General features: G+C 39.1%; 1 protein-coding gene across 5 annotated transcripts; it reads left to right on the top strand.

Moving 5' to 3' along the window:
- The first annotated feature begins 10820 nt into the window (after positions 1–10820).
- LOC131303262 (uncharacterized) lies at positions 10821–58005 on the top strand. Of its 5 annotated transcripts, none has more exons than XM_058330043.1 (27): positions 10821–10977; positions 12597–12781; positions 15440–15617; positions 15696–17939; positions 19742–19817; positions 23048–23170; positions 23669–23912; positions 24005–24487; positions 24563–24748; positions 24880–25173; positions 31033–31671; positions 42626–43025; positions 43839–43981; positions 44228–44395; positions 44803–45015; positions 46270–46827; positions 46949–47008; positions 47125–47453; positions 47844–48270; positions 49228–49692; positions 51584–51700; positions 51845–51966; positions 52051–52774; positions 53237–53491; positions 54471–54653; positions 55289–55630; positions 56544–58005. In XM_058330043.1, exons 2-27 carry the CDS (start codon positions 12707–12709, stop codon positions 57291–57293), a joined length of 9798 nt encoding a protein of 3265 aa, XP_058186026.1. In that variant the 5' UTR covers positions 10821–10977; positions 12597–12706; the 3' UTR covers positions 57294–58005. The 5 variants fall into 5 exon arrangements, with proteins under 5 accessions (XP_058186026.1, XP_058186031.1, XP_058186027.1 ...); XM_058330044.1 differs by lacking the exon at positions 10821–10977 and adding an exon at positions 11009–11239; XM_058330046.1 differs by lacking the exon at positions 10821–10977 and adding an exon at positions 15232–15313 and having other exon boundaries at positions 12631–12781.
- The last annotated feature ends 3659 nt before the right edge of the window (positions 58006–61664 follow it).

Consider the following 61664-nt stretch of genomic DNA (forward strand, 5'->3'; position numbering starts at 1 on the left):
CCGATTGGAATTGAAATTACCATTTGAATCTTGATAGTGGCTCAAAACATTATTTCAATTTTGGATTGTTCCAAAATGTTGGTCCTTTTTCAAAAATGGAAGGAGAAATTTGATGATTATTTAAAAGTGTCCTTCACAAAGTGAATATAAGTGTTGTAAAATTGGTAGAATATAGGGGTAATGGTGGAAATGATATGAATTAAATTTAAATGTATGTAATTATTACATGTCTCCTTAAATAGTTGAAATTCTCAAAAGAGACCAACAATATGGAATATGGAACGGAGGAAGTATATTTTTAGAACCCTGATTCACACACAGACTATACATTCACAGATTGTGCACAGATTTTTCTGTGGGGCCCACGCCATGGGTCCCACACAAATGATCCAAGCCGTTCATTAAATGTAAAACATTTTTTCAATGGTCCTTGCGTAAAATCAGCTCAATTTGATACCTGTAAATGCTTGATCTAATCATTTAACTTTTCATTCAAATTCCAGGATGATGAAAAGTTAGATTATTGGATCAAACATATATAGGTATTGGATTGAGCTGATTTTTTGTAGAAACCTTCGAAAAAAATGTTTTACATTAAATAAACGGCTCGAATCATTTGTGTGAAATTCGTGGTGGGCTCCACATAATCTACTTCCTACTTTGAAAAAAGCAGAAGTTTTTCCTACTTTTTTAGTTTCCAAAATTGCTCTATTTGTGCCCATAAAATAATACTTACACCCACCCAACGAAAGAGCCGGCCCCAAACAGAAAGGTCGTTTTGACCCCATTAATTGGTACCTCCATTGTTCTTCCCATTCACTAAATTCTTTTAGACGAGTCCTACATTACTCTGCTGTACAGATTGTGAAAGTTGATATCTTGGGTTGTGACGCTTCCAACAACAAGGGCAGCGATTTAGACGGCCACGGAATTACCAAACATCAAATGATTTTTTTCATCCAAACGGGCACACAAAGACGAACACCAACACAACTGACTTTCTTCAAAGCTTAACTAATTAACCACCTCACACCCCACGTATTCACACATGTACGCACAAATGGAGTGCATACCCAACCTCTATGTACATAGTGTGGGACAACATGTGCTCTGTGTCTTGTTCCGAAATTGACATTGGTGAATTGTACTCCTTATAAATTTGGATTTAATGAGGAACTTCATATTTTGGGGTTAATCCAGTAGCTAATGGATGGCGCTATCAGAAATCTTGTGCACAATTTGTGCATGTATGATTTGTGTGGATAGACTTTCTAATATTTTTATACTTTTTCTGATTTCACTCGGCAATATGTACAATGTGTCATAAAAATTATATCCAAATCTAGTAAAAATTAATAAAACAACTGAAAAAATAGTTAGGCTGTGTGTGAAATTTAGGGATGGCAATCCTACCCGCCCCGCCCCGTCCCGAACGGGGCGGGTTTTCTACCCCATTTTCGGGTATCGGGTCAGGGTAGGGGTAAAATTTCCCAAACCCGCCCGAGTTCGAGGCCCTACCCCGAAATTACCCGCCCCGAACTCGACCCGGCGTATTTATATATACTTTTATTTATATATGTATATATACTTATATACACGTCCTTTCATTTTTTTAACATTAATTCAAAAAACAATGTCTCTTTACTGTCAGGTAGGCTAATTAAATTTAAAAAGAAAAGAAAAATTGATATTTATTGATGTTTAGTGGATTTTTTAAATAATTTTTCTTAAAATATTTATAATAAATTCTACACATAAAGAAATGGAATGAAGTATCTAAAATATTGATTGCAATTAAAAGTTTAGATAAAATCATGATACCAAAAGACACAGAAATAATTTCAAAAGTTTTATTTTTTGGATAATTTTTATTCTTATTTAGCTTCTTTTTTTTTTTTTTTACTTTTTTACTTATACTTTAATTTTTTTAATTTTTATGAGGCGGGGCAGGTAAATCCGTTCCCCGATCGGGGTGGGAATGAGGGTACCCCGAAAAACCCGGTCGGGGTCGGGACGGGGCCGAGGTCGGGAAATGATTTTCGGGTTAAGGTCGGGGTATGCAAAAACCCGCCCCGCCCCGCCCCGCCCCGCCTCGTTGCCATTCCTAGTGTGAATCCAGCATTCTAGCTTTTATTCTCTTTCTTGGGCAGAGTTGATGCTCAAAACGGGGCCGACTGTGAATATGCTGATATATTGGCGCAATCTTCTCCTCAATCTTTATGGAAAATTTCAAAATACCCCCCAACATTTATTTTAAATTTCAATTAGACTTTCAAACGTTCAAAAAAATCAATTTTACACCCAACGTTATCTTTTGTTAATCAAAACGACCCATTCCGTCCAAATGACTAACAGATTTTGTTAAAGGCTCCGTTAAATAGCATCCCGATTGAATTTCGATGATCCTAGCCGCTCAATGTATTCAGAACGTAATTTTAAGGTTACCTTCGAGAAATCAAGAAAAAAAAAAGACCGAGAAGGGCTTGATTTGAGTAGTTTTTGGTTAAACTAATATAAAACTGTTCAAATCAAGCCATTCTCAGTCTTCTTTTCCCTAATTTTCGAGTGTACCCTTAAAATCACGTTCTGAATACATTGAGCTGCTCGGGATCATTTTTTTTTCGATCGGAAAAAGGGAGGTGCGGACCGATCCGAATTTTGTTCAAGTCAGGGTGTCTGGATTTTGCTCTTGTTCGCACATCCCTTTCCTGGTCGAATTTCGATGATCCGAGCAGTTCAATGTGTTCAGAACATGATTTTAAGGATACACACAAGTAATCAACAACAAAAAATGACCGAAAAATGCTTCATCCGAACAGTTTTTTTATTGAAATGTTCAATAAAAAACTACACAAATTAAGCCCTTTCCAGTATTTTTTTCCGATTTCTCGAGAGTACCTTTAAAATCACGTTCTAAACACATTGAGCAGCTTGAATCATCGAAATTCGATCAAGAAAGGGGAGGTGTTGACCGAACCAAAATTCGAACGCCCTAACTTGAACAAAATTAGGACGCCCTAACTTGAAGAAAATCCGGATCGGTCTGCACCTCCCCCTTTCCGATCGAATTTCGATGATCCAAGCCGTTCAATGTGTTCAGAACGTGATTTTAAAGATACCCATTAGAAATCAGCAAAAAAAATGACCGGGAAAGGCTTTATTCAAACAGTTTTTCATTCAAGTATTTCAATAAAAAACTGCTCGGATGAAACTCTTCCCAATCATTTTTTTTTGCTGATTTCTAGAGGGTACCATTAAAATCACGTTCTGATCACATTGAGCGGCTCAGATCATCGAAATTTGATCGGGACGCTATTTAACGAGGTCTTGAAACGAAATCCGTTAGTCATTTGGACGGAAGAGGGCGTTTTGATTATCGGAAGATAACGTTGAGAGTAAAATTGATTTTTTTTGAAAATTTGGGAGTTGAATTGAAATTTAGAATAAAGATTTGGAGTATTTTGAATTTTTTCCCAATCTTTAACTAGCAAACCCAAGCGTATATTGCCTGGGAAAAGTTCTTGGGCATTACTGCCACTTTATTGCTTTCTTTGGATCATAATGAATTCAATAACATTGTTAACCATAAACCAGACCATTTTAATCGGATTTGATGATTTTATTACAAGTGATATACTCCATCCGTACGTCCCACTTTGTTATGTCCTTTTTTTTTTGGGAAATGTTCCAAAATGATGTGCTTATTTTAAAAATTTTCATTTTGGATGTTCATATTACCATTTTATCTCTCATTTTCTCCCTCCTATATTCAAAATTTAAACTTAATTTGACATGACAAGACTACTACTTGTGGATGTGGCCCCAATACCATAATTTGGGTTCAATTATTTTTATTTTTTTACAAAATTATGGAGTAATATTTTGTCAATTAAAGGGGTAAAATTCACAAAAAGCCAAAGTAATTATGATGTTCTCCTAAATTTGGGAAAGTCAATATAGGCACAATACATTGAGACGGATGCAGTATAATTCTGTCAAATTATTGAGGTTGGAAAACAAAAGTGTTATGGGTACACTGGTTGTGTATACCATTTGTACACTGCCTATGTGGCACTGGCAACTGACCCAAGTAAAGGCCCCACCTCCTCTTCCATTGCAATACAAAATTGGGTAAATTACAGTTAACCCCCTCTAACTATGGCTCGGAAACACTTTACCTCCTCTAACTATTATTTTTGGCACTAAACCCCCTCTTACTAATGGAAACTCTTCTTTTGTTTACTTCTGTTAGAAACTGGATGGCAAAAGACATGTGAAAGTCACATGCCCCTCCCATTTAAAATTTCTGGACGTTATTGCCCTCCCGTTTTGAGCCCAGCCCAGACAAATCCACACAACCTCACCTCCGCTACACGAGATCGACCAAAATCCGAGCTGACTGTTGGAAATCGAAAGCCCCATCCATTCTTTCTCCACAAGCCCAGCTACTTTCTCTCTCTCGATGGCAACTCCGCCGGGCAAGTGCAAGAACTCGCCGTACTCCTCCTCTGTGTCGTCTGGCTTGCGCTTGATCTGCAGGAGCTGGAGCACGAGCGGACGGCACGTGCAGATGTCGGAGCCCCTGGGGAGGAAGTTGCGGCCAACAAGGGCCTCGAGGACGTTGGACTTGCCGCTGCTCTGGCTGCCGACGACGGTGACCTGGGGGAGCTCGATCGTGGACTGGCTACCGAGCTGGGCGAATATGTCCTGGAGGGTTTGGCCTAGTGGGTTTCGGAGTTGGATCAGTCCAATTGGGACTTTGGGTTTTTTTGTTGTTGTTGTTGTTAGGATGGGTTTGTGGATAGAGGGTTAATTTGTTATTCTGTACCTGTTCTTCTTCTTCATCTTCAAATGATTTAGATTCTGCTGTTTTTTGGGGAAGTTCTTGATTATGGTTTTCTTTCTGAAATTCCCCACAAATTTGGACACCCACAAATTTTTGGGCACTCCATTTTTTATCCAAATCGAGATTTTGAGGTTAAGGAAAGAAATGGCTTTTGGCCTCCGTAGATGCGTGTTTTTGCAAAGGGCAAAATGGTAACTTAACTCCTCTCTGTTACGAAAGTTAACAGAAAGATCGTCAAATTAGGTTTCCATTAGTTAGAGGGGGTTAAGTGCCAAAAAAAATAGTTAAAGGAGGTAAAGTGTCTCCGAGCCATAGTTAGAGGGGGTTAACTATAATTTACCCTTCAAAATTTCACCTAAAAATTGGCCGGGAATTTCACCCCGACCTTACCGACTCAAACCCACTTCACCCCTCCTGACTTTTACTCCTTCCTCAACCCCATTTGCACCTGCCCACCGACGACGCTGGCGATACCACCACGATCCATGCCGGCGACCACCATCACCACCATTGACGCCGGCGACCACCATCTGCGACTCCCATCTCTCAATCTGCAAAATCTAGTTTTTTTTTTTTGACTTGGACAACAAAAATTCTGTGTATGACATTATTCTACTCTAAGGTGGGAATAAAGTGGTCATGTTGGTTTCTTCTGCAATTTGCAGAAAAGCTACTCTTATAAAAAAAAGATGATGGAAAGCTGCAAATTTGTGGGTTTTTACCTTTGAATTGACATATTAAGCTACGGTTCGTTCTCAATGCCCTCAGTTTGGAGGCCGGCACATCCTCGGCGGATCTAACCAAGGCCGTGACAGAGATCAACAAGGAGGGCGACAACACCATTGACACCTGGACCACGAGTTCGTTAACTTCCACTGTCCGAACGCGTCCATCCACGACGCCGGCGACATCTGAATGTACAGATAATTGTGGATAAAACTTGAGTTGGTATAACTTGGGATTGGATTCAGATTCATAACTTAATCATTCTTGGCCTCAATCCGTTCAAACACTAATTTTTTGCCAAGTGAAGGAAATTGAGCATCTCTTTGGGTTTTTATTGACGAGATCGAGTTTATCCAAGGCCATCAAAGATCCAAATTTGGGCGTGTAAATGATTCAACAGTGGAATAATTGACTGAGCTTCATTGGCAATCCTGTGACAATAACCAAAAGGGTAGAATAAGGGTGACCATTGCCATTGCTCTGTTTCTTGGCTTAAGAATAGGGTAATTTCATGTAGGTTATGTCATAAATGGGAGTTCGGGGAGCAGAGATGGGGTAGTCACTGGTGGTTCATGGTTTCGGAGAGATGGGGTCGTTACTGGTGGTCATAAATTGTTTTTGGGTTTGGGGCAAAATTTGAGTCTTCTTTTCTCCGATTTTCCGGGCACTTGTAGGTGTAAATTTGAAATGAAAATATTGGGGTGGCTTGATTGTGGTTGCCGGCGTCAATGGTGGTGGTGGTGGTTACTGGCGTCGATGGTGGTGGTGTCGCCGGCGTCGACAATGGGCAGTGCAAATGGGGTCGAGGACGGAGTAAAAGTCAGGAGAGATAAAGTGGGTTTGAGTTGGTAAAGTTGGGGGTGAAATTTCCGGGCAATTTTTGAATGAAATTTTGAATTGCAAAAGAGGAGGAGGTGGGGCACCTTTACTTGGTTCAGTTGCCAGTGCCACATAAGCAGTGTACAAATGGTGTACACAACCGGTGTACCCATAACACTTTTGGTTGGCAAAATGGAAGAGAAGGGGCATGGTGGGGAAGGAAGGGAGAGTGTGCTGAAGGTCGCAAGTGAAGTTTGGTGGTGGTGGTGATGGCTAATCGAGAAAGATTGGTTGGATTTGTTCCATAAGTAAATTGAAGTGTATAATGGTAGTTTCAACAACTATCCTTCGAGTCACTAGGGTCCGTTCGTTTTGGAATATTGGAATTGGATTTGTAGGTAATGAATGCAGAGAAAAATATAGTAATGATTGGAAATAAAGGTAATGATTGGAATGAGATAGAGAAAAAAAAATGAGAGTAATAATTGGAGATATAAGTAATGAGTAGTGAGAGAAATAGGCTACAGAGTAATTATTAGAATAAAAAACCCTTAACCGAACAAGGTCTAGATTTCCAGTTAATTTCATCGATCCCTCTAATATGACTTGTAGCGATTTTGACCTTCAATTACATCTTTGATTCCTGTTAAGTCCAATGAGATTAAATTGTTTACATGGGGCTTGCATCCCCGCCTTATGTGGGCCCCATCGATAATTTATCGTAATAATCTGAATCATTAATATTGTAAGGCCCGCAGAGTAGTGTATATATGCAAAAAAAATCAACTTGACCCAACATCGATATATATCTATATATATATCAAAAATTGAATTTTGGTTTATAAAATCGATGGCCTGGATTCTGTCAATAATTTTTAAATGATCCCTTGATTTGATTTTGATTAGGTAAGGAATTTCGATTTATCCAAATTTTTTTCCCCTTATGGGCCTTATCCCTTGATTTTACCCAAAAACTCTCTCGAGCACGTTTTCAATTTGAGTTTTTATTTCCCAAAAAATAACAGAAACGTGAACGAAAAGGCAAAAAAAATTGGGGATTCCATTAAGAGAACTTAGAAGTGTCTAGGAATTCAACTACTCCATCATCATGTCTTACATGAACCCAATTTAGTTTTCTTAGCCAATCAAGCTTACACACCTACACTACACGAGTCCCGCGCGAAAAGTTATACTTTAAATGATTTATTTTAGTGAATTTCTTTCCACCAACTAAAGTAAGTACTCGTAATATTTATTTTTTGAATTAAATGTGATATACTATGAGAGAATGACATGTCTCATAAAGCAGAAAATAAGTACTTAAAAAATAAGAATTTTAGCGAAACAGGACTAGATAACTAGTCAGGTGCCTGTTAATATTAATAGTATATCAATCATTCTACTTCCACACCCAAACACATGCTCATTTACACACTCTCACTCACAAATAGGGGTGAAACCCGCACATACTATACACCCAGTGTGTGTGGGCCCCACCTCTATTGTGAGTGAAAACATGTAAATGAGTATGTGTTTGAGTGTGGAGGTAGATTTTTTGATAGTGCATTACCCCTAACACTTGTAAGCCATTTATTCTATCAAATTCAGTCACCACCCTAGTCACTTGTGCATGAACCCTGCTAACCACACAGATATCTATGCATAGATTGTGCACATATTTTATTGTGGGGCCCACCACAGGTCCCATTCAAACGATTCGAGCCATTCATTAAATGTAAAATATTTTTTTAAGGGTCCTCGCGAAAAAATCAACTCAATATAATAACCTATAAGTGCTCGAGTCAATCATCTAAATTTTCATTCAGACTTCTGGATAATGAAAAGTTAGATGATTAGATCGAACAACCATAGGTATTGGATTGAGCTGATTTATCGCAGAGACCCTTGAAAAAATGTTTTACATTTAATAAACGGCTCAGATAATTTGTGTGGGACCCATGATGGGCCCCCCAATAAAATTTGTGCACAGATTGTGTGTGTGTGGACAAATTTATCCTTTGCACATGCCAATTAAGTGCCAAGTTACGTCATTTAATTTAAAGTGCCCTCCATTCCATATTGAGAGTTCACTACGAAAAGTTGTGCTATTTTTCAAATCAAAAAATTAACTACTTCCTTGTATAATTTTTCGAATTTTTTCACACTAAATTGAAGTACTAATCGAGATCTTTAATACGGTGCGAAAAAATCCGAAAAATAATACACGGAAGTAATTGATTTTTTTATTTGAAAAATGACAAGAAATAGATAGTGGGACTCTCAATATGGAACGGATGAAGTATTATGTTTAGGAAACCATAAGCTAAGACTAATTTTGGCATTACATTTTTTCCCCTAAAGGAAAGAAGTGTTATTAATCTGGTAGGCGCAAAAGCTTAAAAATCAGACAGTTGGAAAACCCATGGTGACAAAATGGATGCCCACAAATTGGATCAACCATTCAAAAGGGCCTTTTGAGTATAACAATGTGCAGCCCTGTTACTTTCACATTTAACATAACCAAAATCACAAGAAGAAGAGGATTCTTTCAGAGCTAAACAATCAAGAATGATAGCCGCTGTATCAGAGGGTGGGTCTTGAGAGGCGAAACATTTCATCGCAATCACCTCCTCGTCTTATTCTATAAACACCTTAGGCAAGTTTAGAACAATCCCTAGCTTGAAACCATATCAAATAGCCATAGCCTTTGCAATTCTTGATGAATTAATTCCAGCGTGAACACGAATTAATTCCAGTGTGAACAATCAAGAAGATACCAAGGACCTTGCCATCATAACCTCGAGTTGCTCTTGTACCAATAGAATTCGAGCTCCTAGACACAGCAGCGTCAACTTCTTATTATAGAAATAGTTCTATAGGCTTTATTATGAACTTATTCTTTTTTGAAAAAATTTCAAAATGGTACCTGAACTTTCGTTCCAATATCACAGAAACACCTAAACCTCACTTTATATCAATTTAACACTTAGACTTCCAAAATCTCCAAATTAAGACACCTGCCTTTATTTTCCGTCCAATTTGTCAACAAACGTGGTGACGTGGTATAGACTGGGATTTGATGGTGATGTACAGAGAAAGAGAGAGAGTGAGAGAGGCAATGGAGTTAACCACTGCTGCGACAGCCTCGGAGGAGGAGTAGGAGTGGAGAGGAGGAGGGCGGTGGAGGGGAGGAGGGAGGATCAGAAAGGGGTGGGAGAGAGAGAGAGAGAGAGAGAGAGAGAGAGAGAGAGAGAGAGAGAGAGAGAGAGAGTAGGGGTTTACCAAAAAAAGAGAGAGAGAATAGGGAGATTGTGTGCAATGAGTTTACTTCCTAACATGTCTAGTGGGTCCATTTAACGCCTGAAATGTGCCACATCAACAGATTTGTGAAGGAAATGGATGGAGGCTAATGGCAGGTGTCTTAATTTGGAAATTTTGAAAGTCTAGGTGTTTAACTGATATAAAGTGGATTTTAGGTGTTTCTGTGACATTTTAGTGAAAGTTCAAGTGTCATTTTGAAATTTTCCCTTATTTTTTTTTTCTCCCTCCTTCAGGAATCTTCTTTTACTACCCCAAGTAATATAATATCACTGGATTTAAGAAGTTTGCCAAATGTCATATGAGATGAAATATTTAGTGAGAGTCACATGCACATAAAACCGAGTCTTACACGGGGTTGACATTGTTGTGAAATTAGACTAAAGTGGGGTTTGGTTTAATAATCCTCATGAATTATATTTTGTCTTTATTCAATTTTATTCGCATTTTTTTTAGTTTTGCGTCCTTTTTTTTTTTTTGAATTATTGGTTTATCTCGATGAGAGAACTCTGAAATATAAAAAATTATAATAAAAATCTTAAATAGACTTATTGAAAACAAAATTTGTCCAAAATACACAGATTTTTTGAATAAATTTTGTCTCTAGTGAACTTTTTTAAGTTTTTAGCCATAATTTTTTAGTTTTTACATTCCACTCCTCGTGAAGAATAAATAATAAAAGAATTGACTCAAAAGGAAAAAAAGTAAGGGAAAAAAATCCAAAAAGAAAAGTTAAGCAAAATCACCTTTAGTCACATTTAGGGTTTGTTTGGAACTTAAGGAATATAAAAAAATTTCCTCTTCCTTCGTTTAGTTTGAGAGGAAAAAGAGAAGAAAATAATCAAAGTTCAAACTATAGCTTATGTACAGAAAAATTTTGGAAAAATGACGGTCTATGATGTGTTTTGATAATTAATACTCATCAAGGACATGCTGAGAATATTTGTTAATGCTAAAAATGTTCTTGACGAGTATTAATTATCAAAAACGTTCTTAGCCATCATTTTCCCAAAAATTTTCCTTGAACTTTCCTTCTATTTTACTTTCTTTTCCTTTCCTTTCTTCTCCGTACGAACCAAATAGGGCGTTAGTCTTCAGCTTTCCGAAATAAGTACAACTACCGGGAATACTTGCAACACGGATGGAATTGTAGGGCTTTCTACGTAATTTTTCCAAGATATACGTTCGTACCCCTGAATTCCTCTTCGATCGGAATCAGAACCAGCCCAAAATCTTAAATCGAACAAAGCTGGCAACGATAAGCACAGGTACCTCTCTCTCTCTCTCTCGTCTATCTCTCTCTGTTTTGCTGTTTTTCGTTTTCATGGATTGATTTGCTTAAACATAGTACTAGTATGTTTGGGGTCTAGTACATAAGCACACCTTCAAGAGTACTGGATGTCTTCAATCCGCTCAACGAAGATGTAGGAGTATCATACGTTCAGGGGGCCTTATTTTTTGCAATTGTTTTGGGGCATGTTGAAAGAAAGTTTTAGAGATGGAATTTCGAGTTGGTGTTCACTGATTCATGTTAAATTGTTCTTGCCTTTTGGGATCAGAATTCATGTTTAGCTGTTGAGTCTCAATTCCTACGCGAGTTGGTATCAGGTTGTGATCTTGTTAGGCTCGCTAAGCGAGAAAGGGGAAGTTGGGCACGCACGGAGTGTGGGCGTAGAGGTGTCAAACGGGGTGTGCCGTGCCAGCACGTCCCATCAAGCTTTGTGCCAACTGTGCTTCGTACCGTGCCGGTCTGTTTACTTATTCGTGCCATGCTGATTTTTAATCGTTTCGTGTCCATGCTGACCTATCTCCAACTGAGTTTTGCTGGAAAAATAAAATTTGTATCCACTAACAACTTAGTATTCGTTGTGACGTGCCCACGCCCGCGCCCTTTCGTGCTTGTCTAGAACCGTGTCCTGTACGCTAGCCCGGCCCGCTTGACACCTCTTATGTGTGCGAGTGTGCATTTGAGTACGCAGGCTGTGGGAGTCATGTAGTTGGGTTTGATTGATTTTACCACTTTGCCCTAATTCATGTTGTAACGAAGGTAGTTGTTGAAATTTATTTTTTATGGCGGCAATGTTGGAAACCACTTTTATGACAACCTCTGATTTGTTCACATGACTTGGTGCTCTCCAGTTTAGAACTGGAGTAGATGTATCGATACGTATACCTGTGTTACCAAAAAATGGTAACAACGTAGAGAATTACATTTTGGTACGCTTGTTTCTGAAATAAGGTACATCAAGGTTCCAAAATGCTGAATTTAAGCGATCCAAAGTGAACTCTATGTATTTTCTATTTATTTCATTACCACTTCTGTAGGAGAATAAGAAAAATGAAATGAACTAAAAATATAAAGAGAGTGGAGCTTTTGTGAGACAAAATGTAAAAGGAGGAGAGAAAAGAAAGGTCATTATGCTTCTACCAAAATGGCTTACATGAAAAATTTGCAAAATGATGCTCTATTTGTTGCATGTTTACCTCTTGAAATAAGTACGCTCTAGGACTTAAATCTGTAGAAACCTGCCGCTACCATTTCAAAATATAGACATGTGGCATACCCTGTTCCTGTTCTCGTTCTTGGAACCAAAACGATGATCCGAACAAACCAACCCGCAGTCCAGGAACATAGATGTATACACACCTCAACATTCCCTGTTTTTTGAACAATTGGTAAGGTAGCTAAGCACTTTTAGATATCGAACAGACCTTCTTGGCGTGTAAGTTCAGCTTTAGTTTGCGCATAGCAGTAGCGCATGAATATGTACTACACGCATAGATATAGATATGGAAATGTAAACACGTGGTGTAATTAGGTGATGGAGTTTGTGTGTGAGTTGTCTGTGATATTGTGTGTGCTTGTTGAGTGTTCTTAATTTTGCAGCATTTACGGCATGATTTGGAGTATTGAATCGTACAAACAGTGTCTGGAAAGCAAGAAAAAGTTGGGCAGAGTGAGGTTTGGAAACCAAACAGGAGGTTGAGGCAAAGAAGATGATGCCTAGTGTTTCCTTATCGGGCTTGCAGTTTAGCAGGGAGTGTGATTCAGCCCTCGCTCACAGCTCACAGGTAGAGCTCATGCGTTAGGCCCCGTTCCAGAACACCTTTTTAAAAAATAAGTACTTATTTCACATTTTCAAACTCAAAAATAATGTAAATGAAAAATAATTTTTCAATTTTTTTTGCATCGTATTAAAGATCTCAATGAGATCTATCAAACAAAATCCATATTGCATATTTTTAGATTTCAATAAGCCTATAATTTTTGAGCTTGAAATTGCCTTCTTAAAAAATAAGAACTTAAAACCCGTTCTGGAACGGGGCCTAGTACTACAAGAATTTTCCATCATTTCTTCTGATGTTACTGTCTGGAATGTTTATATTTCATGTTTAACAACAGGGTCAGGAAGGTGAGCCTTCTCACCTTATATAGGATCATTTTTTTTTTAATTTTGCGCTCAAATTAATCAGAAGGGCTTGGGTGTAATTTAGCTTAATACGTAGAGAATAACTTAGTATCCTTCTGTTATGTTAATTTGTGTTGTCTGAGGATTCTAAGGTGACAGGTGTTTATTGGTTTCTTGCTGAGACTAGTCAGGGAGAGTATGACATTTCATAGTATAATTTTTAGCTGATATTGTCTTTTGATTTCATTTTGTAAATCGTCGTTTATTAATAATGAAAAACCTCGTTGCATGAGTAACTTGCTCTTAGCTGTTGTTTTGATTTGGATATTTTGTTGTGGTATGATCTTTGTTTACATGTCACCTCGGTTAGTATTGGCAAATGTACCGACCTTTGGTACCAATGCACTATTTCTGAAGTCTCCACTTGATGGCTGACTTGCTGGACTAACCAGAGTTACATGAAAATAGTGATGATTGGTGATGGAAAACTACTGACCAATTTTCATATGAACTACATATCTTCTTTTAAAAGTCAAAATTTGTTTGTAGTTTACTCTGCTGTATTTGTTATTGGTTACCCTTGTACCATATTTTGAGTAGTAGTGGGAATTTGATGACTAAGTTCAGAGTAGCGGTTGATTCTTGGAGCGAGCTCGAGCTGGGATTCCTTTAGGGCATGATCTTTCGCAATGGAAGTATTGCAATAGTATTACTTGTCTCTTTGAGGATGACACTCTAAAAATGTTGTTTACTTTGTTTTTGAAGGTTGTTGTGAATCTGTGTTTCTTTAATAGTTTCTTTTGTGGAAGGTTTTGGAGATTCTTAATCTTTAGGGTTGGAGAATATTACCGTATTCTGAAGATAATTATGTATGCCGATAAATCATTAGAGAGGATTCCTTCTTGTTGTATGCATCGAGAGTTTTTATTGTCATGGAACAACTATGGGGGTGGAAGTCATGACTATAATTTGGTTTAGGATTGGGGCGTGACAGTGTCTGTAGACACTCAATAGTGGGTAACGATATGGGATATGGGTTGTGTGTCTGTCCCATAGGCCTCTGTGGACATGGATCCCCTCAAATATTTATAACTACTCGAGTTACTATATACCATTGTTCAAGATTCCTGTTGTACATAAAATGCTTGATTTGAGCTTTTTAACATGATTCCGTTAATGACTAATAATGACTAGCAGATATGAAGTATACTTTTTTTGCAATGTCCTTGGACATGAGAATTATATGAATTGACGTTTCGACACATACCTTCAGCCGATGATAACTGTACCCGAGTGTATGAAAATCTACAGCGTAACAAGTTTCCGGAGTCAATGTGAGATGTAGTGGTGGGTTTCTTTCTTGTTGGTGGAGATTATTTTAGTTGTCCAAAAGTATTGGTTGCTTGTTCCATCTTCCTGTGTCCAGTTGCTTATGGTTTATTGTAGGGCCCTTGGTGATAATAGGGGAAGGTTCTCTAGGCTTTGGTAGTTTCTCGAACAATGAAGGTTATTTAGTTGGAAAGGAAAGGAAGTTTTTCCGGATAGAAGAGTGGGGTAGTATGTTATTGGTTGGCTTTCAGATTTTGATGTCACATGCTTTCAAAGATGTCACTTGTCAAAAAAAAGATGTCACATGCTTTCAAAGGTATTCCTATGTTTTTGAATTGTAGCTCTTCGAATGCAGTTTGTGGGAACTTTGTTTTTTTTGCTTTCATTGGTTTTTTATTTACCCTCCTTGTTTTGTTGGACATCTTGTCCCCTTTATTGTCTTTGTACTTCTTCTGCTAGCTCTTTAATAATTCTTTTATTCTTGGCCAATCAAAAAAGAAGGAAAGACAAACTTGCTTTCTAGAACTCTGGAACATGGATGATTTATGTACCTACGCAAATTTTTTTGCCATCGGGTTTTATTCAAAGAAGTCCAGAATGTGGATGATACAAAAGTAGAGTACTGGTATTGAAATTATCTCATGCTTGGATATTTTTGACTATTTCCCCATCCATTTTTCCTTTTAACTTTGTGGTATTGTTGTAGGGTCATGGTGATTTTTAGTATGTGTTCCTTTAGTTTGTATGTTTCTTATTGTTCTTTGCTATTTACTGCTCATGTAGGGCTTTAAGGAATAACTCCTTTGTTAAATAGGTCACTGGCTTCACATATTGATGACGGGAGTGAGTTTATTACTATCCCTCTGTGCGTATTTGAACTTTTTTTCCAGACACCTGTTTGACCATTATAATTGTTTTTACCATTATGATTGATTGTTTTTTCATATTGCCTTTTTTATTTTTGTTTTTGTTTTTGGCCTTATCCCCTTAGGACATGGATTTCAACGCTGCTGGTCAGGATCTTGCTATATTACAGTTGCATAAATGGGACACCTCCGAAGTCCAACTCAATCTGTCCGAATTTCGTGAAGCTTTTATTTCTCCTACAAGGGAGTTGTTATTATTACTTTCACATCATTATGAAGCTCTACTACTTCCTCTAGTTAAAGGTGAAATTTCTCAATGTCGTCTGCCCCTCTGTAGTAGCACCCAATCTTTTCAACCTCTGAGTTTTTTCCCCCATGCAGGGCAATTTTTCGACTGTAAGGACCCTGAAACTTCTAATGAGAGCCTTCAGATTCCAAGTTCCTTAGCTTCTTGTACTCCAGAAGTGAAAGCCCCTTGTAAATCAGATTTGGGGGATGCTATTTCAAGTACTTCTGAATCAATAAGGATGGTTGCTGATAATGATATTTCACATGGAATAAACTTCTCAAGTTCTAATAGTTACCCTTTTGTCGGGGATGTAAACTCACTCACTTGGGGTATATGCGGGGATTCTTATAATCAGCATGAGGATGCTTTATTTCGAGAACTGCTATTTGTGGCTGGTAACCGTGGTGTGACGGTCCATGCCTTCCGCCAACCCAGAAGTTCAGGTGAAATTGCTAAACCCACAGTGGGGGATGGGATATTGGAAGGGAGGTGGGTGGAATGGGGACCACCTTCTTCCTTCAATCACAATAAGGACGCACTGGATGTCTCCAATTTGGATTGTGAAACATTTAGTGGTGTCGTCGAACATACGAGAACCAACAGAACTGGTGAAGGCCGGAGTGATCTTTCTACGGAAGCTGGGAAGGATGAGTTTTCAAGAAGTGTTGCTCCAAAGAGATGGTTGGAAACTTTTTCGACCAAAGTTGAAACTATGAAAACCGATGGTAATGTTAGGACTAGATACCCTGCAGAATCATCATTTCCCTCAGCAGCAATGGTTGTTTCATTCAGCATCCTTGATAGGAATTCACCAGTTCTGGACTTCTTACCTCAGACCTGTTCCGTGACACAAAAAAGTGAGGTCTGCAATGAATCTGTCCCAGATCATGCAAATAATGCATTTATGACTTCAGGTTTGAGTTCGTCTGGTTTTTCACTTGATCCTGGTGTTAAGTCCAACTTCATCGGTTTTGGGATGACTGCTTCATACAAGTGTTCTAAATTGTTCTCTAGCAATTCACATCACCTTATTGGGTTTGTCTTAAAACTGAAGGATCCTCTACCTGTCAGCTCCGGCAGTCAATCCGAAAGAAACTGTAGTAAAGTCTTACTTCTTGTTGCTAAGTTGGAGAGCTGTGGAATACAGTGGGTTTGCTCAGTGAATCTAGCTGAAGGCTTAGACAAGGGGCTAGAGGTTAACTGGACAGACTTTGGATTTTCTGATAATTTCCTTATTTGTCTTAATGAAGCTGGGAAAATATTTTTCTATGGTGCTATGAAGGGTGAATACGTAGCACAAGTTGATATTTTACGAACATGTGGACTTCCTCATCAGTTAATACATGAGGATCAAGAAAAATTGTTTAGAGAAAGTGATGTGGCTCCTAGAAGTGTTGATATCTTTAATAATGTAAATGATGATGGTGTTAAGAACAAGTCTTCGTGTCAAACTGGTGATGTCTTTGGTAGAAGGGTGTTTAGACGGCTGCTTATTGCTTCACATTCTTCAGTCTTTGCTGTGATTGATGAATATGGTGTTATCTATGTAATGTGGGCTGGTGATCATATGCCAGCAAAGTGCCAGTCATTTGAGAAACAGCTTCCACATTTTCAGAATTTAGGGGTTGGAATATTGGTTGGCTGGGAGATTGGTGGTGCTGATATCAGTCATCAAAGGGCTTTTTCTAATGCACCTGGTTCTCATAAAGTAAATGCATCATCCTTAATTTATAACAGTTCTTCCTTCATAGACTATGTGACCAGTAATGGGCTTCCGAAGGTAACGAGTTTCTCCTCTGCTGCACCCCAGATAATCAATAAAAGGTTTTCAAACCATGAAGTATCGTCACGTCATTTGAGAAAAATTGTTCTTCCCACAGAAAAACTTAGTGAAGATGATATTGTTTGTTTTTCTAAATTCGGCATTACTCGGCTAATTAAAAAGCATAGAAAGGAAAGAACAGGTTGTTGGATTGTTCATTCACCTTTGTATGTAGACCCCGCAGTGAATGATGATAGACATTTCAGTCTCCAAGGTTGGGAAGATTTTGTTGGAGAAGCCATTGGTTGCACTTTCCAGGGATGTTTTTATTTGGTGACAGAAGGTGGTCTTTCCGTGGTTCTTCCCTCAGTTTCAGTTTCTTCAGAGTTCTTTCCTGTTGAAGCGATTGGATACCCACAATCAAGTACAAGTACAGATCGTGGCCCTCAGTTTGGGAACCTTTTCGAAATGAAGGGATTGCAACGGCCTTGGTCAGCTTGGAAAGTAGAAATATTGGATAGAGCCCTATTATATGAGGGCCCTGAAGAGGCAGACCACTTATGCTTGGAAAATGGTAAGAACCTTTATATCATGTGTGCATGGCGATTAATATCAGTTGTTAGATGGTGCTTGCATGTATTGGCAAACATGTAATAGTCCACTGTTGTCTGATTGTTGCCTCGTTTCCTTGCCCTAACTTAGGAAATTCAAGTGTTCTATGATGTATATATCGGTTTATTCCCATTTGGTCTCTCCAATAATGTGATGTCTATGCAATGCTATTTATTGAATATGGAAAATGGTTTTGGAGTTTCTGGCTATCTCAACGGTAGGACTTACTAGTTATTTTGCACGATGCCCTAACCCTCATGGATTTGTTCTCTATTAGGTCATATAACTTGCATGCTCTGGTGAGTTGTCAAGCATCTCAGTGCAGATATTTTCTTGTTACTACAAACTAGAAAAAGTAAATGCTTGAGCTTGAGTGAGAAGGCGTTTTCTCATGTTGATTTGTGCCAATGACCATTAGAGCGAACCTATAGGACAAAAGGAATGAACTGACTTCACGTAAGGCAAAAAGGTTGTGCTCCACGTCGACATTCAGCTGAATAACTGTTGAAACATATTGGTTATTAGTGTTAATAAAGTGGGAAAACGAGGGGATTCGAAGCATAATGGGACTTTTAAACTGAATGTTTCCCTTAAAGCTTGATAAGAATGAGAATCTTATAGCTTAAATAATATTAATTCCTGTTTGTTGGTAAAATGTTACTCCCTCCGTCACACAATGTTGGTCCTTTTTGGAGATTCCAATGTTTTAAGGGGACAAGCATCAAATGCATGTCTCCTTTGAAATTGGCCATTGATTTCCATTACTACCCTTTGAATACCTCTTTTAAATTTATATTTAATAATTAATGAAGGGTAAATGTTTTCCAAAGAGGACTAATAATTTGGGACATCCCAAAATGGAATAGAGGACCAACAATATGGGATGGAGGGAGTAGTTCCAAAGCCAGAAAACCTTGCTCTACATTCTGAAGCTTGAGTGGGGGTACTTTGATGGTGGCTGGTAGGTGGAGGATATGGTTGTTTAATTATGGATGACAATGGGTTGGGTATGGATCGGAGGTAGTCCCTCCTTACCCGATTTTCGAACTCCAGGCTCAACTCCATACCGTTAGATATACCTAATTGGGGGTACTTATAATTCACCAAACCAATACTCAAATGGGTATGGTTGTTTAAATAAGTTCAATCTGCTTTGGTGTTGGGTAAGCTTACTGAGATTGGAAGTTCTGGGAAAACAGGCCCTTGTTTACCTTTTGATTGGTTTTTAAAGTAGCTGCTAAGACAAATCCCCGTTATATTTCAAAAGGGTTGTTAAAGCATCCAACTCCAAACCAATTGGCAAGGAGTGGAGAGGCCGCCCATGCTTATATACTACTTTTAGAGGAAATAATTAACCGATGTGGGACAAACTCTAATACTCCCCCGCACGTGCGACCTCCGACTTGCACATGGAGAGGTAAACAAAGGATCCGAAACACATGGATCACAATGAAAGAAAGTGCAACTATGGCACGAACAAAGGGGAAAAGCCTCCGAAACCCTAGCTCTGACACCATGTTAAAGCATCCAACTCCAAACCAATTGGCAAGGAGTGGAGAGGCCGCCCAGGCTCATATACTAGTTTTAGAGGAAATAATTAACCGATGTGGGATAAACTCCAACAAGGGTTAACTGAATATTTGTCTCCATTGATATATATCAGTTGGAGATTCATTTGGAGGTGATGTTTTGGCATATTTTCAATAGCTGCATGTTTAGTTATCAATATGCATAGCATGATTATTTTAAATGCATACATTGCAGGGTGGGGCCTGAAATTGTCTCGGATACGACGTCTGCAATTGGCTTTGCACTACCTGAAATTTGAGGAGATTGAGAAGTAAGATTTTGTACTATATACTTTTGCCTCCTTGTTATTACCTTTCATTTCCTACAAACCTGCACATGGATGTCAAATGTATAGATCTATATTATAAAACAGGGCGGAAAATGTTTAGGCGTACAACCTGAGCAAATCCACTCATATATTCATGTTCAGGTTGTAGCTGTTAGATCATTTCTTTTTTTAAACGATACAGAGAATTTTCCTTCTCCCCTTCACTTTTTAGGCAATGTATCCCTATTTGAATGTTGCCTTTTATGATCAAATTGGAAAACTTCTCAAAATGGTAACTGACACTATACATAGATTGCATTTGTCGGGTAGAGAAGTTGGGTAGAGTGGGTAGTTTATTTAAGTTGAGACTATGTTACCTTCTGGCGTTGCTTTAGGCCTTTTGGCACGGGCATCCGCTAGTCATATATGTGAGGATTGAGGAAACTTGAAATACAAACTTAGTAGTGAGTGTCTGGGACTAAGAACACGGATACAGACACGAGACAATAAGACACGGATAAGAGTCATAGGATAAGGACATGCAGACACATTATTTTTTCTCACGGACAGTTGGGGACAAGCTGAAATAAAAGTACATGTTACATATTTGGCGTATGCTATAAATTCATAGAAAAAGGCAAACAAGCATTGCAACCTAGGGATAAATGACACAAACAACATCAAATTTAATATTACGAGATAAAAGCAATGACACTATGGGGTGTCTAAATTCATCCAGATTTTAAGCAAATAAGATAATCAGATGGCATATCAAAATGGGCCTGAATAAGTATTCAGAATCAAGTACCGACGGTCATCACCCAACATTTCAAGATTTCCTAGCATGTCTTTAGTGTGTCCCCAATGTGTTTGACAATAGAGGTATAACTATAAGTACCAAATTGAACACATATTGGGCGTGTTTGACTGTCTAGAACGTGTTTGTGTTTGACTGGCGTCGAAAGTTAACATATGACAGTAGACATGTCTATGCTTCTTAGCTTTTGACATTATCATAGTGGATTATTAGTGAGGCACATGGGCGACTCTCAAGGCTCATGTATGTGGTATAAAGGTACTGAACTCTATTAATAGAACGGGATGCGACTCCCCACATTCTTAGAGCTCTAGTACCTGAGCCTTGACCGACTCCCCAACTGCTTACCTCTCTTTCCTGGTGTAACTTTAGACTCCCCAGGTAACACATGCCCATCACTTCCATTCTACATCACTATCCAACATCTTGCATTATCCTTGAATTTTATTGGTTTTGAGTTTTTTGTGATTTGTATTGAACAAACTTAATAACGAACCAAAAAGCTTTAGCTATTAGGTGGGGTAGGTGCCAACGGTGTATTATTTGATCACCCATTCCATTCCCAAGTAATGTGTGAGTTTTTCCTTAACACCCCCCACACGTGCAGCCGCAATTGAGGCCTTTCATGTGTAGCATCTTTTATGGGTTTGCCATCATGTTGCCTTTTTTTGGATCTGCCATCGTGGGGATGTGGATTGTAAATTTTTGAAAATGGGGGGTTGCAATGGGCCTCGCTTTGGTACCATGTGGAACCTTTATATCCAACCTAAAAGCTTAATTTATTAGGTTTGTGGAGAGGTCGGAACATTATATTAACTGATCAGCAATTCTATACCCAAGTTATGTGGGATTGTTTTTCTTAACATATATCATAGGTAGGCATGCGATATATAGAGGAAGTACTCTATGCTTTTGGCTGGGGGTTACCTGAAAATGACAAAAAATGACTTTTTCAAGCATAGTGGGCTCTTGAATGTTTGTTTTAGACAATTTGTGTCGAAGAATTTACAACTACTTTATGATGGAGTGGCACCGCTTGGAGTAGGGTACATAGTGCAAAGTCACAGGCTGTGTTATACGCAATACTGTATCACTTTTTTGCAATCTGTTAGGGGGTTTGTGGTGACATTTTTGTTTGTTAGTGTTTCTTTAAACAGATGAAATCATGTTTGGTAAGTTACTTTTTGTTCTAAGTTACTGTAACCGTTTACAACATTTCCAAAAGTTGTCAAGAGAATGAAAAGGTGTTTTAAGTTGTGCAAATATGAAAACTGGCTAGCTCAAATTGCTCATATACAGTGCCTTCATCTTATCCGGAGGCCAAACCAGCGGTAGAATCTTGGACATTGCAAGAAATGTGCATCACAGCATTTTTGAGAGCCCCACCTCTCTCTCTCTCTCTCTCTCTCTCTCTCTCCATGCCTGTGATAAATTCTCGTGCAGACTATGGTTAGTTTTCGAACACCGATCTACACGTGTTTATGGATTGAACGAGATTCAAGCCGGGAAATGGTGGAATTTGCCAACGCTTTGAACCTCCTGACGTACACTGTTAACAAGGTCCTAGATCTACCGTCTTTGTGTTTTAGTTTGCCTTCATCTGATTTTCGGTTTCTTCTCTGAAGATATAGGATTTTGTGCATAAGACATGCTCAATTTGCAGATTGGAAGAAAGGGGAGAAGACAATAGCTCTGAAATCATCAGCGATGATACTGCGATTAATGATATTGTGAATGCACTGATGCAAAGGAAAACACATTTACAGAACATGATTTATAGGGGTTTTTTCCGTACTTTTCACAAAACATTTACATACCAAACATACTTTCTATTTTCAGTTTTGTTAAATACAAAATGAAATCTCCCCACTTTTTGGTGAACAACATACCAAACACCCCCTTAAGGTTTTCTGTGGTCCGGGCATTTGATAAATGCTCGAGTCTCAAGTTTTATATTTTCTGTTGAGAAATCTTAAGAAGTGTCAGGGTTACTCAATTTTTATTTCAAGAGTAACAGAGTTTGTCTAGGGAAGCTTTTTATTAAAAGCTCAGGCTTGGCTGTTTTGTGGAATAATATTTGTGATAAGGCAAATAACCTCCAGCCCTGCCTAAAGTTCTTAAAGATCCCCAAGCTCTTTTTGGTTTTGGCCAGTGATCACAGTTTTCATAGCAATTAGACCCTAAACCTTCTTGTTCCACTTCAATATAGCCTCTCATAAACCAAAAGAGCTAGAGAGGAATGAAAACATATACTGAATTCTTGATTTTCGTTTGGCAATTTTCTTCTGTTGCTTGTACAGAGGTTTTTTCCATGCCATTTTACTGCTACGTGGTTATGTATATTTGACTAATCATTTTAAGCTTATGAAGGCTTAAAAAGAGTCTTAAGTGAGTTTATGTTTTGGTTAATGAACAGCTCCCTAGAAATGCTTTCTCATGTCAATCTGGCTGAAGAAGGTGTATTGAGATTGCTCTTCGCTGCTGTTTACCTGATGTCTCGTAAAGTTGGTAGTGATAACGAGGTTTCTGCTGCAGCAAGGTACAGTCCTATTCTGTTTTATCAGTCATTGTGTTGGCTGTCTGGAAAATTGTATCTCTCGCCCACAGTGCTGGAAAATCCCTTGGCTACTTATTCACCTTGGGATGCTAGGAACAGGGTTTCTTTCATTTATTGGACTCTGGAAATCCTGATAGGACTTGATTTCTTTCATTCACTTGACAAACGTAATGGGACGAATGGCTGAACAGATATAGATGAACAGTTTTGGTACTCTAGCAATGTGAAACCGTGTAGTATCCAACCTTCAACCGCATTTTTGGTTTTTTGAAAACTATCCTGCTCTTTGGTGGGGTTTCTCCATCCTGTTTCACATAATACTTGTTTATTGATAGTTTTCTATGGTCATTGTAAAATTTAATGTAGGAATTTATATGGTTATTAATCTATTGCAACTCTGTCTTTCATAATTTAGTTGCTTGGTGATCGAAGTGTTCCGTGGCTTTTTTGCTTGATTCTTATCGGTTGATTGTGATACAGACTTCTTGCGCTGGCCACCTGCTTTGCAACCAAAATGATACGTAAATATGGATTGATGCAGCATAAGCAAGATGCCATCACATTACAGGGTTCTAAGAGGGAAGCCAATTCAGCATTACCAGAGGAAGAGCATTGCGAATTGGGAAATTTGAGAAGGCTTAAAGAAATGTCTCACTTTCTGGAAATAATCCGAAATTTGCAGTGTCGGCTTAATGCAAAATTCAAAAGACCAGGCCAAGGATTGGTATGTTGTGAGGTTCTGCTACACTCTCCAATAGTATTGTCCTACCTTGATTTTTCTTTTGAATAAGTAAATCTCGTTGCCGTATTTCACAGGTGGATGGTGTGGGGGCATTAACCTTGGTAGATTCAGATCTATTGGAGGACGACACTGGGCGTTCAGTTCTTTCGGTGGATGCATTATCGTTGGTGGCATCAAACCAACATGAACTTCCTATTGCTGCATCTGATCTGGACTTCAACAATGCTGAAAGGCTTTCTTTGGTGCCCATGGATTCTTCAAACTCCAAAGCTTATTCTGCGCCTGGTGTATCTGTTCTTTTGTCAGAAGGAAGTACCTCAGGAAGGATTTTTTCCCTGTTAGAAAATCCAAAGGATATGATAGCTCGTTGGGAAATAGATAATTTGGACATAAAAACTATCGTTAAAGATGCTGTACTCTCTGGTCGTCTTCCTTTAGCTGTTCTTCAGTTGCATCGTCATCGTATGAGAAATTTGGCCGTCGAAAAAGATCCTCTTGATACTTTCACTGAAGTTCGTGATGTTGGAAGAGCTATTGCTTATGATCTATTTTTAGAGGTATCATACTTATAATTAGTGAAAATGTTATGAGGCTGGTTTTATTGTTGCCGTAAACTAGTTTTTGTTCAATAGGGTGAAACTGGACTTGCTGTGGCAACTTTGCATAAGCTTGGGGAGGACATAGAAACCAGTCTCAAACAATTGGCTTTTGGTACTGTTAGGAGATCTCTCCGTGTGCAAGTTGCCGAGGAGATGAAAAAATATGGATACCTTGGACCATATGAGTGGAACATGTTAGAGAGAATTTCGCTAATTGAGGTATGAGCGATTTATACAGTTATGTAATCCTTCAGTTCCTTGGTGGTTGTGGCAGTAAGTTTGTAGTGATTGTGTTTTAGGTTTGTAGTGAATGTATTTTAGCTTACTCTTGGTTGTTTTTTTGTGGAAAGAGGGTATACCCATGCAGTAGCTTTTGGAGAACGTTCCGTGGCCGGCAGAATGAGTTCATGGGAGCTTCAGTTATAGATTCAGATGGAGAACTTAATGTATGCCTTTCTCGTTCACATTTTTTCAAAGATGTCGTCATTGAATGTGGTGAGATTGATGGAGTTGTGCTAGGTCCATGGGCAAATATCAATGGACATTCTTTTGTTCCCATGTCTGATGATGATGGTAGTCATGGTGCTTACTGGGCCGCTGCTGCAATCTGGTCTGATGCTTGGGATCAAAGAACTATTGATCGTGTAAGTCACTTGTTTATCATTTCTTTTCCTGGATTATATGCAAGAAAGGGATACTGTGATATTTAACATTCTGAAATAAAGCTGGAATGAGGGTAAAGGCAGTGATTACCCTGGCAAAATTGGCCCATCTTAGGCCTAGAGGTCGGTTGCTCAAAAGCTTTTCCTATTTCTGGTGAATTTCTTTAAATCAATATCTTCCAAAGAAGTGAAAGTGTATAGTAATTTTCCAAGAATCCTAGTCATTGTCTGAAAATAATACTCCCACATCCCTTGTTTGCCTTTCCCTATGGGATGTTCCAAAGAACACGTCCATTTTCAAATGTCGAAGCATCAAGTTCATCAAGTTTTTTGTTTTTGAAACCTATCCCTTACATGAAGTTATAATATAGAAATGGAGAGAAGTGGGTAATATAGGAATTCATACCATTTAATTTGAATTTAGGTTGCATTAAATGCATGTCCCTTAAAAAGTTGGAACTCCCAAGATGTACTATTTGGTCCTCCTTTCAAGTCCAAGGCGGTCTGTGATTCAGTTGCTGCAAGATTTCAAAAGCAACTTGTGGAATGGAAGAGGCAGTATTTGTCAAAAGGGGTGAGGATGACTCTCTCATTAAGATCACTGTGTTGATATGTGCTATGCATTGGGAAGGGTAGGGTGAGTGGTCCTCAAGGGAGGTTCGTTTGCCACATGTGGTGGGGCTTTGGAACTTGGAAGGGTATCAGAAGAAGGTGGGGTGAGTTCTCTAGGCACACCAGTATGAAGGTGGGGATGGACTATGGCGAGGAGGGTGTTTGGGAGCGTGTTTGGCATGGAGTTGAGTGATAGAAAACAGAGAAACAGAGACGGAAAATACTGATGTTATTTCTGAATGCATTACAATGAGGTGAGTACACCTTTAAATAGAGTAAAGCTATGCCTAAGAAAGGAAGATTACAAGATTTGATTGCGATATGATTACGCTATGATATGATTACGATTACGATATGATTACCCTATGATTACGCTATGATATGATTACGATATGAGTACCCTATGATTTGATTACGATACATGTCCTAAAATAGCATATTACAAGAAGATACAAAATATATATTCAAGATACAGAATATATACTCACATTGAGATGTCGATGGATGTTCATCCTTCTATATTTCAGTTGGCAGCGGATAGGGGTGCGTGGGTGACGGATTATCTTATGGATGGGAATACGGTAATGTGGGATATTTCTCTTTATAGGGAGGTGCAAGATAGGGAGTTGGACGAGCTGTTGGCCTTTTTGAGCAAATTATATGTTATGCGGGGCTTGGGAGGAGGGGGCTTTCTAGGAAAAATCTTTTTATAAAGTCTTGGTTGGAGGCACTAGATGTGCTTTGATGTAGTATGTAGTAAGGGTATTTATGTCTTTGTATTGGGTCTATATATAGGTGTTGGAGTCCTTTCTTTTGGTAGCTTTTTTCATTTTGAACAAATATTATTAAGAGTCTCTTTTGTATCCCATTTGGGAGTTTCTCTCTCTAAGTTAATCTATGGATATTGGGGTTTGCATCATTTGGTATCAGAGCACCTAGGCTCGATCCGAACCCTTCATCTCGCCGGAAAATCTAAACCTTGTCGGAAAATCTCACCGGAACCCTAAATCGGCGCCGGAAAATCTCACTAGAGTTCCTATTCCACTCGAAACCCTCAGATCTAGCCATTTTGCAGCTCAAAATACTCAGATCCAACCTTTTCTCACCTCAAAATAGCAACCTAGACCCTAGAAACGATAGTCGGCACCTGGTTCAGCCATTTCAGAACTGTTTCAGCCATTTCGGAGCTGTTTGGCACCATCTCTCACCATTTCGGCACTGTTCATGCATGACCCAGTGTTCGAATCTTCATTTCGGCACTGTTCACGCATTCGAATCTCTATTTTTGACCAGATCTGCACACGTTTTTTGGATTTTTGAGTTGACCCAGCATTTTTGCACTCAATCGAGCCTGCTACAGTGATTTCGAGCATTGCTACAGTGATTTCAAGCTCGAAACAGTGATTTGGAACCAGATCTGCCTGTTTCGGACATCAAACAGGTGATTTTGCACTCGATTTCAGCTGGGTTTGTCTTGTTTGTTGCTATTTGCTTCGATTTCTTGCGATTTGTTGTTGGGCTGTCACTATTTATGTCGATTGATTGTGATTTGAGGCTGTTCGTGTACTGATTTGGCTGGGTTTTCATTATTTGGGGTGGATTTACTTGTTTGGAGTTGAATTTGGGTATTGTAATGGCTTATCGGGCTAGAGGTAGAAGAGGAGGTAGAGGTAGAGGCTTTGTGGTGAACAATGGTGAAGAGAACGAGTTTGGCAACCAAAACCATGAGATTCAAGAGTTGAGACAACAAGTTGCTACCCTAACGGCGATGGTGTAAGGCTTGCAAGTGTCGTGTGTGGGTAGTTGAGGGTCCGAGGACTCTCAAAGTCACTTTGACAATCTTTTTGGTGATCCGAATTGGCGTAGGCCACCTTCCACTCACTCTCCTTATAGGTGGGAGAAGAATATCAAGATTGAACTTCCCGAGTTCAATGGAAGTCTTAACCTGAATGAGTTTGTTGATTGGATAAATACGGTTGAAAGAGTGTTTGATTATGGAGATGTCTCCAAGGAGAAGAAGGTGAAGTTAGTGGCTATCCGTCTCAAAGGAAGAGCTTCAGCTTGGTGGGAGCAATTGCAAGGATCGGCTATGAAGAGGAAAGGGAAAGATTAGAGAATGAGAGAAAATAATCGATGCTTTGCACTTTCTATGCCGAAGAATTTCGCACTTTCTATGCCAAAGATCCTTACTTTAGTGAAATAATCGATGCTTTGCAAAGGGGTGATAAGGTTATCGATCCATGTTTCATGTTAAAGGATGAATTTCTCTTCAAAGAACTCAAGTTGTGTGTCCCTACATGCTCTTTAAGGGAGCACTTGTTGGCCGAAAGTCACAAGTTGGGTCATTTTGGCAAGGATAAGACTCTAGCGTTGCTTCAAGATGCATACTATTGGCCAGGAATGAGTAAAGATGTGGGGAGCTATGTGCAAAGGTGCCAAACTTGCCAACGGAGTAAGAGGACAGCCACTAATGCAGGGTTGTTTTTGCCTTTACCGGTTCCGGAAAGTCCTTGGAAATGCTTGAGTATGGATTTTGTTTTGGGGCTTCCTCTTACGCAAAGGCGGAGTGATTCTATCATGGTGGTAGTAAATCGGTTCTAAAAAATGGCTCATTTCATACCTTGTAAGAAGACTATGGATGCGACTAACATTGCCAATCTCTCTTTCAAGGAGGTCTACAAGTTGCATGGCGTCCCTACCTCTATTGTCTCCGATAGAGATGCTGAGTTCCTTGCTCACTTTTGGAGAACCTTGTGGAGGAAGATTGGCACCAACTTATGCTTTAGTACTTCTTTTCACCCTCAAACCGATGGTCAAACGGAAGTGGTAAACCGGAGTCTAGGGAATTTGTTGCGATGCTTAGTTGGTGAACATTCAAAAAGTTGGGATGAAATTCTTCCCTTGGCGGAGTTTGCATACAATTCTTCTCTAAACCGCACTATCCGCACTTCCCCATTTGAAGCGGTTTACGGTTTCAAAACCTTCTAGTGTGGTTGACCTCGTTCCTTTGCCAACCCCTAAGAAGGGACACTCCAAGGCGGAAGATATGGCTACGTTTATGAAGAATATCCACTCTCAAGTTAAGCTCAACATTGAGAAGTCTAATGTGAAGTATAAGGCGAGGCGGCCGTTGATGCACACAAAAGGGAGGTTTTGTTCAAAGAAGGGGATCTTGTTTGGGTTATCTTGAGCAAGGATAGGCATCCTCACAGTGCTTACATGAAGTTGAACGATCGGAAAGTCGGTCCTTGTGAAGTCTTGCGCAAGATCAATGACAACGCTTATCAAGTCCGCTTACCCTCTCATTTGAGCATCTCCAACACATTCAATGTGCAACACTTGGTGTCCTATTTGCCGAAGGACACTACTGTAACTTGAGGACAAGTTTCTTTTTAGTAGGGGAGTATGATGTAGTATGTAGTAAGGGTATTTATGCCTTTTGTATTGGGTCTATATATAGGTGTTGGAGTCCTTTCTTTTGGTAGCTTTTTCATTTTGAACAAATATTATCAAGAGCTAGTCTCTTTTGTATCCCATTTGGGAGTTTCTCTCTCTAAGTTAATCTATGGATATTTGGGTTTGCATCATGCTTTCCCTGGAAAACCATTTGGTGCATTCATTCTTTGACTAAGGTTCTTTCTTCATGTGGTGTGCGGCTAAGGACGTGATTCTTACCGTGGATAGCCTTATTTGGCGTAGAAAGGTTATTGGCAGCCTTATTCACTGTCCGGTTGCAATGGAGATATGGGCTACGGTTTTTGTATGGTAGGACGTGTCGTGGGTTTTCCCGTGTTCGGTGGTAGAGCTGATTCAAGTATGGTTTGGGGCTCAAGTGGGTAGAAGAATAGGGAAGTTTTAATGTTAGCTTATTTGGATAGAGCGAAATAGTAGATATTTTAGTAGGGTCGAGAGGCCTAATGTTATACTTAAAGAGTCTTTTTCCAATCACGCAAATTATAGAAAATACAATAGATTAGACATGTTTCTAAAACTTGGGATACACATGTCCATCTGCTAGACAGTAGACACACGAGGAACGTAGGAAATGTTGAAATAAATAACATGAGAGCCAATTTTACACTTGTTTTTCCACCTGTTTAAACATGAACAGAAAATAAAATAATTTGGGAGCCAGTTATTAAAATCAATACTATTTTGATGTTTGCCTAAGATTATGGAAATCAAATTAACTTGGGTAGCCAATTATTAGAATCAGTACACTTTGGATGTGCACCTATAATCCGTCCTACTAAATGTGTTGTTTTTCTTGGTAATAGAGGTTCTATGATATTAGAGTTTTTGGTTAAGACTTCTTTTCCAGTATACAGAATGTATGAAATTAGTTTATCGTATAGATATATAGTTTCTGTGGAAAAGTGAAGGAGTCGTTATTATCACATATATAGGTAAAAACATATATTGTTTCTTTTCCAGTATACAGAATGTATGAAATTAGTTTACCGTATAGACATATAGTTTCTGTGGAAGAGTGACGGAGTCGTTATTATCACATATATAGGTAAAAACATATATTGTGGTGTCATCTAATATGTTTATGAAAATGTTAGGTTGTGTCCATCCATAAGTTGTCATAACCGTGTTCTGTGACTGTACTTCTCTTACTAGAAGAGACTGGAAATTCAGTAGAAATAGCAAGTCCAAGGGGAACTTTCTAGGCAGGAGACATTAATGTTCAGCAGGTTTGAATTTTAGTTCTTTCTCTCTCTTTTGCAGGGGGTTTATTTGATCCCTTTTAATTGCACTTGTTGCTTGTTCCTTTTTCTTCAAAGAAAGGAAACTTATCTCATTTTTAATGAGATCTTTGTATTTTCATTGAATCATAATAGTTAACTTGAAGTGGGGGCCCCTTCTTTGTGAGGTCACCTCCATCCAGTGACTGACCAACATGCTTCTACCTGACTGGTCAATGAGTGCTCTTTCTTCTTTTTTAAGAATAGAAGAAAAGTTCTTTAAATTTGTGAGCATTAATTTGCATGCTGTGGCATGTGCGCGGATCACACAGATCAGCCTTTCACAAAAAAATTGGGTAAGCTGCCTACATGCTGGAATTGTGAGCCTGTACTCGGGGTACAGCAGTACAACCTTTACTGCAGTTTCTTAAACTTCTTGAATCCTCTCAACTGACTGCTAGTGCACCTAAATTTGTGTACCGCATCTATGGACCTATTCATATTCACTCGTGTTGAATTTTTGAACTATGCCATACAGATAATGCTGGATCAACCTTTTTTTACCGAGAGTGATGTTTTATGGGAATCACAACTTGAGTATTATATATGCCACAATGACTGGGAAGAAGTTTCCAAGCTTCTAGACATGATTCCATCATCTTCTTTGTCTGATGGAATTCTACAAATCAGTTTGGATGGCTGTGCTTCATCTATATGCAGTAGAGAATTTCCGGATTATCGCAACTACATGAGTCCAGTCGAAGATTTGGATGCTGTATGCATGGATGTTCCTGATGTCAGAATTTTCATGTTTTCAGCTAATAATATGTGCTCCTTGTGGTTACGAACTCTTGTGGAGCAGCAGCTTGCCGGGAAATTTGTTTTTATGAAGGAATTCTGGGAAGGAACAGCAGAGATAGTACCTCTCCTGGCACGGTCAGGCTTCATCTCTTGCATGCGTAACATTTCAAGCCTGACTGAATCTGCTGAGACTTCATCAGATACGAATTTTTCAAATAGTAGCGGAGCAAGTCAAGTCGGTACCATCCGAGCTTTAAATAAACTCATTATCCATCATTCTGTGCAATATAATTTTCCAAACCTTCTGGACCTTTACCTGGACCACCACAAGTTGGCTCTACATAAAGATTCACTTTCTGGACTGCTGGAATCTGCAGTAAGTTCACCCTATATCTCCCGTGTGTTACGGTTCAAGTTTGCTTGCACTATGGTTGCTAGTTTTTGAATACAGCTTCTCAACTACTTGGTGAAATGCTGATGTTCAAATATGATATATTTTTCTCTGGTTTCAGTTAGGATCAGGTATATTTATTGGCTGGAAAATCTACCAAGAAATTCATCTGATTCTTTTTGATGTTCATAGCAGCTACTCCATAACAATCGAAGTTCTCGATTATTCCATTTTCTGATCTTAGCAATGTACAGTGGTCAAATAGGAGTTAGAATTAATTCCTGTTTATTTACTTATATCCATATGTGTCCTTTAAAGCTACGGTTGTGGAAGTCCCTAAGATAGGAGAACGAGATCAGAACAAATCCAAGTATAATGGGAAAACTGATTGGTATACTGTACCATCAGTAGATAACTTCTTTTTCAACATTCGGTTAAGTTAGTGGAGAAAATAAAGTAGGTTGTTAAAGCATCCAACTCAAAGCCAGTTGGCAATGAGTGGAGAGGCCGCCCAAGTTCTTGTACTAGTTTTGGAGGTTATGAATCAATGTGGGACGAACTCTAACACTCCCCTGCACGTTCGACCTTGACCGGCAAGTGGAGGTAAACAAACGATCCATAACATAGCGATCACAACGAAACAAGTTGCGCACAAACGACTGGGGAACCAATCAATGAATCTATAGTCTTGTGCAAAAGCCTTCAAAAGCCTAGATCTGATACCATGTTAAGCATCCAACTCAAAATCAATTAACAATAAGTGGAGAGGCTGCACAGGCTCATATACTAGTTTTAGAGGTTATAATTAATCAATGTGGGATAAACTCTAATATAGGTAAATAAATTTTTTAACTGACCCTCATACGTGGATTTATGGGCCCTTTGTTCAAAAGTAAATGATTGTAAAAATATCCAGTCATGTTGGCTTTTAAACATCCTTGAGCCTCAATGCTACACATAGAACCATTTTCTAAAGCATTGAACTTAGGCAGGTTCTCTACTTGAAGTCTCGAAGTACATTTTGTTGCTTTTGAATGTCATGTCTGGTTTTAAATGTCATGCCGGGTTAGTCCAATATCTTTGATGTCAAGTAGGAGGTAAGCAAGCGGTAAATTTGAAATGCTAATGCAATAGTATCAGCATTGACAATATCTGATGCGATATCCTCTAGATAAATTCTTAGGTATTCATGAAACCCTTGTTGGGATTTTTGTAGACGTTTGAAGAATAATGGCTGCTTAAATTTCAGTATTTGATTTAAGGTTTTTATTAAATTGTTTGATCCTTATGGTTTTAGATATGTTTCCTTGTAATTCTGATTGTATGTATTATACTGGATATCATCATGAAAATATTGTCTTGCAAAAATTGCATTCGAACTTGCATGGAAGGTTTTTGGATAAGCATGTATTTGAGAGATTACCATTGTCCCCAACAATGTTTGCAATCTTTCCAAAACTCGACATCAAGTGCGACGACGTTTTCTTGTGTGCGGAGGCAAACATTCACAAGTAGAAGCAGAATGCAAATGAGCATGAAATGCAATCATAAAGAGTTGAACCCAAGACCTCCCCTAACCAGTATTAGATCATTTTATGTACGAAATAGTTTAAGTCTTTACGAGATGGGCCAAAAATTGTATATCATGTTATCCTACAGGACCTCCACTATTCACTGGTCACAATTTTGCAGCCAATACTGTACATCAAACTATCTCTAGTACTCATAATTTTGTACATGAATTTTATGCTTCCTGCTTTGAGCTTTAATCTTGTCCTTCTCCCTGCCTTGAAGTATTGGATGCAATACTGGAGTTACAGGAAATTGCGCTTACATAGTCACAAAAACTGTTAAGATTTTTGATGAAAATCAAACATAAGACCCAGTTCCTACACACGAAGCACAAAAACTGTTAAGATTTTCAAGCAGACATACGACGCAGTTCTTTTATTCTTGTCAGTTATCTTTTTTTTCGATTGCTTACTCTGTGTTTGGTCCAGTGTTACCATAAAGCTGTAATACCCTTGCGAATTACGTTTTTGTATGCCTGTTTTGAAATATGGTACGTCAACACTACAAAACGGTGAATTTAGCTGTCCCAAGTGAACCCAAGTGTTTTTCTGTTTATGTCATGGACACTTTCCCAAGGAGAAGAAAGAACATGGAACGGAAAAAAATAATCTAAAAGACAGTGAAGTTTTTGGAAGAAAAAATGTATAAAGAGAAAAAGGTCATAATGCTTCTATAAAAGTGGTTTACGTATAAAGAGAAAAAGGTCATAATGCTTCTATAAAAGTGGTTTACATGAACAATTTGCAAAATGATATCCATTTTGTTGTATGTTTATCTCTTGAAACAAGTGCGCTTTAAACTGTAAACTGTAGTAGCCTACACCTACTGTACCAAAAGTTAGGAATATGGTGAACCATGTTCTCGTTCCTTGGAGAAAAATGATCTGCATTCCGGTTCACATGGGTTTGGTCTTCCTTTATCTGATAATTTATGCAAGGATTTTGAGTCCATGTCTCTTGCTGATGATGACAGCAGTACATTCTTGTCTTAACCATACTTAATGGATGCGAAAATGCACAAGGTGTAATTTGCTTACCTGAAACAAATTGAAGTTGGGAACCCTGGCTAATGGTGTAGATTCATTCGAAGTTTCCCTTCTTTCCTAATCTATGCCTGATATTGTTTTATTTTTCTACTTTTTGTGTACATGTGGGTGGCGTGGGTCAAGAACAACGTGATTCTAGATATGGCAAGTGGCATATCTTTTTCGAATCATTTCTTGAAATTTGGTGAAACAATTCCATTACACAGCAGTCCCAAAACCTTGAACAGCAATGCTGCATAATTACCTGGAAAAGTTTAGTGATTGTTAATTTTGGGGACATTGCTGAAGTATAAAAGCCTAGAGCAAAGAGGTATTTCGTATTGTAGATCAGTGCCTGAAATATATAATTTCCAGTACATTAAACTCCTTCGTGCTTTGAAGTTCGAACACAACATCCACAAATTGTGTAGTTGATAGGTGCCTGGTTGTATAGTTTTCTTTTCTTCTTGGTGAGTTTTCAGACACGAAGTGGGTACAAACACAAAGTAGGTTAGGATCAAAGAGAGTGAATATAAGACACAGGATATAGTAGGAAAACACTGGCTTTTATTAACTTGATTTTTACAGAGGTGATGCTCTCCTTTTATAGGCGTAAGGAGTCAACAATAGTACAACCATATGCATCATTCATGACATCAGGGAATAGTACTATATATAATTGGTGCCAAACATTACTACACCAATTATATGACAAAACTATTACAGCATAGACTTTTAGCCTAGTCTATTACTATTGAACAAACCTATACGTACTAGTTTTACAGAAAACATTAATCATATAATACAGCAACAGTACCCAATAGTAAACACTAATAATTTCACCATCGTCCGGAAAAGGAAAGAGAAACAGGTGGCATGAGCACATGGTTTTCACTCTGGATTATTTGAATCACTGCTTCCAGAATAGTCTTCAGTTCTGTCAGTCAAGTAATACTGTTCCAAAAGATAGCGGATATTTTGGCGCCATTCTTCTGGATAAGTATCATTGAATTTCCAGTTTGCAGATTCATAATGGAGGAGAGATGAGGGAACTTCTGCAGGTGCCAATCCATTGAGTGAACACAGTGTTTGAGTCATGACCAGATAATTTCCATTGTGAGTCTGGATGTCCTGAGACTCCTGATATGCAGAGAGGAATATAGTGTGATACTCCTTTCGCCATGTGATAGAACCATCTAGATTAGGAAGACTCCTATTGTTTCGACTTGTCCAAAAAGCAAATTGAAGATCTTTGCCTGCACTGTTGGGGATTTGTCTAATCTTCTGTTGCCAGTAGGGTATATTTCCAAAGAGTAGGAGAAATTTCAAAAAGAAATCTTCTGGAAGTTGAACTTGATTGAACGCCGCATGAGCCAGATAGACCAATACTGCTGATTTATTAAAACAGACACTTATAGTATACACATCGACTAAATACCGTAAGAGGAGATAGACTTCTTTTCTAAAATAAAAAACATTGTGGTAAGACACTTCAAACTAGGTGAGAAAGGGATAGACAGGATGGAAAGGTAGACCTTTTATGGGACCTTCATCAAGACCATATTTGAAAACACAGAGATGTTGAAGGTTTTGACACATTTGAACACACCTGGAAAGAAGGGTTAACTCTAAAATATGACACTGGAGGTGGAACGGAAAATTAGCTGGGTGGAAACAGGAAATCATTGGAAAACAACCAGGAACAAAAGAATGTGATTTTGTTTTTGAAGACTGGTTGATTTCTTTTTTGAGCCTTGACAGAAAATCAGGGAGGACATTCGTTTTTCCTTCTATGTGGATAGCATCAAAACTACAATTGGAAAACCAATTTGCCCATCTTGAGTAACTGTGCCTTTTGGAAGGTGTTTCTGTTTGAACTTGAGCATGCTGGGGAAACTCATCATATCGGTCTCAATTAAGAAATGATGACCAATTAGATGAAATTCAAACTTCTCAATGCTCCTTTTGATTGCCAGAATTTCTTTGTAGGTAGAGTGGTAATGAAGTTTCGCTGGAGAAAATGCACCACTTTTGTACCCACAAATTCTGCGTTTTTCTTCTGGAATTTCTTCCAAAAGAACTGCTCCGAAGCATCTATCTGTAGAACTCTTTTCCCATCTGAAGGTATGGTTAATGGAGGAAGAGTTTTGGATATGGCTTTGAGGTCTTTTACAGCTTTGGTACAAATGGCTGACCAAGGAGGAGGGGTTTTCTTTAGTAGAGCTGAGAGAGGAGTTCGGTATTGGGCAAGGTTGGGAATGAAATCGGCCATATAGTTAACAATTTCAAGGAACTGTTGAACTTGCTTGACTGTGAGATTTTCATCTGGAAAATGGTCAAGTTGGGAGGCTATATGAGGTTGGAGGGTATATTGACCTTTAGAGATATACATCCCTAAAAAATCAATTTCTGATTGGGCAAGAAACGTCTTTTTCTTTGAGAGCATGATACCATGGGTTTGGACCAGAGAATGGAAGGCTTGTAGTAATACAGCATGAGACTCAATATCTGGGGAAAAGAGTAGGATATCATCAATATAGACGAGGGCTGAGGATAGTATAGGAGCAAATACCCGAATCATGGCCTTTTGAAACAAAGATGGGGCTGGTTTTAATCTAGAAGGCATGATTGACCACTGGAAGTGGTGATCTGGAATACAAAAGCCAGTTTTGGGACAATCATCTGGATGGATGCCCAACTGCCAGAAACCTGCTTTCAAGTCAAATTTTGAGAAAATTTGAGCTTTAGGCAAGTTTGCAAAAAGAACACTTCTTCGAGGAAGAGGGAATTTGTTATCCTGCAGAAAATGATTAAGAGGCTGGTAATTGATAACCAGGCGAAGCTTTCCTCTTATCTGCTTGGTCATTTTGTTCACATAAAATGCTTCACATGCCCACTGAGAGGTTGTGGGCTCAATTAAACCTTTTGACTGGAGTTGCTGGAGCTCTTGAAGAGCAAGCTGGTAGTGTTCTGGGTTCATTCCATGATGGGTGGCTTTGGTGGGATTGATGTCTTAATTTTTCTTAAAGGGAAGAGAAATGAAGAAATTTGGGTTTTTCCAAAGTGGATTGGAGCATTTGGTGAGGAATTGGGAATGGGATTCAGCACAGGAAGTTTGGATTATGGCTTCTTTGATGGAGGAGAAATTTTCTATGGAAAAGAGATTTGGTTGGGAGGTCCAGGGTAACAGGTAGTTTTTGTATTTTAAACCTTTTTTGAGCCAGGAGACTTTGCTGAGATTTTGGAGAATATCAAAGCCTAACAATAAATCTTTTCCTGGGAGATCAGAACCATAGACTTGGTGTTTTATGGTGTATCCTGGGAAAAGTTGGATGATAATAGGCTTGCTGATCAGGGTGATAACAAAAGTTTCTTCATTGGCTGCTGTAAAGGGTCTGAAACACAATTGCCAATAGGACCTGGGGAGGATTGCTGGGTTGAGAATGGAGGCTGCTGCACCAGTATCAAAGAAAGCGATGACTGGTATGGGTTTTTTATATTTTCCAAGCAAGATTTTGACCTTGGCTAGAGGTTGAGCCAGCATAATGTTGGAGAACCCAATTGTTTGGACTTCATAGGGGAATGAGTCAGGATCATCAGAAGAGTCATCTGATTCTGATGAATCATCTGAATCATCAAAGGTGAATGCCAGGACTGCTTCATCTGTTGCTTCATCATCAATAGAGAATAAGGATTCGACATCGGCATTGTCAAGATCATCAATGAGAGCCAGAGAATTCACCATTTTGTCCCTTGCTGTTTTATTTGGATACTGTTTTGCATAGTGCCATTTCTTTCCACATATGTAGCAGCGATCAGACTTTCGCTGCCCTCGGAACTTTTTCTTCTTGAAAAATTTCCATTTTTTCCGGCGTGAGAACCTGCCAGATTTTGAAAACTTTGAAAACTTGCCAGGAGACTGGAACTTTCATTTCTGAAAGTGTTTGGACTTCCGGTATGAAGGACGGCAAGTGCACTTCTTGTCTTTGCACTTTATAGAGAGATCTGGTCGGTCACATGCTTTGCCAAGAAGTTTTCCCTGTTCTTCAAGAGTTCTGAGGAATTTCTGGTGATTACACAGTTTTTCTAAGGCAATCAAAGAGTGCTGGTAAATACCACCAAGAGATGTTGCATTCAGCGTCAATCCTTTTGTCTGAAGTAACCTTGTTGTCTCATTTCCCAATGGTTCAGGAAGGGAATTGAGAAAGGCTTGCTTGAGATTGACATCATCCATGCCGTTGAGAAGATAAAATTTCTGAGACATATGGTCATAATGAGTCTCAAGATCTTTTCTTTTGAATGAACAACACTTCATGCCGAGATATTCTTCTCGAACAAACTCTTTTGTGTTGTTGTGATCACCAAGAAACTCAGTATGCAGGACTGAGATGAATTGATCAAGGGTTGGCAATTGTTTGAGCTGTAGCTGTCGGTATTCACCAAGAGCCAAGTACCATTGACGAAGACGGCCAAGGAATTTTGCTGTACACTTAGTAATAACAATACTTAGTGTAACATTGGGAGAAAGCATAGCAGCAGTGCACCAAGCATGAATCTCATAAAGCTTATCTAGCCATTTGGATGGGGGAATGTTTTCAAAGGAGAAACCTTGGGTATGGATATTGGAATGTGAGAAGGAATCAAAGGTTGGAATTTCTGGAGGCGTATCAAACTCAGGACCTTCTTCAATAATAGGATCTTCAACATGTTCTTCAGGAGGATCTAGATTCATCATGAAAACATGAGGAATTGGTATAGAATGAGTAGATTCAGAATCCGAATCAAACTCAACGGTTGGTTCAGGAGATGGGGGTTCAGGTATGGTGGCTAAGGTATGTAGGAGAGTGGAGATTGGATTTTTGGAAGGGTTAAAAGTTGATTAAACCATTAACTGAGGTGACTTTGAATTTGGATCAGCTGGTTTAGAAGGAGTGGAGGTAGTTGGAATTGAGGTAGAGGTAGAGGTAGAGGTAGAGGTAGTTGGTGGAGACGGAACTGTTGGAGATTGGATAGGTTTTATCTGGGGCTTTGGGAAAGGAAGTTTTGGTGGAGATGGTCTTTTTGGTGGAGGAAGGAAAGTTGATGAACTTCCAAAGATGGAGCTTGACTCACCAAATTCTGAGATAGGGTTTATAGGTTAGGGTTGAGACATTTGAGGATATCCAAACAAACTTTGTTGAGAGGAAGATGTGAATATGTCAAATGGGTTTTTTTGCTGAGAATACTGCTGAGCTTGAAGTGAATGAAGCTGATTATTTAGATGCTTCATTTCAGCATCCTTTTGGTAAAAAGCTGCTGAAAATGCTTGGTTTGCATATGCCATCTGGAGAAGTTACTGGTGAACATTTTGAATTTTCTGCTGCAAATCTCTGATAAGAAGTTCCAAAGTTGATAACTTCTTATGAACAACATTCTCCAAATTTTGCTGAGAGTTATCAATTCTCTGAAGAGTTTTGTTTTGAGCTAGAGAATTTGCTGACTGCCAGTTTATTGCTGCTTTTGCTGCTGACACTGCTTTTGTGCTACCATTGAGGAGAATGGTAGTAGGGTCTGGAATTTTATGACGGTGGGTTGTTCTTTCTTGAGAACTATGAAATTTCAGAGGAGTGAAATCTGCTTCAGTCCAGGAAGGAGACGAGGTGAACATAAAACATCCACTTGGTTGACTCGAAGAGCCATTATCAGATGGAGGTTGAGGAGGAGGTGGAGATTTACAAGAAGTGGGAGGTGACGAAGGACATATAAGACATGGATCTTCTTCTTCAAAGTTCTCATCATCTTCTAGAAGACTGTCTTCTAGACACTCATCACAGTCACAGGCATCAAAGTAACAATGACCTGTTTTTAGATTTTTGAAATAAAAGACTGGAAGACCACTGGGTTGAAAATATTTAATTGGAGGGCCAGGTCGAGAACCATCTACAAACATATCAATTCTCGAGGGAAAAATGACAGGATGGGTGGAGGATGAGGCAGAGTCTTTTTTTGGGAATGAAATCTCTACTGTACCATCAGGTTTTTGGATGAAAGTTGGATTTGAAGATTGGACAGGTATGGGCTTTTGTTGGTTCTTCTCATAAGCTGTGACCCAAGACTCTGGGAGAAGCTTGAGAAGTTCAGGTCGGAAAATCTGTCGTGGAACATGGACACAGGAAGCTTGGTGAGGTGCGTTGACAGTTAGGAAATGGGCTTCATCTGTGGAGGACGGTAAGGACATGTCAAAGGCATGGTTTTGAAGGCGATAGGCCATTTGGTAGTGAAGGGTTGCTGCATATGTGGTGGAAATTTGGGAGGCACCACCAATTTGAACTTGGACCTTCAAGGCGGATAGCAGATGAGGATCTGCTAATGGCATATTGAAATTGGGGTAAAAGGTAAAGATTACAGTTCCAGCATTTAACGTGGTTTGGACAGTAGCAATACATGCGTGCTGATACTGTAGAAACCTGGTGTCTACTAGAGCAAGTTTGGAAGTCACAGGTAAGCCTTTTCTACCATGAAAAGTGACAGCAAGTCTGATTGCCCCAAAGTGGAGATGGATAAATCCTTGTTGTTGCCAAAGACGAGGCAAATCAACTGGGATTTCAAAGGGTAACAGTTGTTCAGCTTCTGTAGCTGCTATGAAGCATTGATCAAACTTAGAGGCTTGAACTTACTCATTTACGGAAGTTGGGCGTTTTGTGTAGAAGAGTTGGGTGACAGTCTTTTTTACAGAGGTTTGGGTCTGACAAAAGCATTATATGGGTTTAGAAAAGGAAGATCAGTGAAAGGAACCTTACTATCATCAGGAAGGTATTCAAACTCATACAAGTACTCAAGATTAGAAGAAGAGGTGGAGGAATTTCTACTAGTGGACGATCTTGAAGGAACTAAGGATGACGTAGCAGAGGAATAGGTAGAAAAAAGATGATTCATTTCTTAAAGTAAAAATCTGGGTACTTCTTTTCCTCATACAACAAATATTTCCTTTTGCAGTGTAAAATCTTTAACCAATTTTGATTAATGAAATTCTGTATACTAGGGTAAATAAACAGAGACACACCGCTAAACAGCACAAAGTCTCAAGGTACTTTTAACCCACTGATACAAATTTTTTTTTAACCAAAATAGTTAATGAAGTTTCTGATGTGGAGGATCCTTAAAAGGCAACCACAGAGCATACGCTTCTATTTTTTCTTTTAGGAAAGATTTGAAATAGTTTTGGAAAAGAAGTTTCCCAGAAGGGGTTTAAGCTAGAACAGACACCATGGCTCTGATACCAAGTTTTCAGACACGAAGTGGGTACAAACATAAAGTAGGTTAGGATCAAAGAGAGTGAATATAAGACACAGGATATAGTAGGAAAACACTGGCTTTCATTAACTTGATTTTTACAGAAGTGATGCTCTCCTTTTATAGGCGTAAGGAGGCAACAATAGTACAACCATATGCATCATTCATGACATCAAGGAATAGTACTATAAATAATTGGTGCCAAACATTACTACACCAATTATCTGACAAAACTATTACAGCATAGACTTTTAGCCTAGTCTATTACTATTGAACAAACCTATACGTACTATTTTTACAGAAAACATTAATCATATAATACAGCAACAGTACCCAATAGTAAACACTAATAATTTTGGCTCCTTTGAGGGAGTTGGCTGAGATAGTTTTTTGTGTCCTGTTTGGACCATGTTGTTTTCTTGTTTGGGGCTTATACGGAAGAGTACATTTACCGAAAAAAAAAACATCCACAAATTGTGCTTGTTTAATGTGTCACTGACATTCTCAAAAACCGTCACTTTATCCTTTGCTCTTTGAAGTTCGAACACAACATCCATTTTTTTTTTGCTTATTTAGTGTGTCACTGACATTGATCACATGACTACATGAGCAATCATGGATTTCATGAGCGTATATCCTGCTTTGAGGATGACTGCAGTCTGCAAGCAACTGAGAAATAGCATACTCACCGTGACAAGATGGTCATTCCAAGACTGGATATCCCAGGCTTCATACCATAGCAAGATTGAGAACACTGTTTCTCTTCTTCCATATTTTCATTGGTTTACCATGCTCTACAAGGGAAAAACACAAATTTTAACCCACCATTTGACTTCAATTGCACTTGTCATTCTAAATCAAGTCATGCATGCTCTATTTGTTATCTAATGCAATATTACAGTTGAAGTTAATGATTTGTTTCTTTTCATGAGTTCCTAAGCTTGTTATAGTTTTATTCGTTGGTCATCTTGCTTAGAATGCTATGCTTATTTTCTAGTGCAGCTTGTGATGCAATTAGTGATTGTTTCTTAGCTGTCAAGTCATCTTTGGTTATGCGGTATTTGTTTGCAGAGAGATAGTCAGTGGGCAAAATGGTTGATCTTGTCAAGGGTTAAAGGGCTGGAATATGATTCATCATTCTGTAATGCTCGTTCAATTGCCTCACGCAATCTAGTTCCTGGTAATAGCCTAAGTGTATTGGAGATTGATGACATAATTCGGACTGTTGATGATATTGCGGAAGGGGGTGGAGAAATGGCAGCTTTGGCCACGTTAATGTATGCACCTGTCCCGATTCAAGATTGCCTGAGTAGTGGTTCAGTAATCAGACACTCCAGCTCCTCAGCTCAGTGCACATTGGAGAACCTTAGGCCAGCACTTCAGCACTTCCCTACACTATGGCGCACATTGGTAGCGGCATGCTTTGGCCAGAGTACAGATTGCAATTTTTTGGGCCCTAAAACAAAAATGGGTGAGTTGGTACTCCTTTTTCCCCTTATTACCATGGACTAATACTTAATTCCGGTGTGTTGTTTCTGGCAAGCATAGAAGCAGAAACATTTCAGAAATGTTTCATAAAAGTTTTGGAAACATTTCAAAAAGACGAAAGGAATTTGAAATACAAGAGATGAACAAAATTTAGACCAAGTGTATAACACGTAAGAATTAATACCAGGTGTTTTTTAAATTTAAAATACACACCGACACATCTTTTGTTTTCGTATCTTTTATTGTTTGTTGACATGTTTTGCTATATTCTCACGTCTTTTGTTGGAAACACTGGAATTTCGTTATTCCACTATTGTTTGTTTCGGTTACTAGTGTTTCAATGAAAAGAAATGGAAATACAAGAGATGTTTATGAACATGAACTGAATTTAGACCAAGTGTATAAAACGTAAGAATTAATAACAGATGTTTTTTGCGTATTGATTGATTCACTAATTGGTGAAAGAGGAACAAGTATAAGATCGCTGAATGTCATTATGAAATGTGCATCCTCAAGTATTGTCGAATAAATTTAAAATACACAGCGATACATCTTTTGTTATAGTATCTTTCATTGTTTGTTGACATGTTTTGCTATATTCTCAAGTCTTTTGTTGGGAACACTGGAATTTTGTTATTCCACTATTGTTTGTTTTGGTTACTAGTGTTTGGGAAAGAAATGGAAAGTTTGTTCATTGCTTATTACTTCCCCTCATTGTGGTCAACCTTGTAATATTATCCCCAGTTTTGATGGCAGTATATTTTGCGTAGGCTCTGATTTGTGTCTAAATTTGCAGTGTTTCGGAATTCTGATTTATCAGACTATCTAAATTGGCGTGAGAACATATTCTTCTCTACTGGACGCGATACTTCACTTTTACAAATGCTCCCATGCTGGTTTCCAAAGGCTGTGAGGAGATTAATTCAGCTTTATGTGCAGGTTATTTGTGTTTTCCTTCATGCGTTGCTAAAACGATTGGAAAAGTTTGTCTTCTTAGCTATTTTGTTGATTAAGAGGGTTACATACTGAACTTTGTTCCAGCCTGCAAGGATAGTAGGCCTTTGCTGGCAAGTGTATGTAGTTCACGTGTGAAAACACTGCCTCGAAGGTCATCATTATCTGTACGCTGCTATTAGCAATGCCACTTCACTTATTATGTGGTTGAAATTTGATTTTCTACCACAGGGTCCTCTTGGTTGCCAGTCACTATCTGGTCTTCCTACAGGAGAATTTTCTCTTAGGGAAATTGATTTTTTTGCTAATACTGATGAACATGCTGAGATTAGTGCCATGTCATGGGAAGCTGCTATACAGAAACATGTGGAGGAGGAATTATCTTCTTCTTCGCTTGAGGTAATGGAGCTCTTTTTCCAATAGCATGCGACTAACTTTTATCGACTTATAGTACAGTTAGTATTGGATAAGTAGATCACCTAAATTGAAAGGGGTCTTTATAACTTTATTAGCATCTGACTAAATTATTCCAATGATTACGATGATGCTGGAATCCTTCCCTTCCCTGTTTGGGGTTTCAGTTTTCATCCGTTGTCTTTTGTCTTGCATGTTATTCCTTTTTGCGAGGTAATGGTATTATTTGTGTACTTACTACCCGGTCTTTAAGTGTTCTTCAATTAGGGGGAAAATGCTCTGTAAAAGGTTGTAATGCTTATATTAGAGATTCACAACTGCCACCTGGTTGTCAGTTATGCCACCTGTATTTGCATAACATCATCTCATCTCAGGTGTTTGATTGTCTTCAGGAAAGTGGACTTGGACTTGAGCATCATTTGCATCGTGGACGTGCCTTGGCAGCTTTCAACCATCTTCTTGCAGTTAGAGTTCAAAAGTTGAAAATGGAGAGCACCCATAGAAGCCCAGCTGGCTCTTCCGTACCTGGGCAAACAAATGTTCAAGCAGATGTGCAGACAGTTCTCGCGCCTTTAACACAAAGTGAAGAGTCTCTTCTTTCATCTGTATGGTCACTTTTCATTTTCATTTTGATCTTTATTTGGGTTTAGGTTGCTTATATAAATGCATCTGGTTGCCCTCTGTCCATTTTTTTGTATTGCCTCTTTACATGTGATATGCTGGTTCCTGAACTGCCCGAAACATGTTTGGTAATTGCAGGGAACCATTTATCTTATTTATTTACTGTTTGTCCCCTCTTTTTTTACCTTTAAAGAAGGGGAGGGGGCTTTTGTGGCTGTACTGTCAAATGCAGGGTCTTTTGGTTTAAAAGTTGGTACAATGGTGGCACTGTTTTGATAAATTTGGTCACTAGCTGAAGCAAATGGATGTGGAGGCTTAGTTTATAGTTTTATATTTGATTTAAGTAACACTCTTTAGTATTTCATATTTAGCTTCCTTTTAATAGTAGGTTGCTGATAATTCTTGTAGTTCCTTTTTCTGTGTTGGGGTATTGGCTTACAAATAATTATATTTAGCGTTTCGTTAGTCAGATTTGAATTCTTAGAATCTTATGTTTAATGCTGTGGCCTTTGGATGTTTAGAGCAGCCCTTGCGTGCGTGTTCACTCACATTCTCCCTCCCTATTCTGGACCACGGGATATGATCATAATTGAGTGCAAACGCCTGTTGTAGGTTATGATGTGTGCTGACAGGTGTGTAACGTGTGTTCAGTGTTACCGCTCCCTCAGTGGTAGTCTGCAGCCATGTTGTGGCTTGTGCTGTGGTTTTGTTTGTACCTGCAAGGTGTTTATTGGATCAGCTGATGTATATGAGAATGTGTCAAAGAAAAATGGTTGCACAAAGGACATTGTATAAAGAAAGCATGAAAAAATTGGATGTTCTGGCAGAGACGTGTGTCGTGAGGAAATGGTGGTGATCTATACCTTGTTAATTTCTATTTTTGACCCGTGATTGTCTACATAATATAGATTCATAGGTGTATTTCATACGACCTCTCCCAATCACAAGTATATGAGGAACAGATCACAGTTTCTATTATGTCACATTTTCCACTCTTTCAGACGGGTAGTATTGACCAAGCAATATGTTTTGTGTATGTATCCTTTGTTCTTTCCGTCTTCTGACATGTCCAGCATCAATACATCAATATAGAACCCTGAATATTCATTATATGTCGGACTTTAACTAGAAAGGTCGATAGTCTAATTTGTATGCGGGCTGAGAACTTTTCTGCCAATTAGGGCATTTTGGGACTACTTTGTGATCTTTCTCTGAAAACTTTCTCCATCTATATTTAGGTTGTCCCGCTGGCTATTATGCATTTTGGGGATTCTGTATTAGTAGCTTCTTGTGCTTTTCTCTTGGAGCTATGTGGATTATCTGCCAGTATGCTGAGGATAGACGTTGCTGCTTTAAGGCGGATATCTTCTTTCTACAAATCCAGTGATTATAGGGATCATTACAAACAAGTGTCACACAAGGGCTCAGCATCGCATGCAGTATCCCATGAAGGTGATATTACAGATTCTCTTGCTAGAGCATTAGCAGATGATTATCTTCACAATGTGACTCCTGGAGTCGTAAGGAAAACATCGAATTCGAATGCCATTTCCAATAGACAACCACGAGCCCTCATGCTTGTGCTGCAGCATTTGGAAAAGGTGAGTCTTCCATTATTGTCTGATGGGAAGACATGTGGTTCTTGGCTAATGAGTGGCAATGGTGATGGAGCTGAGTTAAGGTCTCAGCAAAATATTGCAAGTCAGCATTGGAATTTGGTTACTGTTTTCTGTCAGATGCATCGGATTCGTTTGAGTTCTAAGTACCTTTCCATATTAGCAAGAGATAATGACTGGGTATGCTTATGTTTATTTTGTGAACATTATTTTTTCCTTGTTTTTGACAGCGAACTATTTTTTTCCTACTGAAAAAAAACTCTTAGACTTTGAAGTTTAAAGTTGTATTATCTTCCATCAGATTGGGTTTCTGTCAGAAGCTCAGATTGGGGAATATCCTTTTGAGGCAGTTATCGAAGTTGTGAGTTTCATGTCCCTTTGACTAAGTTTTCCTTCTTTTTGTTTCTTTTCGGAATTCCAACTATGTAAATAAGCTAGCCAATTACCAGTACATTTATTTTGTCTTTAATGTTGCAGGCATCAAAGGAGTTCAGTGATCCTCGTCTAAGAATTCACATTTTGACTGTTTTGAAAGGCATGCAATCAAGGAAAAAAGTTGTCTCTACATCAAACCCAGATTCTACTGAAAAAAAGGGCGAAACTTCCTTTATAGATGAAAACACCTATGTCCCCGTTGAACTCTTTGGAATTCTAGCTGACTGTGAGAAGCAGAAAAATCCTGGAGAGGCTCTGCTATTAAAAGCAAAGGATATGTGCTGGTCTATTTTGGCCATGATTGCATCGTGTTTTCCAGATGTGTCTCCTTTATCCTGCCTAACCGCGTGGCTAGAAATCACTGCAGCTAGGTTGCCATCAGCTTTTCCAGATGGAACTATGTCTCATGCTATTTATAGTTTCTATGCTCCTGTTTGGTTGCTGCTTTCAAAAATTGTTTGCCTGGACACTTTTTAGTATCTATTCTTAAAAACATTTATACCCTATTCACTTTTAAGAAGAGAAAATGGTTTTTGAAATACTTTTCTGTTTTTTTATAAAAAATAGGTTATTTTCCAAATGAACATCGGAAACAAGTTTTTATATCTGTCCAAACGAATTTTCTGAAAAGTGTTCTGGAAAGCAGTTTTAGGAAAAACAACCAAACAGGAGATCTTTTAGCCTTTTTGTTCTGGGTCAGTTCATCTATCCACTCCCATTTATCCTTTTTTAGTTCTCCATAATTTCTGTTCGCTTTGCAGAGAAACGTCATCCATCAAGGTGAATGGCATTGCTTCCCAGATTGCAAATAATGTTGCAGCAGCAGTGGAAGCTACTAACTCGCTGCCATCAAGTTCTAGGGTGCTTACACTTCATTACAATCGGATAAATCCCAAACGTAGGCGGCTTATGCCCATGTCAATGGATCCCTTGGCTTCTACAGTATCAGAAGTTTCTGTTACTAGTAGTGCAAGAATATTTACTGCCCAAGGCATGATTACTGAAGAGGAGAGTAAAAGCCAATCCGCGGAATGTATTCAAGTTTCAAGTGATTCTGATGAAGTTAGTGTTTCTTTGTCAAAGATGGTTTCAGTGCTTTGTGAACAACAACTATTCCTTCCTTTGCTAAAGGCTTTCGAGATATTCCTTCCTTCGTGTTCACTCTTACCTTTCATCCGTGCTCTTCAGGTTTGTTGATATGAGATAGTACTTTGAGATTCTCTGTTTCTTTTAATCCATGATGGATTCTTTAAGTAGGCTCCACAAATTAACTCTTTTTGATTTTTCATGTTGGAAAGAACTCCTCTCCTTTTTGCGATATGGTTCCTACTTTTACATACGAAACAATAGCCGTAGTTTGTAATGATACGAACAACTGAGAACAGTCACTTACCTTTGTTCTAACTTAAAGTAAACTCCTTTGACAGGATTAAAATCAGCCAATTTTGGCCAATAAAGATATCTCATCGAACTTTATTAAGAAACTGTGGGGAATGTCTCCATGCTGTTACATATTTCTTCTTTTATGCTTCAATATTCCGTACTTTATGGTTTTTGATGATCTTTACTGTTTAGAACTTTTCATCCATTTTAGAGAAAGGACTACCCAAACACTAACAGTTCAAGTAGATAAGGAATTGCTTTAAAATGATAGATAAGAATGTGGTTTCCCTAGAGCTTCTAGCCACTTCGGATTGAAGTTTGAAGACATTCCAGTGTGTTACCCCTCTGCCTCTCTCTACGTTTTTTTTGGCCCCCATGCACTGAACCTGAAAACTGCATGACGATCAAGCAAGTTACTTCAAAGCCAATATGTTGATCACCTCGGTGGTTTGGGAGTTGGAGTTTTATCAATATGCTTTTGTGTTGAATTTTAAAGGAGGCATAGCCTGCAGTGTCAAGTTATATCCGTATAGCATTTGGCGTGTAAAGGTTTGAAAGAGATCGTACTCTGATGATGCTTCGTAGCTTCCTCTACCAAACAAAACTTGCATGTGATTTGTTTTTTGAGATTTTTTTTAAATGACGTCAGGGTGTGCCAGCTTAGTTGTTTGAGGCAAATTTACTCATTTAAGTTGATGTTTAGGTTTCCAAGTGCAAGTTCCCTACTAAAACTGAGTTTTTTTCTCCATCCCCACTTTTCAGGCATTCTCACAGATGCGGCTATCTGAAGCTTCTGCGCATCTAGGATCCTTTTCTGCTAGAATTAAGGAAGAACCTGCTCATATACAAATGAACTTATTAAAAGGACAGACTGGGACTTCGTGGATAAGTTCCACTGCTGTGAAAGCTGCTGATTCAATGCTTTCAACGTGTCCGTCGCCATATGAGAAAAGATGTTTATTGCAACTTCTTTCAGCAACTGACTTCGGTGATGGAGGATCTGCTGCAACATATTTTCGCCGGCTTTATTGGAAAATCAATTTAGCAGAGCCTCTATTACGCATAGATGATGGTCTACATCTTGGGAATGAGACTTTGGATGACTCCTCACTTCTAACAGCATTAGAAAAGAATGGGTATTGGGACCACGCGCGCAATTGGGCTAGGCAGTTGGAAGCCAGTGGCGGACCATGGAAATCTGCTGTCCACCATGTTACAGAAACACAGGTATTTACGATTCCACCCCACCTTTATTGTTAAGCACTTGATAGAGGAGGTCAAATGTACTCATAATAGGAGTTTTTTTTTTTTATCAGCAAATAAAATTATTAATCACCGAATTCGAAAATTATAGAGATTAAAAGGACAAGGGCACAAGAAAATTAAAATTACTTAATCTTCATAGGTACCCGAGACCCAAGCACTGGTCAAAGACCAACAAAACCCTAAAAACACCCCCAAACCCGAAATGCCGCCTTACTCCCGAACTGTCACCACACCTGAACAAACCCCTGTCCAAACAAACTCAATTAGGATATGGAACGCCGCTACTGTCGCGCAGACTGCCGTGAACCCGCCGTATATGGCTGATCCCAAAAACGATCCGAGCCAGCTGCAATCGCCCCGCATCCCAACCGCCACCCATTACCGCCAGGACACCACTCCACCGTGACTTGTTCACCTCCTTTGCACTGCTGCTGCCCTGCACCACCGCAATCAGACCACCATGCTCCTTGCTGCCAAAACCACTTTCAGATCCACCACTGCTGGCTGCCGAAGACCCATCCAGACCTCCATTGAACCTATATCTCCACCATCATGAGCCCAAATCACCACCACAGCCCACCCCTGTCGGCAGCCACCAAAGCCGAAACAGGGCCAAAGCCACCATGCAACCAAAGACCGGACCACTGGACTGAGAGAAAAAGTCGGAGAAGAGGAAAAACCGCAGATCGATATCTCCACCGCCGTTAAGCCCACCCGAGATCGCCCAAGAGTCGAAATCAGTGGGAGAAACTCACGGCGCCGCTACCTACCGCCGACCGCACCTGCCCGTTAGGAAACCAGAAACCCCAAGAAGGCTGTCTGGCTGTCGATAGTTCAATGATATATATACAGAAATACTCTCTTTTGATCTCCATGAGGTGACTATCTTCATTATAGATGGTTTAGACATTATATTATGCGTTTTGAACTTTAGAGGATTGAAGCACTTCAGAGTCTGAACTGCAGTCGAAGCGAAGTTTTGTTTTTGTCCTTATTCATGTTTATAAACCTCGTTGATCCTGCATTGACTTTCTATGCTTCTTGATTGTCCAGAAGATCATAATTGTACTTGGCTCGCATTTAGCCTTCTAGAAATTTGGTTGTTTGAGATATATATAAGCACTATTACAGCTTGTTCCACATTAGTTAATTATAACCTCCAAAACTAGTATATGCTCACTAGTATACGAGCATGGACGATCCTCATTACCAATTGGTTTTAAGTTTGGTGCTTTAACATCGTATCAAAGCGAGGCTTTAGGAGGATTTTGGAAAAGACTCTCTGGATTGATTTCCCGGTTGTTTGTGCCATAAGTGCACCTTTTATCTTTATGGTCCCAATGTTATGGATACATTGTTTACGTCTTCGCATGCGGGACAGGGATCCAGACGTGTGGGGGAGTGTTAGAGCTTGTCCCACATTGGTAAATTACAAACTCCAAGACTAATATATGAGTTGGGCGGCCAGTTCACTCATTTCACTTGGTTTTGAGTTGGAGACTTTAACAAGCACTATGCTTAATCCATCACTGATTTATGGATCATTTCCTAGCCTCCATTGGGCGCTAACTGATTAAGCATATGATGAAAACAGATACTATGTTTAGATTTTACCCATCTATTTACACTGTTTTGTCTTTTATTTGGGTAGTCTTCCATACTTCAGATTTTTAGATATTTCTTCTTGGTTTACCTTTTGCATTTGCCTCCTAAAACTCCATTATCATCATTGTTACTATTCTCTCTTGCGCTGGAGCTTTTTTGGATATATGAAAAATTCTTCATATGCTTCTTTGGAGTTTTCTGAGCTAATGCACTCTCTCTCTCTCTCTCTCTCTCTCTCTCTCTCTAGGCTGAATCCATGGTGGCTGAGTGGAAGGAGTTTCTTTGGGATGTTCCAGAGGAGAGGGTTGCTTTATGGGGCCACTGTCAAACTCTGTTTGTTAGATATTCTTTCCCTGCAGTGCAGGTATATTTTGTTTTGTAACCAGCAGCGCTTAAATATCAAAGTTTCAAGAAAAATGTCTTCATTTATCTTTTTTTTTTTGGCTGTTTGTTCCTCCTTTATCTGGATCTTATCTATTGGGATTTTCTGGTATTCTCTTCATTGTAGGCAGGATTATTTTTCCTTAAACATGCAGAAGCCGTGGAAAAAGATCTTCCAGCAAGGGAGCTTCATGAAATTTTGCTTCTTTCTCTTCAATGGTTGAGCGGGACGATAACCCAGTCCAATCCGTTAGTATTTTTCTTTAAAATCCAATAGTGCTGCTTTTCATCTTGGATATTTCTCCCTTTTAACATCAATGTTTAATCTATCAGAGTTTATCCATTGCATCTTCTGCGAGAGATCGAGACTAGGGTATGGCTCCTGGCTGTTGAATCAGAAGCTCAGGTGAAAGGCGAAGGAGACTTCACCTTAACTAGCTCCACTATACCTGGGAGCGGAAAGAGTTCCAATATCATAGATCGGACCGCCAGTATTATAACGAAAATGGACAACCATATGAATGCAGCGAGAATTAAAACTTCAGAGAGAAATGAAGCAAGGGAAAATAATCTGACACATCACAAGATTTCACAAGTTGTGGATGCTGGATTCTCAAATACTACAAAGACAAAGCGTAGGGCCAAAGGCATTGCACCATCAAGACGGCCTTTTATGGATACAATTGAAAAGAGTACTGATGCAGATGATGGTTTTGCTGCTGTCGGTAATAGAAACGATTTGCATTTGCAAGATGAAAACTTCAAAATAGATTCATCTTTTTCAAGGTGGGAGGAAAGGGTTGGACCTGAAGAGCTGGAAAGAGCGGTACTTTCTTTGTTGGAGTTTGGGCAAATTTCAGCTGCAAAACAACTGCAAAATAAGCTCTCTCCTGGACACATTCCACCTGAATTTGTTCTGGTAGACACTGCTTTAAAACTCGCAGCTATCTCAACTCCCAGCAATGGAGTGTCCAGATCAATGCTGGATGAGGAAGTCCGCTCAGTTATTCAGTCATACAATATTCTGATTGACAATCATGTGGTTGACCCCCTGGAGGTTCGATTCAGAGCTCGTTCCTATTTCTTTTAACCTAGGCCCTGTTTGGTTGACTTGATAATAGTTTAGGGAAATCACATAGGGTAAGAAATTCTACGGGATAACATTTGGGACCTGAAGTTATTTCTCGCATGTCAATAATGTTGTGTAATCTGGACAAAATTCAGTACTAGACAGTACTAGATCACCTTGTAGTCTTGTACACAAACACATGCAACCTCGTGTGCCAGTGACGTTTAAGAAAACATGACAATCTGTTTGAATGACAACTGGCACTGCTTCATTCAGTTTCTGTATTATATATGTTAAATCACATTGTTTGTCAAGCATGTTCCAAACTTCAAGAAGAAAATATCCATGTGTGCTTTCCACAGCTGCTTGTGTTCTGTAATTGATGAGTTTTCTATTTCTTAATCAATGTGAAAATGCTTCTTGTTAATCTGTTGGGTTGTTGAACTGTAGCTATTGGAGAGTTTGACGACCATTTTTGTGGAAGGTAGTGGACGTGGGCTATGCAAGAGAATAATAGCAGTTGTAAAAGCAGCAAACGTGCTAGGTCTTTCATTCTCAGAGGCATATGATAAGAAGCCTATTGAACTGCTACAGCTGCTTTCTCTTAAAGCGCAAGATTCCTTCGAGGAAGCAAATCTCCTGGTGCAAACTCATTCTATGCCAGCTGCTAGTATAGCTCAAGTTCTTGCAGAATCCTTTCTAAAGGTGCCTTGTATATCTATTTTGATATGTAAATTTTGGTCTGAAGTTGCATATTTCACCTCCTGTAAGTTTTATTTGAGTGCCTCAATGTTGTGCATAAGATAAATGGCATAAGCATTGGGAGAGATATACTCCCTCCGTTCTGATTTGTTAGTCCCGCTCCAGGATTCCAACTTTTCAAGGGAGCTCAATTATGACAAGCGCAGAATTTGAACTTTCCATTTTTGCACATCAAAATTTTTGTAACGACTTTTCTACCAATTTAAATAGGTACCAGTTTTTTCCTTAAGAATACTACAAATCCCTAGATGTTGAATTCAAATCAAAAGTTGTAAAACCAATAATTGAATTTGAAAGAGGGCAAAAAGGGAAAGTAGGATACTTTTTTATTTTGACTTTTAAAACTGGACTTTCAATTTGGAACATCCAAAAAAGGAAAGTTGGACCTTCAAATAGGAACAGCGGGAGTAGCTTCTTCCTAAAGGAGAATCAGTGACACTTTCTGTGTTTCCATCAAACTGCCAAAGTTTTGATGTTTCCTAGGAGACGAAAGAATAATGGAATCCCAAAATTCCAATGGTTCCACCAACAGCTACCAAGACGCCCCAAAACATGTCGATATCTGCAAACATACCTTAATATCAAGCTCTTTTGATAGCTGTTAGAATCATCCAATAATGACATCTTCATACAGTCCAAAATTCTTTTGACATCTGCCCCTATGTTCAGGCTACGCTTTCAAATTGTTTCCAAGACATCCAAATGGTTCATAACCAAAATTGGAGAAGACCCACTACAGAGTAGGCTGATGAAAAATTGTGTGCTTAACCAAGTGTGCTTAGTTTGGGTAACGACGACTATTTGGATTGCTCAGATAAATCAACATAAAATAGAAGTCTGCATTTCTCTGCCTTTGTGATTGTTTTTGTTTTTTCCTGCAAGTAAAGGTACTCACTTTTAGTGTCGGTGATGTATTTATTAGGGTTTATTAGCTGCACATCGTGGGGGATATATGGATTCTCAGAAGGATGAAGGGCCTGCTCCTCTATTGTGGAGATTCTCGGACTTCTTGAAGTGGGCAGATCTTTGCCCTTCAGAACCAGAAATTGGCCATGCATTGATGCGTTTAGTGATTACTGGTCAAGAAATACCACATGCCTGTGAGGTACGATAATCTTCATCGTTGTACACTGTGACACATACACAATACTAAAATGTTTTAAAAAGGTGGAGTGACTAATTTGGATTTTTTTCGTTGAAAAGCTATTTTTCATAATGTTGGTAAAAGAATTTGTATGTTGTAGCTACTAATATCATTGGCATTATTCAGTCATCTTTATTTCGTTATTTTGCAGTCCTTGTCAAGTAAAAGGCCTTATGCCCATACTGTGCTTGTAGTTCACTGTACAAAATTGTTGCTCTTCGCTATTTTTCAAATAGCGACCAAGCTGATAGAAGTTACAAGTGAAGTATCATCAGCTTTTGAAACTGAATTTTAAATGAATACTCCCTCTGTCTGGTCCATTTTAGGGACTCCAACTTTTCAAGGAGTCACAACGATTTTGCACGTTACAAATCATTAACTTTCCAAAAGTGTCATTCACTCTTGCATTTAAGTTGTTTCCTTAGAGTAGTTACTTCTATTCAATAGAGATGGGCAAAATGGGAATACAATCCATTTTTGCCATTGGCTTTTCCAAGTGGGGATACATAATGGGACATCCGGAGAAGTATCTTTGTTTCTCAGTATTGCCATTTCCTTTATGTAGGCTAATATCTCTCGAAACATAATTTTTCCAGGTTGAACTTCTTATTCTGTCACACCACTTCTACAAGTTGTCAGCTTGCCTGGATGGAGTTGATGTTCTGGTAGCCCTTGCAGCAACCAGGGTAGAAGCTTATGTTACAGAGGGTGATTTCGCATGTTTGGCTCGCCTGATAACAGGAGTTGGGAACTTCCATGCACTCAATTTCATACTTGGAATTCTCATTGAAAATGGTCAGCTGGATCTTCTCCTTCAGAAGTTTTCAGCTGCTGCAGACACAAATACAGGGACTGCTGAGGCCATCAGAGGATTCCGCGTGGCTGTTCTCACTACACTAAATAAATTTAACCCTAATGATCTTGATGCCTTTGCTATGGTTCGTATATGCCCAGATCCCATGATTTTGCAATTAAAATATTAATTGACATAGCGTGTGCCAGTTCTGATGGAAATTATAGAATGGATCACGTGTTCCTTAATGAGTTCAAGCAGCGGTACTAGTTACTAGTTCTCCACTGTATCAAGGAGGTTTTCCACAGAAGGTCCCTTGACTCACATGGTGACCTATAGGCTATAGCTATTTCCTAATTTCCTTTCAGTGGGACTATGATGAAAACTTACCCGCACTCGAGAAACGATATTTCAGTTTGTTTCCTACCGCACGGCTGAAGTGTTTCTGTTTCCTAAGAGATTGAAATGAGCAGTAGTGGATCTCGAAATTCCAATGTGCCACCGAAACATGGTGGAATCCTACAAAACAGACCTAAATATTGTGTTTGTTTTGACATCTATTACATGTCCGACAATATTCACTATTCTTAACAATAGGTCCGGGATACCCTTGGTAAATTACCAAAGACAAAAATGATTTGTTTTCATATATTCCTGAATTCTTGACATTTCCATTATGTGTCCGCTACATCTCCAAAATGTTTGTAGGATGGAACGGAACCATTTCCTCATCCAAGCTAAGCAATCAGCACACTGAAAAGAAATTTCCATCCTTCTCTACTTTGGCAAATGTTTTTAGAAATGTAAACAAGTTGGTGCATTGTTTCTGTTACCTTGATATCACATGTGAAATGTCAGTGTCAGCATCCATTTACTTTGGTTGACCCTGTCTAGATATCATATTTCCTGTAATAGCACAAGCACGTTTTGTAGTCTTCACTTTGTATGGCATTTTTTTGGGGTCGGGGGTATTTTTCTCATCCGCAGAGCCACAAGTTCAAACTCCAGCTTCTCAAATCTCCAATTATTGCATTAAATTTTGTTTGCCCCTCTTGCAGGTTTATAATCACTTTGACATGAAGCACGAGACAGCTTCTCTTCTAGAGTCACGAGCTGGGCAAGCATCTCATCAGTGGTTCCTCCGTTATGACAAGGACCAAAACGAGGACCTCTTGGATTCAATGCGCTATTTCATTGAAGCGGCCGAAGTTCACTCCTCCATTGATGCCGGAAACAAAACGCATGTAGCTTGTGCTCGCGCATCTCTTGTGTCCCTCCAAATTCGGATGCCAGATTTCCAATGGCTCAATCTATCTGAAACAAATGCCCGTCGGGCCCTAGTTGAGCAGTCCCGTTTCCAAGAGGCCCTAATTGTTGCTGAAGCCTATAGCCTAAACCAGCCGAGTGAGTGGGCTCTAGTGCTTTGGAACCAGATGCTCAAGCCAGAGCTTACGGAACAATTTGTTGCCGAATTTGTAGCAGTGCTTCCGCTCCACCCTTCGATGCTTGCAGATCTTGCTAGGTTTTATAGGGCTGAGGTGGCGGCACGAGGGGACCAGTCCCAGTTCTCTGTTTGGTTGACAGGAGGAGGGCTTCCCGCGGAATGGGCAAAGTACCTTTGGAGGTCTTTTAGGTGTTTGTTGAAGAGGACTAGGGATTTGAGGCTGCGGTTGCAGCTGGCGACAGTGGCTACTGGTTTTGGCGATATAATCGACGCGTGTATGACAGCACTAGATAGAGTTCCAGACAATGCAGGACCGCTTGTGCTGAGGAAAGGGCATGGTGGGGCATATCTTCCACTGATGTGAAAGTGGGAAAAATTAGATGGTACGGAAATTGGTATCTGTTTTGTGCCCTTTGATTCTGGTGGGCATAACTTGATTGGAGATGGTGGCGATGATAACAAAGTCATTCACTTCGCTACTATTGAAGCCATTTATGTTGAGTACAAAGTCATCCACTTTGCTACTTATTGATGCCATTTATATGGTGGAAATGCGAGGATGGTGAAGAACTTGCACCAAGTAGGTTAAGGAGCTTGTGATCTTTACCGGTTTTCACTGCAGAAGTCAAAACAGCTAAAATTTGTGTTCGGCCATTCCCAGCCAAAGATTCATTAGGTATTCATGATCAATAGAATCTCCTTCATCGCTGGTCGGACTTTTGGGTCTACATTGAGGTGATGGTCCATGATCTCTGGGTCATTTCCAGGCACTTTTTGCGGTGTCCAAATGATTACTTCTTTTTGGACCAAGAAATCCGTCAGTTCTATCTCTCCCTCTTCAGATTTTAGGTATCAGGTAAATATGGACTCTCCAAACTCATGGTAGATTTGTTCATTGATTTTTTCACTGCTCTTCGAGTTGTGCGCATTTAAATGGGGCTTGTGGCTGATTTAGCTTTTTTCTGTTTTTGCTACATAGAATGTACAGGATTATTTTTTACACAGAATGTAAGATGTGTACATGATTCTTCCTCAGTGAAAGGTTTTTGTGGGTTGGTTTCTCCATTGGGATCAAATCTGCAAGTGTTGTGCTTTCTTAGGTCAAATAACAAGAACATACATAGTAGCAACCTAAGTCACATAATTATTGTTAACCCAGACCAGCAGACTATCATTGACCAGAGAATATCAGGGTCAAACCATTAATGTTGAAGTTTACATGCCAAACCCTGTTGAGGAGGATGACCCTACCGTCTTCCTTCTCTACTTGGTGACCCTGTTATGTTATGTTTTTTATTTTTGTTGATCCGCACCCTGTTATGTTTGATGCCATGGTTTTAGAATGCCTTGCCCCTCACTATTACGCCCGGGCTATCGAGCGACTATGTTGGAACATGTGTGAAGGATTTGAGACCCACATCGGATAAATAGAAAAATGGTTGGACGACATACATTTGGGTAGCTCACCACTTACAAGGCTTAAGCTTTTAAGCGAACTTGTATATTTGATGTCTATTGGGCTCAAGTGATGTGTTGTGGACTGTGTGGATACTCTCCCCAACGGATTGGGCCTATGTGCGCATAGTGAGAACCTCTATGGATTGGACTCACCAAATGTACCCTACGTCCTTATTGTTGCTTTGCCGAATTCTGGAGCAAAAGAAAAAAAACAGATGCTTTATGGATGAAATAGATCCATAGTATGGTATAAAGCATGTGCATCAACGTCTATGGAATATGGTTTTGTACTGTATTCATCTTGCATGATATGGTGAAAAAGTTGCTTCTTTTGGTAGATCTGTCATTTTATGGTATTATTTTGTTACGCCATTTTATGGTTTTTGTTACGCCATTCGTGGTTTTTTTGTTACGCCTTCTCATAGTTGATGTTGTGCCTTCTTATGATGAAAGTTAAGAGAGATAGGGCATCCCCAGATAGAAGGCTAGAAGGGGATATCTTATCATTCACCCTCCAAGTCATTATTTTTCTAATATGGGTCGGCCAAGTTCTAAATTTATATTAGCGTTTTTGAAAGGGTTATTCTAACCTCAGCTCGAAGAGTGTAGAATAATAGGTAAAAAGTACATTGATATCCGAGAAAGGTGGTTTCGATAGCAATCGACACTGCTTGTCTTCCCTTGTCTCCATCGTTTCTGTTAAGTGGATGATAAAAGAATGCATATAGTTCCTTTGTCAGTCAATTAAAAGCATCATTGGTAGTTTCATAAACCACTTATAGTTATTCTCAAATGTTGATGTTGCAACTGGACAAGAATACGAGACAAAAAAAACACAATAAAAGAGACATGAACAAGAATATTGTGAGTGAGCCCGTTCGGACAAATAAGCCACAGTGGTTTATTTTTTGTCCTTATTCAAATTTTTTTCGTATCACTTGGCTTATTGTTATTTTTTTGGGGATTATTGTATCCTCACGACGAGGAATCTAAAAAGTAAAAAATTTTGACCGAAATCCAATTTTTTTTGAATAAAGACGAAAAAATTGGCTTATTGATTTACTTTCGTCTTTATTCAAAAAAAATTGGATTTCGGTCAAAATTTTTTACTTTTTAGATTCCTCTTGTCGTGAGGATGCAATAATCCCCAAAAAAATAACAATAAGTCAAGTGATACGAAAAAAATTTGAATAAAGATAAAAAATAAGCCATTTTGGCTTATTTGTCCGAACACCCCCTAATTACATCCCTCTCCAGTGAATATATGGATCTTATTAGATTGAAAAATATGTAAATTACAGCCCACAAAAAGTAAAGGTGGATTTGCTGAAAACGAGATAGTTTTACTATTTTTCTACCAAAAAATCGTAGTATTGCTATGAAAACATGATTTACATACCATTTACTAAAATGTTTTGACAATCAATGGTTGAGATCAATAATTCATAGAATCCAATGGTTGGGGACAATTGGGAGTATCGTGCTCCCAAATCACTTGGGAGCATCATAGCCATTGCCCTATAAAAGTATAACCGTGAAGTTTCTTGCACGAAAAAAGGAAAGCAAGGGCAGAAAAATAATGGATAGGAGTGAGAGTCACAGAAATTTTGAGTTGGTTCATGGGGCGGGTCATGGAGCATGGTGTTGGTACAAGGTGGCAACACTGTTGAGATCCGCGGGTCATAGGGTTACGGCGTTGGACATGGCTGCTTCTAGGATCCACCCAAAGCAGTTGAACGAGCTCCGTTCGTTGACGGACTACTTTCAGCCGTTGATGGAATTTATGGAGTCGTTGCCGGCTGATGATAGGGTGGTTTTGGTGGGCCACAGTGCGGGTGGTATCTGCATTACCTGTAGCTACGGAGAGGTTTCCCAAGAAAATTTCGGTGCATGGCTGTATTGTCGCTGCTTTTCTGCACGGTCCTGGCTTCAATCTCCACACTATCTTGGATAAACTACCCTGTGTGTGTGTGCATGGCATCGTATTGGTATTTTAAGACGTTATTGCACGATATGTATACCGAAATGATTTTCACGGAAAATAATTTTATGTGATTAGTTCTATTTAGCCCGCGATCTCAAGTAACTGACATAATGGCAATGAATAGAAAAATTATAGGGGACAGAAAGTGATGCAGAAACCATATTGAAAACAAGAATGGCACAATACTAAACACAATATGATGAAAACTTTCTTTTTTGTTAGTATTATCTAAAAAAGAACTGGAAAATAAATAAAACAAGGTAATACTTTCCTGTCAAGTCCTACGTCATAGGAAATAACTAGGGAAACAGAATCAACAAGTGTGTCCACATCGGTGTCCCCATGGCAGTGATTTTGGGCACTAAATTCGTAAAACTATCGACTTAAAAATGAAGAACAGGGCATTATAGGTGTGCGGCGCAATTCGCAAAGGTAGGCAAACTACCAACCTTCCAACAGGCATGCGGAGATATCAAGCTCCTGACACCAACTCCTCATCGACAGATGGAAGCTTTACTTTAAGATCCTTGGCAGGAAAGGAAATGGCGCCAGCGTGATGTGGCGGGGCTCAAATTGCAAGCAAAGAGATGTCTGCAGCCTGCACACCGCCTGCAGAAAGAATGACCAGGCACAGGGACAGCAATGCATAAAGAACTACAGAAGCCTGTCATACCCATCATTGACAAAATTCCATACCCGTTGAGCGGGGGCTTTTTGAGTGACTCCGAATTTCTTCGTTGCCTCAACAAGGGGTGTGTGGATGATGGACATCAAGATCGAAGCCAAGAGTTGCAAGTAAACGCCTCGCCCCCAACAAAATTCATTCCTTCTGCTGTTCGTATACCTCCTGCATGATTGGTTTTTGAGTTTACCAAGGATGGTTTTTTTTATATTTTTTATAATCCAAGTATGGTTGAATTCACATAATAATCACGAACTTTTTCTTAGGCAAACAGTAATGCGATCTCCAAAAGGCGGTGATCATCGAATGCATAATGCATCATCAATCATCATTAGTTCATACACTGGTAATTTAAATTTCGATGATCTGTTTGGATTCAACAGAGGCAAGGTTTTTTTTTTTCCCTATGCTTGCCAGCATTGAAAGGCCAACATGAGGCTGCTAAACCAAATTCCAAATTTGATGCTTTTCAGCAATCTAGTTCCAGAGACTCTTTTTGGTCATTCTTATAGGCATGAGAACATTTTTATCCTTCGGTAGGATGTGAAGTGGTTTATTTTAGAAAACGGGTATTTTGGTTATTTTGTCACACTAATGGTTTTCCGTGTCAA

This window comes from Rhododendron vialii, chromosome 10a (genome assembly GCF_030253575.1).
Source record: "Rhododendron vialii isolate Sample 1 chromosome 10a, ASM3025357v1".
NCBI lineage: Eukaryota > Viridiplantae > Streptophyta > Magnoliopsida > Ericales > Ericaceae > Rhododendron > Rhododendron vialii.

What these genes read in the sequence shown, in the direction of transcription:
- LOC131303262 (XM_058330043.1), top strand. Translation starts at nt 12,707, where the DNA reads ATGATGCCTAGTGTTTCCTTATCGGGCTTGCAGTTTAGCAGGGAGTGT. An exon ending in ATCAAAGAACTATTGATCGT is followed by an intron (nt 25,174 to 31,032) that starts GTAAGTCACTTG and finishes TATGCCATACAG; the next exon opens with ATAATGCTGGATCAACCTTT. An exon ending in ATCTTGATGCCTTTGCTATG is followed by an intron (nt 55,631 to 56,543) that starts GTTCGTATATGC and finishes CCCCTCTTGCAG; the next exon opens with GTTTATAATCACTTTGACAT.